The sequence below is a fragment of the Grampus griseus genome (assembly GCF_964374135.1).
Source record: "Grampus griseus genome assembly, chromosome: 1".
NCBI lineage: Eukaryota > Metazoa > Chordata > Mammalia > Artiodactyla > Delphinidae > Grampus > Grampus griseus.
Window position 1 is genome coordinate 165911631 of NC_139017.1, and position 59334 is coordinate 165970964.

General features: G+C 55.4%; 1 protein-coding gene across 1 annotated transcript; it reads right to left on the reverse strand.

Annotated features, from left to right (window-relative positions):
• Positions 1 to 17465: 17465 nt before the first annotated feature.
• EPHA8 (EPH receptor A8) lies at positions 17466 to 51553 on the reverse strand (the record flags this gene model as incomplete). Its single annotated transcript, XM_082654447.1, has 17 exons — positions 17466 to 17580; positions 17719 to 17892; positions 18180 to 18370; positions 18457 to 18606; positions 19371 to 19580; positions 20150 to 20211; positions 20476 to 20661; positions 20861 to 21025; positions 21850 to 21917; positions 22902 to 22995; positions 24309 to 24471; positions 24547 to 24671; positions 29038 to 29373; positions 31628 to 31783; positions 39433 to 40096; positions 46125 to 46189; positions 51460 to 51553. 17 exons carry the CDS (start codon positions 51551 to 51553, stop codon positions 17466 to 17468), a joined length of 3018 nt encoding a protein of 1005 aa, XP_082510573.1.
• Between the last annotated feature and the right edge of the window lie 7781 nt (positions 51554 to 59334).

Below are 59334 nucleotides of genomic sequence, written 5' to 3' on the forward strand. Positions count from 1 at the left end.
AACAACTTACATTGGTGGGCCAGGCACTGAGAAAGGATGACGAGAACACGGCCAGAGAGTGATGCAACCACCTGCTTAAACATATCTTTCCTAATCTTCACCACCAACCTTGGAGAGAGACAGCGTTATCCCTGTTTCACAGATGAAGAAACAGAGGCACAGAGAGGGGAGAGGGGAGAAGAGGATGGGGGTTGGAGAGGAAGGACCTGTGTACACTGGGGGCTTGTGTGCACCAGACACAAGCTCGGGGTTCACACATCTCCACCGCTCCAAGAAGGCAGAGCGATATGTCCCATTTTACAGACAGGGAAGCTGAGGCTCGGAGAGGCGGGGCGCCTAGTCTGAGGTCACACAGCCTGGGGTTGCTGAACTGGGTCTGGAACCTCGGTTGTCTCACTCCAACGTCTCTCTGAGCAGCAGATGTGGAGGAGGGGGAGGGAAGACAGAGAGAAGTGAAAGGGTAGTGGGGGCCTGAGGTGCGATGAGCCCGTCGGGAATACGCCCAGCAGGTGTGAGTGTGAAAGAGGTGGTGCTGAGGACACACACATGGGTGCACCCACACATATGCACACTTATGCACACTCGCCACTACTTCTGCTTCACTCTAACCTTTCTAGTGGGGCTTCCTGCTGCTTCTCTGCGGCCAGTGGGTCCAGCCCTCTCTCCTCTGTAAAGGCGGACAGGAACCGCGTGGCCTGAGGTTTGCGGTGGCCGCACACTGCCCGGCACCCCGAGGGGCCTGGGTGAGGGAGCTGGGCCCTTCCTCTTCCTCCATCTCAGCCCGGCTCCCAGCCCCATGGCCACCCTCCCCTGCTCCTTCCCCAGCGGCTCGAGGCCTCAGCTCTGCAGGTGATGCTTGGTTCTGGGAGGGGTTAGGCCCTGGACCCCAGGGCCAGTGTTCTGTTCTGCTCCCACCCCTTTCCGCTTCCTCAAGCAGGACCATCCACCCACCCTGGAGCTCAGGGTTTGACAAATATTATAAGAATTTCCTCGCTGGTGGGGCAAGGTGGTGCCCGTCCTTCTGTCGGCTGTTTCTTGGTGAGAGCACAGCAGTGAGTCCAGCCTCCCCTTCACAGCTGGTCGTCAGGGGAGGCCACCTCTGTGCTCCCACCACCGGTGCCGACTGTCATTGAGCCTTTGAAGTGATGCCTGATTTTCCAGTCTGTCTGAAGTCACCGGCTGTTTATGCAGCAGCTGGTCCAGCAAGTCCCCCCGCCACCCCCCGCCGGGCCTTTCTATGATGGTGCCAGCCGCCAGGGACTCGGGGAGACAGCCACTGGGTCTTCAGGGGGGCAGCGAGAGGAAGCCGAGATGCCATTTCTGTCCTCAGGGTCTTCTAGACTGAATTTGCTTATGTTTTGTTTAAAAGGACAAAAAAAAAAAAAAGTTTCCAAGAACCCTAATGTGCTGTTCTCTTCAAAGAGAAAGAATAAGGATTAAAAATAATAATAATAATGGGGCTTCCCTGGTGGTGCAGTGGTTGAGAGTCCGCCTGCCAATGCAGGGGACACGGGTTCGTGTCCCGGTCTGGGAAGATCCCACATGCCGCGGAGCGGCTGGGCCGGTGAGCCATGGCCGCTGAGCCTGTGCTCCGCAATGGGAGAGGTCACAACAGTGAGAGGCCCGCGTACCACAAAAAAAGAAAAAGAAAAAAAAAAAAAAAAAGGGCCAAAGGTAAAGCCTTAAATTTCTTTGAACATTTTAACTGCTGTGGCAGCTGCACAGGGGAAGGTGCTGGACTGGGAATCCTTTCATGATGCTAGTGTGCCGTGGGACCTTGGGCAAGTCACTGCTCTCTGCTCATCAGATCCCTGATGAGGGCTGGACCGATTCTGCCCCACTCCACATTTTGGGAGCCTTCTTACAGGCTGTGCTGTTTGTTTTTCTCCGAGACTGACTGCCACAGGCCACCTCCTCCTTCTTAATATGAAAGTCTTCTTCAGCCCAAGAAATCAGAGAGTGAGAGGGTGGAGGGGATTTTAGGGATCAGACAGGCAGGATGGTCCCTCTCAGACGTGGGTGCATAAAAGTCTCCATTTGAGGATGTCACAGCTGGGGATCAGAGGGGTTAAGTAACTTGCCCAAGGTCACACAGAGAGGGAATCTGTAGTAGCAGGATTGAATCTGTGTCTTCTAGCTCCCCAGCCAGGGGCTTTTTCTCCTACCTCATTAAATAGTAGGAGGAAGTTCCCAGAGAACAGGGGCCACATTTATGTGACTTACTTTTTTCAGCTGAGGCCTCTGAGAGGGGAGTTTAAGGGTGAGGACTCTGGGGTTGAACAGAATTTGGCCCTGCATCCACCGCTCCGTTTGTGTGACCTTAGGCAATCAATTTCATGTCTCTGAGACTCAGTCTCTGTAACTGTAAAATGGGGCTATTCCGTGTGCCTCCTTTGTGCACAGCTGTAAGAATAAAGGGTAAGATGTGGTTCCTGGCACACAGGAGCCCTCCCTAAACACCGGCAGCTCCTCTTGCAAGTCCTTAGCTTGGGGCTAGAGCTACATCTGTTTCTTCGTCAAGCACTTGGAAAAGGAGGGCACCCGGGGCCAGCCTCCAGGGCCTGGTTGTCACATCTGCCTTTCACGCCACACCCCTCCCACCAGAGCCCCTTCCTGGGAGAGACAGGCAGCCCACGGCAGACTGTGCAGGAAATGTCAACCTCATCTCGCTAAGAGGTCTTTGCTGACACTGATGAGACCCCTCCGGCAGGCAGAGTGGGCAGGTAGCGGCCCAGGGCCTGGCCTTGCTCCCCCTGGACCTAGACTTTCTTGGTCTCCCTGTCACAGCACTGGCTCCAGCCCCTGGGAGGTGGCCCTGAATGCTGCCTGGGGCCGGGGGGCCGTCAGTCCGGGGGCTGGCCTTAAATGTAGCTGGTGGGTGGGCAGCTGGGTGGGCTCAGCCTCAAGCAAGGGGTGCACAGGGCAGGTGCCCAGTGGGTGTGGGCTCAGGGCTGGGAGACAGAATAAACTGAGTTGGAATCCTGACCCTGACTCAGCCACCCACTAGCTAGGCGACCTTGGGCAGGTCTCTAAACTCAGGTTCTTCAACTGAAAGTGGGGACAGGGTTAATGCGCGCCCCACAGGGCTGTTGGAAAGACTGCAACCATCTTCTAGTGCCAGCACCCGACACATGCACTAGGAACACAATAGGCGGAAGATGCTATGAATACTGTCATGCTCTTGCCCTCACCGCTGGGCATGGGATTCATCCATCCATCCATTCATTTACTATTCAATAAGGACTTATTGTGCACTTAATATAGTTTGCCAGCCCAGTTCCAGGTACTGGGGAGACATCAGTGAACATAGAAAATGTCCCTGACCTCATGGAGTTGACATTCTAGTGGGAGTGGTCCAGAGGGGACAAAGGATGGAGCTGCGCAGCAGCAAGAAGTAGAAGAAAGGGCACAGAAGACCTGTGTTCAAATCCTGGCTCAGCCACGAACTTGCTGTGTGACTTTGGACAAAGAGCTTCCCCTCTCTGGGTTTCAGTTTCCACATCTGCAAAAAGGAAGTAATTGCCCAGCCTTGCATCACCAAGAGACGAGTCTCCGGTGAGGCACTAGGAGAATCCTCTTCCTGATCAGCTTCCCTACCCTGAAAAAGAGGGCTGAGAAACTAGCAGAGGACCGGTTGGTGCTGCCTGCCGCACTTCTACGCAACCTGGACGCCCCGCCCAGCATACCCCAAAGCTACAGACCTGGAAGTGGCTGCCCCTCCTGTTAGAGTCTGGCCCTAAGGTGGGGGCAGGAGCTCTGTATGTCTCCTCTGGCCCTAGAGCCTCCAGACTAGGACCTTGAGATCTTGTTTCTTCTAGTCACCCTCAGGGTGGGATGCTGGGGATCTAGGCAGCCTTGTTGCCGGAGAAGACCAGTGATATTCACTCATTCATTTATTTGTTTGTTAGCAGTCACCCAACACACACTCATCCAGCATTTACCATGTGGCAACCCCATGTTAGGTACAGGAGATCAAGGGTGTGTCCATTTCTTTAAGCCTCTGTGCCTGGCACTGAGACAAAGTGATTAGTTGATTTATTCGATGTTTAGAGACACCTACCACGTTCCCTGTGCAGAGTGTCAAACAAATACTGAGGTCCTACTCTGTGCCAAGCACTATGACTGGTGCAGGAAACATAGACCCACAGGCTCTCTGAGCACCAGCTCTGAGTCAGGCACCACACGCGTGGGAGAACGGCAGCCTGCATTTTGTATGCGGACATGAAACTCAGAGTCTCCCTGTGGCTAATGAATCGTTGGGCTTCACGAGAGAAGTGCGAGCAGACCCCCTTGTCCATGAATTTGCTAATTGAGCTCCTCCAACTCAGACATTAACCTGCATTACCATAAATACTGCAGAGAACAGCCATCCACAATTGATGCTCAGTGCTAATGGAGAAAATCAGTCGAGGAATAAAACTGAAATGGAATCATAAAACCTTATTTTCACCATTAATTTGAACCTAGTCTCCCTTAAATACCTTTTGCTAAATCTTTCTATAACACTCCAGGGCTGGAGAGAGGGGGTGGATGCCGACAGAAGGGAGAGGCTCTGCAGTGGAGGTGGGGTGGGGGGGAACTGGAGCTGGAGGACTGGAGGGGCTCCTGGGCGGGCCGGCCAGTGTGCTCTGCTTCGCCGGGGGCAGCCAGCCCTGGTCCATGGCAGACAGAGGTGGGTTTTGGTGATGAGTGAACCCAGCTCCACACACGGAGAAAAATGAGGCGTGGGAAGAGCAAGGTGGATGGACGGGCAGACAGAAAGGCAGGACTGATGGACCCCCAGGTAGACAGAGGAAAGCACACAGACACTGAGAGACAGATGGGCAGCTGGCCTGACCGATAAGGGAGTTAATGCACAGACAGACTGACAGACGATTGTGATGACAGACTACAGGTGGACTGAGAGGTGGGAGGTCAGTCTGACCATTGGGAGGACAGGTAGATAGACCTAGTGGGAAAACAGAGGGGAAGACCAGTGGATAGACAGACTGACAGACAGATGGACAGCCAGACTGACCTACAAGAAGGCTGACAACCAACAGGCAGACTGACAGAATCACAGGCCGACAGACGGGCACAGTGACAGTCCAAGAAGCAGATCAGGGAGAGGCAGGTGGCCAGTCTGCCCATTGAGAGGACAGATGGACAGAAGGACTGATGGGCCACAGGGAGTGGAGGCTGGAGTTGGGGCAGAGGCTGGGGTGGCTAACCCTCCCTAGATGTGCTTGGGGGCAGGGGAGGGGAGGAGGAGGCCTGGTGGATGCCTTCCTCTCGCGTGTCAAGGACTTGCGTGAGGGAGACAGGCGTGCTGGGTGCTCCTGGGGGCCCCAGGCTTCCCGGCCTCTTCCCCTCCTTCTCTTCACAGCCACATGCAGTGTCTGTCACGCAAGGCAGGAGGCTCGGAGCTACCGCTGAGACCTGCTCCATGGTTGGGGGCTGCGGACAGTGACTGGACCCCTCCCTGGGTCACCTGGGCCCAGGTGTCTGTAGGGGGCTCAGATCCAGTGAAAGGTCCTAGCCCTGGCGACATGGGGCGTTTTAAAGCCCCGGAGGGAGCCTTCTGGTCCGCTGCCCCTCTGCCTCATTTATACCCTCTAACCCTGGCCACACCTCTGTGTGGAAGGTTCTGTTGTTACCCCCATTTAACAGAGCAGCAAACTGGGGCTCAGATAGGGGAAGCACCCAGGCCAAGGGCTCAGCCTGAGTTGTGGGAGCCAGGCTGCGCGCAGGAAGCCCACGTACACGCTGCTTCTTGGCGGTTGAGGCTGCTTCTGGGTCCAGGGCCCTTGTGGCTGGGCAGTGTGTCTGTCAGCCCCTGGGGTCACCATAGGAAACCTCCCAGCCCTCAGACAGAGGCCACTTCCTCCAGTATCAGCTTTTCCAGTGATCAAGATGCTTTGGGGCTCCATCTGAGGGCCTCCCATCTGCCTCTCAGTTGGTTGCAGAGTTAGGTGGGGCAAACCCCCAGTAATCAGGGCCCTGGTCAGTCGGACTCTGTTGCTTGTTCCCTGCTCTGTAAACATGGCTGCTGGGGAGAAATTTGGGGCTTCCCTGAGGAGCTCCCTGCTCCTCCATGAATGGAGCCTCAACTCCCACTTCCTTGATTTTCATCCATTTCTCGTTTTGGTCATCAAGCACTCAGGACAAGAAATGCTTCCATTCATCAATATAATGATGGTAGTAGCAGCAGCAGTAGTAGCAATAACAGCCTTCGAAGGAGGGTTCACTAAGAGAAGATAAACTATGTTCCAAGCTCTAGATAGGTTAACTCACACCTCACAGTGAGTCTGTGAGGCAGGCGTCCTCCCCATTTTACTGGAGAGAAAGCCAAACTTACGTGGCTTCTCTAAAGTCTCGTAGTAAGAGGCAGAGTCAGGATCTAGCTTCTGGTCTAATCCAAAGCCTGGGCTCATTCTGCTGCTCCAGGCAGGATTGGAGATGCAGCCAGAGCTTGGTGGGGCTTCCGAGAGCCATGGCTGGATCACGGGGAGCACGGGAGGAGGGGAAGGAGGTGGCAGATGGTAGGGCAGGGCGGGTCCGAGAACCTGCAGAGCTGGGAGGCAGGCGGACTTGGTGACTTACAGACACCCTGGGCTGCTGTAGGTGAGAATCACTGTCCCATCCCTCATGAAAGAAACATCAGTGTTAATCGGATCAGGCCCCACACCCTGTGCCCGGCGCCTCATCCATTTTTAATTTATTTCTTCCTTAAAACTTAACCCATGAGGAGGAGGTGGGGAGGGAGCTGAGAGAAGGCTGTGGAGGGATGTCGAGGAGAAGGTAGTAATTCCACACCTTCTGGATTGGTTCAGGGAGACTTTGTAGCACAGAGGTTAATAGCACAGTTTGGAATCACATGCGTCGTCATGATTTCAGCTCAATTACCTACTAGTCATGTGACCTTGAACAAGTCACTTCCCCTCTCTGAGCCTCAGTTTCCTCTTCTGTAACATGAGGCTAACGAATACATGCCCATAGGTCGTGGCAGGCACATAATAGGTGTTCAATAAATTGCAGCTATTGTGCCTAAGGGCTGCTCTGCTCTCATGAGGACCCTAGAAAAATGGGATGTTTTGTCTTTCTCACTGTCTGGAAGCTCATTTCTTCCTGAGGCAAAATTATCCTTCACTGGGGGGACTCTGACCGTAAGAAGGGTTTCTTAAGTAGAGTTGAAATCTGCCTTTCTGAAGCCTCAAGCTTCCGATTGTGGGAGGAAATACCCCAAATCCCTTTCCCAGGACAGCCCCTCCAGGATCTGAAGACAATGATAGGCGATGCTCCCCTGTCCTTACTAGGGTCTTGACACAATCTCCTGTTTCCATGGCTCCCAGATCCCCCTTTCAGCATGGTCTCCTCCCCTTGACACACCCAAGGCTCTGTTTACCTCCTTCAGCACAGTCTAGCAAATATTACTGAACCAGGACCTAGGCTGCATCAGCCTCACCCAGTCCCTGAGAAACTCCAAAAGAAGTATTTAGGCAAGAAGAGAGGCAAGGCTCTAGACGTGCCAAGCCAGCATGGAGCATGGTAGGAAAATCACTTCCCCTGACTATGACCCAATACTTCCAATAATCCAGCCTCAGCTCCTCTCAAAGTCCAGAGGTGGCCCCAGCCCAGGCCCTGGAGTCAGGCGCCTGCAGATGCAGAATCAGCACCAAGGACAGCTCCATAGTGTTTGGCTGCAAGAGTGTCCTGCTGGGTTTGAGGCTCAGTGCAGTCCAGGGAAGGTGACCGCTCCAGTCCTTAGACCACTGGCTAAAGACTGGCAGGCCAGGTTATCTGGTCACAGGGTGGAAGTGCTGAATAAATGTTGAATAAATAATTTACTAAGTGTTGGTTTCAGGCAGGACAAGAATTAGGAGAAATTATGGAGCATAAGTTCAGAAATTGGGGACCTTGGGGGAAAGCAATTTGGCCTGACGTTGGAGGCAAGAGTCTTAACTTGTATGAGCCTCAGTTTCCCCAGCTGTGAAAGGATGGGAAGAATGATGGAGATATATATAAAGGGCCTGGTACATAATCCCTCCGAGACTTGGCCTTTCTTGAGGATAGTGCCAGGAGTGTCTGCCTGGCCTGTGAGTGATGCTGGGAGGATCTCAGAGGAGGGGCCAAATGCATGTGTTAAACTGGATTCTGGGGCTCTGCTGTGCATCTGAAATTGGACACTACGTGTCCACGATGTTCCTGTGAGGATCCGCACACTGAGGCAGAGTGATTCCTATTCTGAGCATCTTGACAAACATGCAGTTCTGTCACTGGAGGAGAGATTAGAGGAGGGAGGGAATCAGAGGTGACCATCCGAGCTTGGCATCCCTGCATGCACAGACACACACAGACACACACACACACACACACACGCATGCTCCTACTACCCTCTACATAGTGACACACCACTCATACACTCAGTCATGCACTGATTCATGTCACAGTCATGGAAATGCATATATCACACACACACAGATACAACTGCATATACAATAGTACACCAACACCAATCACACACACTTGTGTGTTTTATGTATTTTACTCGCTGGGTTCTACATACAAAGACACATCCATTAACCACAGCCGCCTTTACCTTCATGGCATATACTTACTCATCAGAGTCATACTCGCAGAGACACATGCACATACACTCCTACACCAGCAATCATACATACCCTTGGAGATAATGTCATACGCACCCTTTTGCACAGTTACTTGCTACCGCATGCACAAAAATATTTGCACGATCTCTCAGAGTCGTCAAAACACAAATGCATAACAGTGTCTCCCCCCACCCCCGCCCCGCCGCCACTCTGTCCCATCACTCATCCTCTTGGTCCAGTGAGACTGGGAGGGTTTCCCAGGTGTGATCTGCTGACTGACTGGGTGATTCCTGAGCTTAGGACAGGGCCCACATCCCTAACCCCTCCCTCCAGCACACCTCACCACTGCTCTTCCCCAAGGAGTTATGTTGACCTGGTTTGAATCCTGGTTCACCACTCACCAGCTCTGAGCAAGTTACATAATTTCCCGGTGCCTTGGTTTCCTTACTGGTAAAAATGGAATAGTAATAGTAACACTCTCATAAGGCTGCTGTGAGGATTGGAAAGCATGCATGGAAAGCACTTGTCACTGTGTCTGGCACATGATAAAATTGTGGTAAATAGTGATCCATTAGTATTAATAAGAACAATAAGCCACCCATATAGGTTCCCAATAGATACCATACAGACAGCCTTCTTTTCATGGCCTCTTTCACACAAGTGCGTGGCCGGGGAGGAATAATTACTTTTTAGCATCCAAAGATGATGTCAGCATTGGGAGGGAGGGGACTGCAGCTGGGCTCCCCTCCCCTCACCGCCTTGGCCCCAGCCCTTGTGTCACCGTGGCCATGCCTTCACTTGAACCTTCCCTCGATGGTTTCTGGCTTCCTTCACCTGAGTCTGCATCACCTCTACCCCTGCCCTCTGCCCAGCCAAGACCCTGGGCCCCCTTCTTCTTCCCTTGGGCTCCTGCCACCTCAAAGCAGGAAGGTGGCTTTCTGGTTTATTTTGGTTTATTTTATTTGATGCTGGACCCCTCATCTTTGGTATTCAGAGAGGAGCTCTTGTGATAATCTCTCCACTCTAAATGCTCATCACATTTCTCTTAAAGCCACAGGCGCTCCCCCCATTCCCATCTTTTATTCATCATCTTCCACCAGCCCCAACACAGGAGACATGGAAATGCAAGCCCTCCAAGGACTGCGAATTTCACGCCAGTAGCTAACCCTTCCCCAGCCACCGAGGGTGGGAGAGATGGAGGTGTCCTAATGAGGTGCCCGGGGAATTGGGAATGGAGTTTGAGAGGTGGTGGTCCACGGGCCTAGGCCATCATCCCCTAGGTGAAATGAGAGATAGAGGAAAAATGGTGAGGGGCCTTCCGTGGGGCTAGGATGTTAGCCTACCCCTTCCTGCTTCCAAAACCTCACCCATGCTCATGGACTGCCTCACCCTTGCACCATCCCAGAGATACCCAGCCACCTTCCTTCAGCTATAGTGACCAACACCAGACACGACCCCTTGTATCTTACCCTCATCATCTTCTAATCCTCATGACAAGCCTGTGTGGTGTGTATAGTATTTGATCCCACGTAATGGACTCAGGGTCACATGGAAGGGAAGGATGAAGAAACTGACCCCAAGATAGGGCACTTACCCAGGGCCCCAGTAAGGGGTATTTTTCTGTGTCTCTCTCATTCACTGAATTCTGACCACGATCTAGCCCTGGTCTGAGCACTGGGGTCCTCTGGCTAAATAGGAACAGCTCTGGCCTTAATCAGTCCACAGGGAGTGGGGGGATCTATCACAGTGTAATATAAGTGTTTTAATGGGAGGTCTGGGGGCCTGTGGGAGCTCAGAGAAGGGAGGCATCCATCCCTAAGTTAGGGAGAGGGGTACCAGAGGTTGGGATCTTCAGTAGGGGAGGAATTAACCAGAGGGGGAAGGAGAGGAAGAACATTTCTCTAGTGGAAAACATACATGTTCCACAGCCATGGGAGAGGGCCGAGCATGTTTATGGACCTGCAGGTGTTTTCTTGCGGCTGTAGGGTCCTCTGTGGGTTTTCTGGGGGGTGGGCACAAGGGATGAGACAAGATACAGGGGTAGAGCCAGGTTAGAAACCTTTGCTTGGTGCCTTGGATCACCTCTTCCTACACCTCCTCTAACCCCCAGTCGTGCCATCTGTTTTCCTCTCCCCATAAGCTCCCTCAGAGGGCTGGGGGGGGGGGGTTGGCCAGCTTTGCCCACACTCAGGGCCCAGAGGGTTATTCTTCCAGGGGGCTTCTGTTTCCTCAGGGGAGTTCAAGTAGAGCAAGGCTTGCTCCAAAGAGATGAGATACTAATGGTGAAAATTCAGGCATTGTATCTGATTAAAGTGTAAGATGTTCATATGTCTGAGGATTTCCTTTTGATCATCAAACTGCTCCTCTGGGGAATTTTTTTCCCTTCTGCAGGTGGTCCTAGAATGGCGATACCAAGATCCAGGAGGTAGAAGACAGTCCAAAGCTGCTTTGGGAAGCCTTCCTTTAATGCACGTTATGAAAAGTTAGGTGGCCTGGGTTCAGACCCAGACTGTGCCTCTGATGCTGTGGGAACTTGGGTGAATCCTTTTCTCTCTCTGGGAAGGGCTGGGTTTCTTTATTTAAGAAACCTAGAGGGTGTGGAGAATGAACAATCTGGTTCCTCAAAGCCCTCTAATTCTATAATAAAACAAAGGAACTTATTCCAACATTCTATGATCCTATGATTTGGCTTCTATGTTTTCTCTAGCCTGTGAGCATCTTGAGGGCAAAAATTATCTTATATACTCCAGAATTCACAGATTCAAGGCAGGACCTATCACAGAAGAAGTGCTCAGTAAATATACATTCATTCATTCACTCATTCATTCATTCAACAAACACCTGTTACACACAAATGAGGGCCACAAATGTGCTGTGTGCTAGGGTTAAAGCATTGAGTAAGTTAGATCCCATACTTGCTTTTTAGAATGTTTTGAATGATGGGGGCAGAAAATAAGTAAATAGACCATGTATAACCTCAACAGGTTTTAAGGGCTATAAAAAAATAACATTGGGTAACATGGTAGAAAGTGACCCAGGAAGATGCAGTCACTGTCGGGCTGAACATTTTGAAGACATGGAAGAGCGTCCCATGAAGGAGGAAGAGCTAATGCCAAGGCCTGGCACGTTCAAGAAGTAAAAAGAAGGGCGTGAGTGAGGGGAGGATGAGTGGAGGGAGGTTGGAGAGGCCAGCTGGAGCAGGTTGTGTTGGGTGTTTTAGGCCAGGTGAGGGTTTTAGATGTCATTATCAACTTGATAGAAAGCTTTTGGAGGGTTTTATAACTAGGGAGGTGGCATGATCTCTTTAAAATTTTTAAGATCCCTCTGGCCATCCATGGAGAATGGATTATGGGGGCGAGAGAGGAAGCAGGTGGACCCATGAGGAGGCTCCTGCAGACCGCCAGGGGAGGGGAGTAGTGGTGGCTCAGACTTGGGGGCAAGTGGAGTTACACGGTTAGATTTAGAGTGCAGTTCGGAGAGAGCTGACAGGACCTGCTGATCTGTTGCTGCACAGCCAGCCCCCAGCCATTGGAGTCCAGCACCCTGGACAGCGCACTCCACTTCTCCGAAGGGCTGGTTCCGGTTTCTCCCGAGACGCTGAGATCCCTGAAAGCAGCCCTCATTACTTTCTAATTATAAAACATGTCAACATTCAGAAAAAATCAGAAAATAATGTGACAGACGGGTATGTGTCCACCAAGATTAAATGGGTTTTTAACATTTTACCATATTTGTTTCAGAGCCCTCTCTTTTTAAAAAAGAAAATAACTGAAACCTATCAATACAGTTCAATACCCCCGCCTCCTTGCCGTTATTCCCCAGATGTAACTGAGCTGAAGCTTGTGTTTATCTGTTCCAGACGTGTACTGTCTTCAACTAGTTATGCATGCAAAACCTGTAATTCTACTGTTACATAAATTTTAAAAGTTTATATAAATGGTATAGTACCGTACACATTCCTTCATCATTTATTTTTTCACTCCATGTTTATGTTCTTGAGATTTACCTATACTGGGACATGTTGATCTAATTTGTTCATTTTAACTGTGATAGATGATTTCACTATATTTATAAAGCAGCTTATTTTCCTGTTCTCCTGCTGAGAGGCAGTTAGGCTGCTCCTCATTTTTCTATCACATACTAAGGTGCAATGAATATCCTTGTCCATGTATCCTTTTTCATATGAGTTTCTCTAGGATGCATAGAAAACACTCTGGGTTCTCCACCCAGGTTCTTTGAACTGCAGGTGCACTCATCCTCCAGCTGCTGTGAGTGTTGGCTGCTAAGGGCTCACAGCTGCTCACAGCTTCTTGGGAATATCCTCATCCAGGAAGTTATAAATTGCTCCCCTGCATTGGGCAGCCCATAGCCAATGACTGATGGATATGGGGGGTGCAAAAGTCTGGCCCCCTTGCCTTAAGGCAGATTCGCTCTGCAATGTTATTAATCCTCCAGACCTCCCCACAGGACCAGATTGAAGCTAATCTCCAACTGAGAACCCACCATTACTTAACATTTCCTCCTACCTTATCTGCCTGCCTCTCTCTCTTCACATGAGAGCCCTCCTTCAATAAATCACCTGCACAAGAATCTCAGGCACTGCTTAGGGGACCTAACCTAGGACAGGCACACACTAAGGCAGAGCTGCTGGGTCTCATCTTAAAATTTACTCTTTCCAAATTTCTCTCCAAAGTAGTTGTACCAATTTACATTCCCACCAGCAGTTTATAAATATTGCTATTCCCCCCCACCACATTCATCAATACTAGTGTTATAGATTAATTTTGCCAATCAGATTGGTGTAATATGCTATCTAATTTTTGTTTTAATTTTCATTTCCATGCTTACTAGTGATGTTGAGAATCTTTTTAATATCTTTATTGGCCATTCAAATTTCTTCCTCTGTTATTTGTCTGTTCATAGCTTTTGTCCATTTTCCTATTGCTTTGGAATGTTTTGGTAAATTGATTCTTTGAAGTTGGAAAAAAATTTTTTTTTTTAAATTTTGGAAACTTATTCTCTCTTGGTTGGTTGGACAGTTTACCAATATCTTCTCCCAGCCATGGCTTTAACAAATTTATTTTTTGTCATGTAGAAGTTTTTGATTTTAATGAAAGAAGATTTATCATCATTTCCCTTTATCATTTGTGCTTGTTGTGTCTTATTTTCTACTCTAAGATCGTAAAGTTATTTTCCTGTTTTCTTGTAAAAGCTTTATAGTTTGCTTTTTCACATTTAGGACTTTGATCAACCTGGAACTTACTTTGTGAGTGGTGTGAGCAGGAATCTACTTTTATCTTTTTCCATGGGGGTATTTAATTGTCCTAACATCACTCACTGACTACCCCTTGCCATGTTTCAAACACTCATATACATTTGGATCTGTTCCTAGACATTATTCTGTTCTTTTTATCTGTTTCTCTATTCCTGGGACTAAGTCAAATGATTTTAATTATTAAAGCTTTAGAGTAATTATTGAGATCTGGCAGGGCGCAGTTCCCTTCCTCTTCCTCTTATTTCTTCTTCAAATCTGTCTTAGCTATTCTCGGTTCTTTATTATTCCATCTACATTTTGGGATGACCTTGTCGAGTTGCAGAGAAAACCTCATTGCAAGTGTTACTGGGAATAAAATGTATAGATTAAATTGGAAGCTACTAGTCAACTTTATAGCAGGGAGGCTTCCCATCCACCAGCATGATTTGTTTCTCCTGTGGCTGTTATTCTTTATCTCCTCTGCATTCCATCCTTGCACAGGGCGCTGCCTAGGAAATGAATCTCCAAACCCTTCTCATCCTCCAGTGCCCAGCTGAATTCTCTCTCCTCCAGGAAGTCCTTGCCCTCCAGGCTCAATGTCCCCCACACGCCTCCTCTAACCTCCTTTAACCCCTCTGCATGCACCATTTTCTGGACACTTAGCCCCCTGGATCCAATTGAGGGAACCATTTTTGTGCGCTCTGTACCTCCGCCTAGAGTTCCGCTTTGTATCCCCAGTTGCACACACTACATAGTAGGTGCTCTGTAGGTCCTACCGAGATGGTTGGTCCTTAGGGAAGAGAAGTTATGTAATAACAGGTTCTTCCTCATAGGAGACAGCTGGTTCCGAGGAGTGGCGCCTAGATCGGAGTTTAGAGTTCCAGGGGGAAACACATCTGGCTTGAGCTCAGGCAGATCTAGCTTACATGATGGTTCTGCCACGTGGGACATTGGCCTGAGCATGATTATTAGTGAGACTGTAGGAAACACATTAAATGTGTTTTTTCCATGGTCCCCCTTTCCCAAATTGAGGGAGAGGCAGGAACGAAGACACTTCCCTCAGCTGGAGGGGCTACTGGAGATCATTTACTTGTTCATCAGCAAGACCCCAGGGGTATCTTCCCCAAATGTCTGAGCCATTGACCCAAATGGACACAGTTGGGCTCTGCTGCCACCACCCTCTCTCCTGCTGCTGTCCCCTTTCTCTGGGAGCAGAGTTGGGTCCTCTGCCTCTTGATGTAACTACGGAAGCTGCTTGCATCCTGTCTTCCCTTCCTTGCCCCATAGGACCCAGGTCTCTCAATGGGCCCCTTGTTCCCAGGGAAGCTGTCCCATGAGACGCTCTTTTCTCATGCATTCCTCCTCCAGGGCTGTCCTTCTTCCCCAAGAGACCGCGAGGCAAGGGCGATGCCCAGCTACAAGGGATTGAGCTCCAGTGTTAAGCACCATCTGTACCTCACAGAAGAAAGAACTGGGGTCCCATGGGGGTGCTTCCTAGCAGAGCATGAGCTTTGGAGTTGGACAAAACCTGGGTTCCAATTCAGACCCCCCCAAACTGACTTTAGGCAAGTTACAAGACTCAGCCTCCTCTTACACAAAATGGGCACATGAATCCTACCTCCTAGGATAGATGAGAAGACCAGAGAGGGGAAAAAGTATGTGTGGGATGCATACAGTAGGTGCACAGCATAAGGTTGGTCCTTCCTTACCAGGAGAGGTCACGGTTGTAGGAATGGGAAAAAATGGGGGACACAGGCAAAGATGAGGCAGAATTTATTCTCAATGTGGGTAAGTACAAGATTCAGGATGGAGACCACAGAGAGGCGGATCCCTGGGACTGTGAGGGGCACCTCACACTGGGGGCAGGGACCACACTTTCCCAAGTGCCAGGCCCACTCTGTTCCCCCTGGCTGTGAGGATACAGAGCCCAGGAACTGGGTGAGAGTGGGGTGGGGGTGGGAGGAAGACAGGGTCCTCCCCGGATCGTGTCCTGACCATGTTTCCGACTTCCATAGGAAGGAAGAACAGCTCGGCTATATAGTAATATAATATATAGAGGTGTAGAGAGCTGACCGCGGCACCTGGGCGGGGCTGAGACTCCCCGAATTATTGCAGGAGGGAGAGGGGGCTCAGTGCTGGTGTCTCCGTGGAACAGCTGTGCTGGCTACTGGGAGGGCTGGGCAGGGGGCGGGGCTGAGCTTGCCCCTCCTTCGGGGCCGGCAGGGGTAACCCGGCATCCTGCCCAGTGGGGTCCCTTGGGCCCCTGCCAGCTTCCCCTGGGATGGGGCTTTCTCACCCTGGGTGCTTCTTATGTGCTTTGAAGACCATTTTTGCATTGTCAGGAGTGAGGAAAAAATATTCTGACATGGTAGAAAAAGATATTTACATACCCTGGTGGGCCGTTAGAGGGAGGGTCAACTCTGAGTGGGGGGCGACTTCCTCCTCTGTGCGGAAGGATGTGGGGAAAAAGCCCCGGGAGGAGGCTCAGCTCTGAAACTTCGCTGCCATGTGACCTTGGACAAGGCACACTCCCTTGGTCTGTCCGGAAGGTGCAGGAGGGGTGGACTTGGGGCTGAAAAACCAGGATGTTATGGTCCTTGTTCCTAGGTGTGGGTCTGGGGGGCAGGCCAGGGCTGAGCAGTGAGGTTGGCAGAGGGACTTGCAAGTGAGGAGCCCTAGGCTGTGCAGGGGCATCAGAGACTAGAAGGAAGTTGGTGGGCCCTGGCCCCTGGTCAGGTAGCCAAGTTCAGCTGAGGGCATCTCACGTACCCTGTGTTGATGCCTACACAGAAGGTGGCCAGAGGGGCTGGCCGGGAACCCTGTTTTCCTGTTGAAGCAGTGGTGGGAGCCAGGTGGAGGATGCAGGTGGCCCCCCACCAGCTAGAGGGAGGGCTCAGACCTGAGATAGAGCGGGGGGTGGGCTCACCTGGGCGGAGACAAGGGTGGGCCTGGTGCTGGTGTGGTTTGGAAGTAGCCCCTGGCTCCAGCCTCCAGGCTTGGGGGAGGGGGGTGAGCTTCTCCCCAGTCCCTGTGGGTGCTGGGACCTGGGCCCACAGCTGATGGGCAGTGTCACACCGAGTTCCCTGCTCACGCATCCTCACGCTGTGACACGCATCCTCATTCATGACATGCCATCCACAGTCACACACACGTGCCCCCAGCATTAACGAATAAGCACACTCACCATAACTGGCACACATCCACGGGGGACCTCATGGGTGGACACACACACACATGATCACACGTGTTCACAAGGGCTCCTGTGACCTCGTGAGAACACACCCCTACAGCATGTGAGTGCGTGCACACAGGCACCCTCACGCACACGCGCACACACACAGAGGCAGGTGAGCGACATCGCCGTTGGGCTCAGTGGCATTGAGGCCCCAGCCTCTGGGAAAGAGAAGGCCCTCTGCCCTGGGGGCAGCTGTCCCCTCCCTCCTGGGCACCAAAGGTCCCTTCCCAGGTGGCCTGACCCCAGATAACTCCAGGTCTTGTGGTGGAGTCCTCGGCCTCCCTGGCACCTGAGGGGAAGGCAGCCAAGGAGGAGGGACAGAGGCCTGGGGCGGCCAACCCTGCGAGTCCTCTGACGGCTGGCATGACCCGGGCCTGGCTCGGTTTGGTCAGAGGTGCTGGTGGGGCCCCTGCGTGCTGGTCAGCTGGGCCCTCATGGTCTCGATGCTGCCCAGGATCTTCTTCTGGTGGCCCATGAGGGTGATGCCCAGGGCATGCACATCCCTGTAAAGGAAGGCGGTGCTGACCTGGGAGTCTGGGAGCTGTGGAGACGGGGACACACCCATCCCTGGAGCTGCCATCCTCAGCGGCTCCACCTCTGGCCTCTCCCCCTGCTCCCGTCCCCAGGGGCCCACCACTTACTGAGCATTCATACGTAGCACCATGCCCAGAGAGGAGTAACCCCCAGCAGCGAAGTGGTCCCGGTAGCGGCCCATGCGGATGGAGTCCAGCCAGTCCCCCACGGTGAGGCCCCCGCCGCCACCCCCGCCCCCGCGGAGGTCAAAGCAGCTCCGGGCAAAGGCGGGGGGCGGGCACCTGAGGCACAGGGGCCCTTGGTAAGTGGTCTGCCAGGAGACACTGGCGCCAGCCACTCAGCCTCCATCTAGGCTTGGCAGTGGCAAGGAGGGTCTGAAGGGTTAGACCGCAGGCTTGGAAGTAGAGCTCTGAACAGGGCTCAGAGGCCCAGGCTGGGTCTGGTCCAGGGGTCAGGGCAGAGCCATCCCAAGGCCTGGACTAAGTCTGGGCCTTGTCTAGGGCAAGCGGGGAGGGCAGCTGGGGCGGGCGGAGCTGGGGTGGGCAGAGCTGGGGTGGGCGCCAGGCACCTGTTGACAGTGGCCGTGGCCCTGAGACTCTCAGGGCTGCGGATCAGCGTGTCCAGGACGCTGACGATCTGGGAGAAGCGAGGCCGCTGGGCCCGGTCCTTGTGCCAGCAGTCAAGCATGAGCTGGTGCAGGGCGCGGGGGCAGCCCATGGGCGCGGGCAGGCGGTACCCCTCCTCCACGGAGCTGATGACCTGTGGGGGGAACACGGCAATGGGCTGGAGCAGCCCTTCCCTCCGAGGCCCCGGCCGCCTCTGCCCAGCCAGGCTCCGGCACTCACATCCCGGTTGGTCATGTTCCAGTAGGGCCGCTCCCCGTAGGCAAGCACCTCCCACATGACCACCCCAAAACTCCACACATCGCTGGCCGAGGAGAAGGTCCGGAAGGCGATGGCCTCGGGGGCTGTCCAGCGGATCGGGATCTTCCCTCCCTGCGACGGACACACGAGTGTTGAGAGCTTCTCCCCAGCTCGTCAGGGAGCTGAAGGCAGGGATCTGGGCTGGGAAACTCGAAGGCTGGCTGGAGAGACACGGCCTCCACCTTCCAAGAGCACCTGTTCTGATGGGGGAGACCTGCACATGGAGCTGGTGTGGAGACTGAACAAAAGACAGTGGGTGGAGGGCCTGGCACCCAGTAGATGCTCAGTAAGTATCAGTCAACAGGTTGATGCCTGAACAAGTGACGAAGCTCGGAGAACGTGGTCTAGTAATTTTCTAGCTCCCCTGGAGGGGTTTTTTTTGGTCACAAAATCCTTTCTCTAAGTGAAACCTTATTTGGGGTCTCAGTGGGCGAGATCCTAAGGGAAGGTCCTGACAGAGGCAGGGGTGGAGGCCCTCCACCCTTAAGGCAGCCCCTAAAGCACTGCTAGAGAAGCCCAAATCCCCCCAGAACACATTTTGAAAATGCTGGGTTTTAGTCAAACGTTAGAGACAGACGTGGAGTGGAGGCGATTCAGAGAGATGTCAACTCTCCCCAAAAATCCTAGTGAGTGAGTGATGGGGGGACCGGCCCTGGTATCTCCGCAAGCCAGTTAGTGACGGAACAGAGGTGGGAAAGCTTTGGTGCAAACTGAGGTGCAGAGAAGAGGTAGGACTCGCCCCAGGTTGAAGGCAACCCTGAAACGTCCAACTTCCCTAACGACACGTGGGGGGCTCCATCCCAGGGCCTGCTGGAAAGGGGGTGCGGGCTACGCACCGTGGTGGTGTAGGCGGCGTCGGGGTCATCCTCCAGCACCCGCGAGAGCCCGAAGTCAGACACCTTGCAGACCAGGTTGCCATCGACCAGGACGTTGCGGGCAGCCAGGTCGCGGTGGACATAGCCCAGGTCCGAGAGGTAGCGCATGCCGGCGCCCACTCCTCTGAGCATGCCCACCAGCTGCATGATGGTGAACTGCCCATCGTGAGTCTGCAGGGGGACGTGGCTTGGGCTTCAGGAAGGCTCTTTGCAGTTTACAAAGTGCCTCACTGCTTAGGAAGCATATTGCTGTTTAAGGTTTGTTCTCACGTCTCATTTACACTCACAGCAACCCTGAGAGGTAGGTAGGGTGGCAGTGACTGGTCATCCACTTTGCAGAAGGAGAAATGGAGGCCCAGAGAGGTTTTGCCCTGTGCCTAAGAGCACCCAGCAGATGAACGGCACGGCGAGGGCTGGGCATCTAGGGATTTCCACCACTATCCGCCATGCCTCCCAGCTGACTGGGGCCCTGGGTCCCCACAGAGGCACCCCTCTTAGCCTGTCTGCAGGACAGGGCAGCAGGACCCGTGCCCAGAGGGACTTCCACGTGATGGGGGGCTGAAAGGCAGTTTGATGGGCTGACCTTTAAGACCCCTCCCCACACCTGGCTCGCCTTCCCCAGGTCTGTTGGGTCCAAGCTCTGGGGAGGAGGGGGTATCTGGAGGTCTCACATTATCTCCCACCACCCAGACTGAACTTCCCTCCCCCGGCCCAGGTGAAAGGAGTGGCGGGGCACGCACCCTCAGGAAGGTGTCCAGAGAGCCGTTCTCCATGTACTCGGTCACGATCATTGCCAGCTGGCCTGGGGACGGCGCCGGGGAGGAGGTGGCTCTTGGTGGGGGGATCAGGAACATGCCCCCCCGCCCCCGCTATGAGCTGCCAGGAGCTGGGCCAGCACCCAGGGCCCCAGGGAACGTAGGGTTTCCATTGGGGTTCCAGGCTCTGGGCCCCCTTCCATGCCAAGTCATCTGGGGACCTGAGCCAGGGGGATGGGGCAGGGCAGGGTGGTCTGGGGATGCAGCAGAAGGGGCCCTGCAGGGTGAGGCTGCTGTCGCCTGGCACCTACCACGGGTGACGACACCTTCAAGGCGGATGATATTGGGGTGGTCAAACTGGCCCATGATGGATGCCTCGCTCAGAAAGTCCCGCCGCTGCCTCTCCGTGTAGCCGGCTTTGAGGGCCTTGATGGCCACGGGCATGTCCCGTTGCCCCGGCACCTGCAGATGCCCGTAGCAGACTTCCCCGGACTCTCCTGTGAACCCAGGTGGGGCAGGCAGGGGGTGGGCGGTGGGACCTTCCTCCCCTCACCCCAGACTCTGCACTCTCCCAGCCCCACACACCCGAGTGTCTGGCCATGCCGGGCATCTTGGTTCCCCCGTCCCTCTGCACTGGGTGTCCCTCCCCTGGGCACCCCCTGTGATGTCCCCACACTCACAATCCCTGAAGCTCACCGGAGCCAATGATCTTCTCAATGTGGATTCTAGAGGCCTCGATCTCGCGGGTGAAACCGCGGCCCGCCCGGCCCGGCTCCTCGTAGGTGTGGGGTTCTGCATAGAACTGGGGCTCTGGGATCTTCCCCAGAGGGTGGTGCAGGGGCAGGAAGACGGGTGGAGGCGCTGAGGGGCCAGGAGAGAAGGGCCATCGGTGGGCTCCATGAGGACATTCTCTCCCAGCATTCCCTGGGCCTGGGACGGGACTGGTGGTGGAGTGAGAAGTGTCTCCGGGAACCCCAGGATGTGGTGGCAAACAGGTGCCCAATAAGTGCTTGCCACGTGTAAGCAGGGTCTCTGTGGAGTAGCTCTGAGCTCTCTAGGGGACTTTGGGGTTTCTCGTGAGTTGTGAGCCTGTCTGTCATTTTTCTGGGGTTACTTTTAGGGTCCTTAAGACCTTTCTCAATTGTCCTAGGGTAGGAATGTGACCAAAAAAGGTCACATCACGGTGCCAACTCAGACTGATGGAAAGCGGGTCTCTAGAAGACTGTGTTAAGAAGGATTCTGAGACCGCATTCAGGCTCCATGGGAATCAGTACCATGATTGATTCTGCCGTGGGCAAAGAAGTGGGGCATTGAGGTAGGCATCCCCATATTTGCCCTGTTTTCTGAGGTTTCTGCAGGGTCCTGAAAAAGTTCTTTGTAGCAGGGGTTCTTGTCCAAGAGTATATGACCCCCCAAAGGTGTATGTGAAATTGTGCGTGAATGCCAACATCTGTGCATTTGCCTGGGGAGAGAGAGGGTCCCTAGCATCCTCTTCAAACCCAGGCAAGTTGCACAGCACTGCACCTTGGGGTCTCAGGTCTCTGTGACAGCCTGCCGTCTCTCTCTGGGGCTCTAGTCTTTTCTGTGGGCGCCTTTCCCCTTCCCACCTGCACCACCCCCAAACCAGCACTGGGTCCTACTGTGACCTCTGCTTTTGCATTCAGATCCCTGGGCCCTGCACTCACCCTGCCCGTTCTGATAGTGCATCTTCTCCTCGTCCGAGTGCTGGAAGGCCTTGCTGTAGCCGCAGTGCCTGTGGAGGGTGGACTGTCCCTGGTTTCAGCCCTGACCCCGTTCAGGAACACGTCCAAACTCCTCCCTTCTACCCCCCTTCCCCTTTCAGGTCAACTTCTGCCACCCCAGTCCCTGCCCCTGCAGGGGGGCAGTCCCAACCTCAGGCTCTCAACCCAGCTGAACTGTGACATTTATAAACACCATATAATTTACAAAATCAAGTCCACTTGGCCCTCACAGCAAAGTCTATGGCATTATTAGCTCAATTTTACACGAAAGCACCCCTGGTAGAGGGGCTGGGAGATGAGGCTTCTGAGGCCAGCTCCGCCGTGTGAGCTTGGCAAGCGCCTTCCCTTCCCTGGACCTCAGTTTCTCCATCTACGGATGCTCTTTCCAATCCTTGCTGAGTGGGACCCTAAGCCCGCACCACCTTCCTCTGGAACAGAGTGGGAGGGGGAGAGTAACTAAGGGCGTGGTCTTTAGTTTTAACAGATCTGGGTCCTGTCCCACTTCTGACACCTACTTAGTCGGTGGGCTGGTTTGGGGGTGCTGTGTGTCTGACACACATCCGAGTGGAGATGGCGCTGGGCACCTGGGCCTCAGGAGGAAGGCCTGTGCTGGGGGCACACCTGGGGAATGTCAGCGTGAAGGCAGAATTCAAAGCCGTGGGCCCTGATAAGGTTACTCATGAGAGCTGGAGCTGGGTAAGTAGGAAAGAGAAAAGGGTCCCAGACCAGCCTGGGGCCCTTCTGCTTTCAGGAAGTTGTGCAGAGAAGGGGCTGGAGGAGATGGAAGACAGGCCAGACAGGTGGATGGAAAGTGGGGGGTGAGCCGGACATGGAAGGCAAGAGAAAAGCGTCCCAAGAAGGAGGAAGGAAGAACAGGTATATCTGTCAGTGAGCCCAGGCACAGGGGATCACTGGCTCAGCAGGGCTGGGGACAGGCAGGAGACACAGTGCTCCAGGGGAGGGGGTTGGGGTGGCCGGGGGCCAGGACCACCCACCTCTTCTTGCAGATGACCAGGAGAAGCAGCACGACCAGGCCAGTGATGAGTGTCAGGCAGATCCAGACGATGGTCCGGGTGTCGTAGCGGGGACCTGTGGGGGGAAAGCAGGCTGGGGGGGCAGCCACTCAGACCTGGCCTCAGGGCCAGAGGTCTGGTGGCCTTCCCGGGGCCCGGCGGCAGCCTCCTTGGCTGTGAGCCAGCCCAGAGCTGGGGCGCAGGCCGCATCCCCCTCTGCCCCACCCTCCCCTCTACAAGTCTCCCCTTCAATATCCTGCTTTCCAACCTGGTGCCAGCACTTCCTGGGACTGTGTAACCTGGGCAGAGTCACTAGACTTCTCTGAGCCTTAGCTTTCTCACCTGTAGTGTGAGTCCAGAAACGCCTGTCCTGCCCGTTACTGTAAGAGCGACAAAGCTGAATATACGGAGAGCTGCACATTCCAGCCAGTAACCCACATCCCTTCCAGGGATAACCCAGTATTATCGTGAGTTGTCAGATGAGAAAACCGAGGCCCAGAGAACTCAAGGAACTTACTCAAGGACACACAGCAAATGGGATGGAGCCGGGCAGGATTCCTACCTAGGTGGTCTCAACATGGTATCAGACCTAAGAGCACTTGAGACACACAAGTGCCAAGGGGGTGCCAGGTTGAGGAAGGTCATCAACTCAGCCTTGAACCATCTGTCTTAGCACTGCCCCCCTGGAGGGTGCTGAGTATAGGAGAAGACCCCAACGGGCTGGAGATGGGGGCAGGGGGTTCCCAAGCTTGAATGTGCCTCAGAATCACCCTGAAGGTATGATCAAACCAAAATTTCTGGGCCCCCAGCGCCAGGGTTTCTGCTTTCGAAGGTCTGGGGTGGGGCCTGAGAATCAGCATTTCTGATAGCTCCCAGGGGCTGCAGCTGCTGCTGGTCCTGGACTACACTGTGGGAACCGCTGTTCTGGAGGCAGGGGGGTGCAGGGCAGGATGATACTGGGGAAGGGCACAGAGTTTGTCCCCAAGCTGACCAGGTTCAAGTCTTGCTCTGCTGGGTAACCTTGGGCAAATCACTTTACTGCTCTGACCCTCATTTTCCTCACCTGTAAAATGGGGATGTAGATATTGCCAACTCACTAGAGGGTCTCTGGGACGATTATAAGATAGTCCTGCTAGCAAAGGGCACCATGATGCCTGCAAGTCACGCTGATGCTCGGGGAAAGCCTGCAGCTGATGGGCTGTTACGAGCTCTGTCACCTCGGGCGTGTAACTTTCCTCCTCTGAGCCTGTCTTTTCACCTGTCAAAATGCTGATCTGGCCCACGCACCAGCTCAGCATGCACTCGTTCCCCTACTCTGACCACCACGACCCTGGCCCTGGCCCTGGCGCCTGGCCCAGCTCCCTCGCCCTCCCCCCTCCCTGCACTCACGGGGTTTCCCGGTCTCCACCTCCATGGCCTGGCTGAAGCGGCCGCAGCCAGCCGAGGTGCGGGCTCGGACCTGGAACACGTAGCGGGTGCCCGGCTTGAGGCCCGAGACGGTGGCCCTGGTGGTGACAGCCTTGAGGGTGGAGTAGCTCTGCATCTCCTTGTCCTGCCCGTGGGAGGGGTGGTCAGCCAAGGGTCCCCGGCCTGGTGGCCTCCCTCTTTCTCCCCTCCCTGTGGGTACCTTCTCGTAGTACTTGATCTCGTACTCCAGGATGATGCCATTGGGCTGCTCTGGCTCCTGCCACAGCAGCGAGACGCTGGTCTGCCCCGCCCGCTCCTGGCGGATCACCACCACCTGGGACGGGGCTGGGGCAGGGGGAGGGAAGGGAGCTCGGTCAGGTCAGATGGGTGGACGGGTGATGATGGGGAAGGGCCTCTGTCTGCTCCTTCCTCAGGCCCCGTCCAGGGATGCTGGCTTGGGCCACACTCACCTTGCTAACTGTCCTGCCGCCGCCCCAGGAGAGCCAGTACCCTCTGCTCCTCCTGGCAAATCATTGGCTGCCGTCCTGGTCAGTTATCTGGGGTTGGCACAGCCTGGCTCCCAACTGGGATGCTGGGGTTGGCTTGACCCAGAAGAGGCCTGACCCCGCAACTTCCACTGTCTCCTCCTCCTCTCTGGCCAAGCCCACCCACTGGAAGCATGCTGGACCCCCGCCAGCCCCATCAAGCAGCCGCACTTGTCGACCCTGAGGCCCCATCACCTGATGTCTCTGTCTCCGTGTCACCCACCCCCGCCCAGGGCCTGGCGTGGAGCATGCTCTCAGGAGCACTGAGGAGGGAGGAAGAAAAGGAGAAGGGAGGGGAAGAATCAAGGGAACCAACGCCCTCACTGCCTGGGTTTGGAGGGACATGAGCTGAGCCTGAGGCCCATGTGAGCTCAAGTATTCTCGAAGTCACACTAGGTCACACTTTCGCCCCCTTGCTCATTCCCTCCCCCACTCCTGTGCTCAGTGCAATTACCCCTGAGGTGAGTCTGTTGGGAAGGGTCGGATGTCGACCCGGCCACAGCCAAACCGAAGGGACTGCCCTCAGAGCTGCAACCCCGTCCTCCCCGATCCCTCCAGCCGCAGCTCTCCCCTCTGCTCACCCGAGTTCCGACTCTGCCCTACTCCTCCCGTGCCCCCCACCTGCCCCATGTGACCAGCTTTGGCCTCATAACTGGGCATCCCATCTCTCTGGCACACGTGGGAGCTCCCCGAGGCAGGGGTTGCACATAGTAGATGCCCAATAAATGCTGCTGGATGATGCTGACATGAAAAATTAAGAAGCGACTCCACAGTTAAGCTGGAGAGTGTGGTACAGGGGAGACCCCACCAGCCTGGGAATCAGGTCTGGCTTCGCAACCCGGCCCGTCTCTTGCTGGCTGGGCCCATGACTACCTCCGGGCAGTTTCTCCACCCAGAAAGTGAAGCTGCTGGGTACCAGCTGCCAGGCGGAGGTGAGGCTCAGAGAAGACCACTGTACGTGTGGGACAGACACCAGGGCTGGAACACATGGGTGCCTCTTAAAAACCAAAAAATTTGCAAGGCAAGAGGTGCTGTGTGAGTCGGGCAGACACAGAGGGAGACTGGGGCTCAGAGGTGGGATGGAAACAGGGCGGAGCACCAGAGAGGGCTCCAGGGAGGAGGGGGGTGTAGAGAAGAGGCTACGGGGAGGCACGGGGAGGGGGACGGGCAAGTGGTCTCTGAGGACAGACCTCTGGCATTTGCTCAGGGCTGCTGTCTGCCCCAGGCCCCCAGCCCAGAGCTGTGGGTGTCCACTGCATCATCTCCCTAGAATTTCCTGAATGACTCCCACATGCTGGGCAGTGGGCTAGGACCTGGGGATACTGCAGTGCCCGACAGCCCTCAAGGAGCTTATGGTCTAGTTAAGAGAGACAGAGTTAATAAGAAAACGAATCAATGCATAATTACAGGTATGCTAGGTGCATGGAAGACACGAAGAGGGTGCCGTGATGGAGAGGACCTTACGTCTGCAGGGGCCCAGGAGGGAACGGGGCCATTTCAGCTGAGGTGGTCCAGGTGGGCCTCCGAGAGGCAGGGGGACAGCTAACCGAGGACTGAAGGAGGCAGCGAGGGGAACGTCACAGGGAGGAGCACGTCATTCCGACCGAGAGGCAAGGCCAAGTCCCAGGGCAGGGAAGGGCATGGTGTGTCCTTCCCTGGACACAGGGATGAGGACCCGAGGCCAGTGTGGCTGGAAGGGAGAGAGCCCGGCGACAGTGGATGGGGTGCGGCTGGGGAGGTGGGCAGGGGAGGGTCTGATGGGTCCCCTGAATCATGGTGCAGGGTTGTCCAGGCAACATGAGATGGACTGAATTGTGCCCCCCTCCCAAAATTTGTCTACTGAAGCCCTAACGATAGTATTTGGAGATGGAGGCTTAAGGAGATAATGAGGTGTAGATGGGGGCATTGATGCCTTTCTAAGAAGAGACACCAGAGAGTTCTTTCTCTCTTTCCTTCTCTCTCTCTGCCATGTGAGGACACAGCGAGAAGGCAGCCGTCTGCAAGCCAGGAAGAGGGCTCTCACCAGGAACCAAATTGGCCGGCACCTTGACCTTGGACTTCCGGCCTCCAGATCCGTGAGCTGTAAACGTCTGTGCTTCAAGCCCCGGCCTATGGTATGTGTTATGGCAGTCTGAGCTGACTAGGACCGATGGCATGTGTGTGTACGGGGTGGAGGGGTCGGAGTGTGGAGGGGGTCACGCTGAAGGGAGACCCAGTGGGACTGGCTGGTGGGTGGACGAGGCACGATGGAGGGATAGCCAAGGATGACGGCTGGGTTTGGGGCTCAAGTAACCCCACGAACAGCGGTGCCACGTCCTGAGATGGGGGCCTGGGGAAGGGGCTGGTTTGGGGGTGCTGTGTGTCTGAAACACATCGAGTGGAGAGGGGAGTGGGCAGCTGGACCTCAGGGGAGAGGCCTGTGCTGGTGACACACTTGGGGGACATCAGCACGAAGGTGGAATTCAAAGCCGTGGGCCCACTCTGGCAAGATGGAGCTGGGTAAGTAGGAAAGAGAGGAGGGTCCGGACGTGCCTGGGGTCCTCCAGCTTTTGGGAATTTGTGCAGAGAGAAGGGGCTGGTGGAGATGGAGAAGGACAGGCCAGAGAGCTGGATGGAAAGTGGGGGGTGGGCTGGGCATGGAAGGCAAGAGAAAAGTACTCCAAGAAGGAGTAAAGAAGAGCGGGGGGTGGGAGGGTGGAGTGCCCACTGCAAACTGAATTTCTGGGGATAGGTGGGCAAAGGCACCTGACTGGAGGTGCCCGAAGAGGCCCACAGAGGAGAGGACGCAGATGTGTGAGCAAGAGAGCTCTTTAAGGAAGCTTCCATGTAAGAGAAGGAGTCTCGTGGCTGGAAGGGTGTGTGGGCTCACGGGAGGCTGTTCTTTTTTTTTTTTTGCGGTACGCGGGCCTCTCACTGTTGTGGCCTCTCCCGCTGCGGAGCACAGGCTCCAGATGCGCAGGCTCAGCGGCCATGGCTCATGGGCCCAGCCGCTCTGCGGCATGTGGTATCTTCCCGGACCGGGGCACGAACCCACGTCCCCTGCATCGGCAGGCAGACTCTCAACCACTGCGCCACCAGGGAAGCCTGAGGCTGTTCTTTTTAATGATGGAGCACACGGAGCAGTGTGAGCACCGTAGGTTCTCTGCTCCGCCCTCCACCCCTGACCAGCTGGACACCTGTCTCGGCCACCCCAGAGACATGTGGGCAGGGGCGGGGCCTGGCACCACGCACAAGGGCCTACTCCTCATTGCGTCACTAGCACTGAGCAGAGAGCTTGGCATCTCACAGGTGCTCCACAGGTGCCAGAGGAATGAGGGTCTCTTGGGAGGAAGAAGCCCTGGCGTCAGGGACGGGGTGCCCTGGGTTCAGGGTTGGGAAGCCTATTTCACTTGGGAGTGAGGCAGACCTGGGTTTGAATCCTGACCTGCTGCTTCTATGTGGTGACCCTGGCTGGCTCCGGGCCTCAGCTCCTCCTCTGTGACACGGTGGGAAGGGAGTCACTGAGCCAGGCCTGTGTGGTGTTGGGAGGAGACGGGGGTGGGGAGCCACAGGGCACGTGCTAGGGGCGCTGTTAACAGGGAAGCTGCCACAGGCGGCCCTCGGGTCAGGCTGCCACTCGACAGGCAGGACGCACCAGAATTTGGAAAGAAAGGGGCTAACTTCAGTCCAACAACTCGCTAGAAACAGAGAGATAAGTGGTTGTCGTCCAGACCAGTCTGACCAAATCCATCCCAGGGGCAGCAGTGGCAGCTGTTCTGGAAAATGATCATCAGAGTGATTTGATATTTTAATGACATTTATTGAGCACGTACCATGGGCCAGGTACTGGGCTAAGCATTTTCAGTTCCTTCATTTAAGCCTCAGTAACAGAGCAGGTATGATTACTCCTATCACAAAAGGGAGGAGACAGAGGCAGAGAGGGAAAATTCTAGAACCCAGGCCTGGGATGGTCATGCTAGCCTGCCTCTGTGCTTTTTGGTTTCCTTCCACTTATGGAACATGTTTTAATTTTCTAAGGGCGCGAAGCCTGTAGCTCAGAGTCCTGGTGAGGAAGGCGGAGCCCAGAGAGGCAGGCGCTTGCCCAAACGCCACAGCAAGTCCGCGCAGTGCTCGGATGCCAGGGGGGACGAAGGGCCCGGGAGCTGGGGACGGGCGTCTCCGCCTACCTGCCTGGTTCGTGGTGATGTTGACGACGGCAGCCCGGCGGGGCTCTGGGCTCAGGTCGGACACACCGTTGACGGCCTCGATCCAGAAGGAGTAGTTCATGTGGGCCAGCAGGTTGGCCACCAGCAGGCTGGCCTGCACCAGGCTGGTCTGCTGGGGCACGAAGCGGGTGCTGCCCCCGCACGTCTCGCAGTGGCCCAAGGCCCAGGGGCAGCGGCGGCACACGGCATTGTAGGTGATGTCACTGCGGCCACCCCGGTCCAGTGGAGGGGCCCACTCCAGGGTCACAGAAGTCCCATTCACGCTGGAGATCAGATTCACTGGTGCCGAGGGGGGGCCTGGAAAGCAGAGAATGACAGGTGGGCGTGGAGGGCATGTATTTGGGCTGGTCTAGTCTCCCCCATCAGGTCAGGGAAGGGCTGTGGTTCCCCCATGATACTTGGGGCTCCCTAAGGATAAGGGCACACCTACTCCATCCTCTGGAAGCTCCCCGAGGGCAGAGGCAGTGTCTCTGCCATCAGATTGGGAACACAGTCAGGGTCTGGGCGCAGAAGCCACCCTTCCCCCACCCCATGTAGCACCACCTGGATCCTGGGGTTTGTGCTTCACAAGATTTTCATCCAGAGCTGGGGAGAGTCTGCACACAGCAGCTACCCTGGGCGTGAGATGCCCCAGTCATCTGCATCCCCCACCCCACTCCTTAACCCCCTGGCTGGATTTAATGTCAATGACACTGAACACTGTGGTGGAGAAAAGCAGAGCCCCGTGTGCCAAGTGACCCCTCCCCACTGCCCAGGACGGGAGCCCCAGTCTGGGCAGCACAAGGACACTGGAGAGAGGGGCGGGGCTGGGGGCTGGGAGTCGGGGTAGGATCCTGGGCGTGGGGATTTGAACCAGGAGGGCCTGAGGGGCGATGGAATTCCAACTCTCAGAATCTCAAGCTGGGAATCTTAGATCTTAAGAAAATAGAATTGTAGAATCTCAGAATCATAAAGAACCTTAGAATCTGCAGGGTGTGGAATACTAAAAGCCTAGTCGTTTACAATCTTAAGATTCCTAGAACTGGAGGGCACTGGATTGTGGATTTGGAGAGAAACTGGAGTCCGGCCAGCTGAGTGCAAATGTTTGTGACCTAGAGCCGGGCTCACCTGGCCTGAGGAGCCCAGAGCAGTCACCACGCCCCTCAGCAATCCTTTCTGCCCCAGCAGGTCCCACATGGGGCAAAGGCACAGGTCTGGGCACAACAGGGGAGGGAGGGAGGGAGGGAAGAAGGGTTTACTCATGCGCGCATGTGTGTGGTGTGGTGTGTGTATCTGTGTGTAGTGTGTGTGTGTGTGTGTGTGTGTGTGCGCGTGTGTGGTATGTGTGTGTGTAGCAATGTGAATACACCTAGGCCCTTACCTGCCCTGTGCAGGGGGTCTGGGGAAGGGTGGTGATGGAAGTTGGGGGAGGGGGCGATGGAGATCAGGTTGGGGTAAATTCTGGGGCAAAACCCGTCAGCACCGAGTAAAGTACCCCTCACCCCGTCACAAGAGCCCAAGGCTGGTGAACAGCGTGGGCTGAACTGGCTGCAGCTCCTCCCCAGCGGGGGTGGGAGTGAGAGGCCCCTTTGGGCCAGGGGAGGGGAGGCCACGGAGGAGCTGCATCAGCAGAAATGCCGAGACAGTCACGCAGCCCTGCAGGCACGGCGCCGGAGTCCCTCAGAGTCCCCTCAGGTATGGGGCATGCGCGCTGCCGCCTCACCCTCTCCAGGCGCACACCTCCCTTGCAGGGCCAGGTGTGCCCATGCTGAGCTCCCAAAGCAGGCTCGTTCAAGCTCCACGGGGACTCATGAGTCCGTTCCAGGTACCCAGATGCACACACACGTGTGCACACACCCCTCTAAGAACACTTTACACACGTGGGCACAAGCACTTGAACGCTCACACTCTATGCAGGCATCTTCTGCATGAACTGCTACCGACAAGGACACACACAGTCATAATCGCTGCAGGCCTCCCAAGGCACACACAGAATCCGACACACGCAGGCACACCCACTCCATATACACAATCATGCACCCCCCCACTACAGCAGCTTCCCGAATTCTGCAGCTCCCCCCAGTCTCTCAAGGATGACAGTGAGGCGGGGCAGGGGTGGGGGCGGCTCCTCTGATGCCCGCCTTGCCGCACGGGCAGTCCCCCAGCTTGCCCACCCCAGCCCCCAGGACATTGGCATGACCCTTGGGTCAGAAGATGACCAAAGCCACCTGGTGCTGGGAAGGGCATGAGTCCAGTTCTGTCCTGCCCTTTGGAGCAGAGAGGAGAGACCGAGGGAGGAATGGAAAGATTTCCATTGGAGAGATGGCAGGTGACCTATGATTTCCACTGGAGAGATGGCAGGTGACCTATGACAAGAAGCTGGGAGCCCAGAGAGGTCAAGGCCATTGTTGAGGGGTCAGAGTCACCCCCCATCCCCAGACTGGCCCCTGGCCCATAAGAGCCACCTGTCCCTGCCTCACCCACTGAGACCTGGCTCCCTGGGAGCTTGAGGGGCCGAGCATGGGGTCCTAGCCTAGTCTCGAGGGTTCTGGGGCCACGGGGTGGTACTCACGGGTGCAGGCTGCAGACGGCGGGTCCAGGGCTGCACGGAAGTAGCTGAGGTCGCAGCGGCAGGACTGGGCGGCAGGGGCTGCAGAGTGGCTGTGGGGAGGGCAGCGGGCGCAGAGCTGGTCCCCGGGGGCCGACTTGTAGAAGCCCAGCTCACAGGCTGTGGAAGAGAAGGAGGCTTCAGGTGAGCCTGCCGGGCCACCCTGATGGGCCTCAGGGGCAGCTCTCTGGCCCTGGGGTTCCTGGGGGATCTCCTGAGGGACAGAGGTGCAGCCCTGCAGCATCACCTGTTCCTACTCTCATCTGCAGATGGAGGGACTGAAGCTCAGAGAGGGCCTCTGACTTACATAGGGTTGCACAGCGAGTCGGAGGCAGAGCTGAGGCTGGGACCCTGACACCTGAGTCCCAGCCCCATAGTCAGCACAGGGCGGAGCCTCTCTGAATCCTCCAATGGCCCCTCCCACCCAGGCTCTGTCGTTCACAGGGCACTTGTCCTTGAGCGAGACACCAGCCTCAGGGGCAGGGGTCAAGGCTAAGAATCTGAGGGGGGCCGAAACCCCAGGGGTGTGACCTGAAAGCCAGAGAGGGAATGGGGGTGGGGGAGGAACGTGACTGGAAGAGACGTGTGTGATGAGACCAGAGGTTCCCAAACACGGACAGGCGTGGAACCATCCCTATAAAAACACAGACCCCGGCCCCATCACAGCCACTGAGTTAGAAGAGCCAGGGGTGGGGCCTGGGAATCTGTGTTTTACAAGCGCCCCGAACAATGCTGATCATCCAGGAATTGCAGGCTCCTGACCCTCCCAGTCTCACCGTGGCTGACCCGATATGTTTCTCGTATCTGACCTTCTCTCCGGCCTCTGAGAGGCACACACATCTCTGAGAGGCACACACATCAAACCTGGCCCCCAGCACCCCCTCCCCAGCCCCACTGCCCGCGAGATGACTATTCCTTTAGCCAGTATCTATAAGCACCTATTCTGTGCCAGAGACACAGCCACAAACAAGGTCCACATGGCGTCTGCCCTCAAGAAGCTGGCATTTTTCAAGGCGGCAGGAGGAGACACAGTAAATGAGGCTGTGATCATTTCCAGAAGGAAATAAAGCAGAGGATGTGGCAAAGCGTAAATGGTGGGAGGAGCGACCTCCCCTGAGAAGGTCTTTGAGTTGTGGCCTAAAGGCTGAGAACGAGTCAGCCGTGCAGGAAGTGCGATGTTGTGGGTTGAGGGACTCTCTAAAATGACACTGCTGCTGGGCCAAACCGTCACAGGCTCCGCATGGCCTAAACAATAAAGCCTGGTGTTCAAAGCCTCCCTGCAGCCTCCTTCAGGGCCACTCCCTCTCCCTCAGGCCGAACTAAAGGACTGGCCATTCCCCACACTCAGGAGTTGTTTCCTGTCTCGGGGCCTTTGCACATGCTGTGCCTTTTCTTTTTGTCACCCTGTCGAATTCTTTCAAGATTCATTTTAACTGTGCCTTTGATGAAATCTTTCTGGACCGCTCCACATCTCCACATGTACACACACACACACACACACACACACAGAAGCAACCACTCCTCTCCCCATCTTTGCATCCCTGTTCGGTCTCACCACCTGCAACATTATGGCGGTACTTTTTCATCTGTGTGTCTGACTCTCTCTCTGCTTGTGGATAGATCCTTGTGAACAGGGCAGGGCCGCCTTATTCATCGCAAAGTTCCTAGGGTCTGGCTCAGGGTAGAAGTTGTCAACACTGGTGGGAGTTTTCAAAGTGAGCTAATCCGGCCATTATCTGCTCTGGGCAGAAAGACAACCCAGGGGTTCAGGAGGACCAAATGCTGCCCAGCCAGGCAGCTCCCAGCTCCATCTGTGGAACTGAACTCCTCTGCAACGGGGACCACCAGGAAACTCACTGGGATCTCTCTCCGATAAGTCTCTTTCTAGAAAACTCAGTGCTTGAGAGAAGCTTCATTTGCAAAGCTATGTCACTTATTTGATTGTACCTCTTTATCGTAATAGCTAAAATTAGGTTAATTTGTAAAATTCGACAAACTTGAGAGAAAACCTGAAATCAGGAGAAATGATGATGCCCTTAAGTTGCTTCCCAGACTCAGAGGCCATGGAGCCAGAAGGGGCTTATAGGCTGGGAAGTCAGCGAGAATGTGCCTCAGTTTTGAGACCTCTTTCCTGCCCCCTGGGGAGACCCCAAGAGGGCTCAGGCCTGACTGGGGGCTGGGTGCTTGGAGTTGTGGAGAGGGTCCTAGTTGACACCCTGTGATCTCCCCTCCTCTTCCCAGAAGCCCGGGCACAGCCTAAGAGCTTCCTTCTGAGCCCAGGAAGCAGACAGAGGAAACGGGCTTTGCGCTTCACCAGCAAACATTTATCGAACCTGTGGCTGAAATGAATGACACTCTTCCTCACTGTACTGATCGGGTCCACCTTGATCAAAATCTCGGGAACCGTTTGCTTGTTCTGTCCTTTATTCATTCCTTCACCCAAATTTACTGAGCCACGGACCGGACGTAAATAAGACCTAGTGCTGCTTTCAAGGAGCTGTCAGAGCAGTGAGGGGCAGACCAGGACACGTGCGGTGACATCTTGGTGTGATGCATGGCACAACATGACAGCCTTTGTTTTTTTTGTTTTTTTTTTTTGCGGTACGTGGACCTCTCACTGCTGTGGCCTCTCCCGTTGTGGAGCACAGGCTCCGGATGCGCAGGCTCAGCGGCCATGGCTCATGGGCCCAGCCGCTCCGCGGCATGTGGGATCTTCCTGGACCGGGGCACAAACCCGCGTCCCCTGCATCGGCAGGCGGACTCTCAACCACTGCGCCACCAGGGAAGCCCCAGCCTTTGTTTTCTGAGTCCCTGACCATTCAGAGCTGTGCTAGTCCTCGGGTGTTAAAGAGCAGAAACTTGGGAGCAGGCTGCCTGGGTTCCTTTTCTTTTCCAGCCCCTTCCCCTAGGCTAAGTGACATTAGGCAAGTTGCTGGGCCTCTGTGTCTTCATCTGGAAAATGGGGACAATAATAGTTCCCACCTCCGAGGGCTGTTGTGAGGATGACAAGAGTGAATACACGTGAATTCACACGAGCACAGCGCCTGGCACTCATTACCACTGTACGCAGTCAGCATGTATACGTCTGTTTGGCAGAGAGGAAACAGAGGCTGGGGAGCTTGAGTGCCTCGCCCCAGGGTCCCCGCTGAGCCAGGTTGCAAACCCCAGTCTTTCCCCCACCAGCCTCTCAACACCCGGCCTCTGCTTAGAGACGGCCCCGCCATCCTGCCACTTCACCGGTGGGCGGTTCTCACACGCTCGGCTAATACCCATATGGCTATAAAGTGTCAAGGCTAGATTAATCCGCTCAATGAAAATAAAATAATCTTGAATAAGAATACTAATCACCAGGCCTCGGGGAGCCCGGAGACCTGGAGGCAGAGCCGGGAATTAATGGCCGAGACAGATGGAGCGGCTCTGGGCTGGGGCCCGGCTGCCCGTAGACCCAGGGCGCTTCCGGAGTCTGCAGTGCCCGGTGTCGGCCGTGCGCCAGGAGGGGCTCCTGCCCCTGCCGAGGGCACCTTGCCCAGGCCGCCTGTCAGGCCGGCAAGCTGATGGAGACCCCGGCCACCTCTCTCCTCTCCCCCACGAAGAGCTTGAGATTTGACAAATAAGGTGTCTGCTGGTGGCCGACCAAAGGAAATTAATTCTAAATCAGATTTGAACACAGTCAGGAAGGCAGAAGAGCTCGTTGTTCATGCGGCCCCTCTGAAATGAGATGCTCTGATATTTATAGAAAGATGATTAGGGCCACAGAGGGTGGTTCATATTCTGTGTCCAGGTGACAGAAAGGACGGTAGCCAGGAGACTCTGGGGGCTGCTCTGTTGGGTGATGTTCTGAGAGGTCCTTCTTCTCTCTGGAGGGGGTGGGGGGGATGCAGCCACGTGTGGGGGGAGGTCACTGGGTCAGGAACTGGGTAGTGTGGGGAGCTTTCTGGTCAGGGGGTTGGGAGATTTGGGATTCAATCAACCACTCCTAGCTGTGTGCCCTTGGGTCAGTCACTTCGCCTCTCTGGGCCTCCATTTCCCCACTGGTAAACTGGACTAGCTCCGCGTGGCTCTGACGTTCTTCCGTGGGTCCCTGAGGCCCGAGTGCAGTCTCCATAAGGATGCTAAAAAGCCATGTGATTGGGCTGGTCCCCCCTCCTGGGCTTTATTGTCTTCTCCGTAAAAGCAACTGCTACCCAGCCACTTCTGAGGGGAGCCTTGAGGGTGAGACTAGCGAGATGGGAACCTGGCAGCTGGGAGGGTGGCTCTCTCCATGGGCCTGGCCGCTGTTGCAGCCCTCAAGTGCTGGGTCCCTTCTCCTATCACCAGAAGGAAGGCGGGGGGGCACTCGGGTGGGGGAAGCCGGGACCCCCTCTCCCAGCCCTGTTTGCTCAGACAGAACTGCCCGATGGAGAAGGCCAGGGCCCCTCGGGTCTCAGGAGGCCCCGCTCAGGCTGGGCAGGGGGCTCCAGCTTTGACAGGCCATCTCAAGCAGCCCAGCAAAGGCACCCCCAGTCTGTATCCAGCTCCTGCTCGTGCCCCACCCTCTCCCACTCTCAGGCTACCCATTAGGGAGGGGTGGGGATGGGCGACACTGCACGGCCGCTGGCCCAGGCCTCCCGTTGGGGTAGGGCCTCAGTTTTGCACCTGTGCTGTTTCTTTGAAGGAGGTTAACAGACAAGCACAGAAGCCCACCTACAGGGTTAAGAAAAGTCTCTCCTCGTGCGATTTAAAACCGGCATCCCCCTGGGCTTCCCTGGTGGCGCAGTGGTTGAGAGTCCGCCTGCCGATGCAGGCAACACGGGTTTGTGCCCCGGTCCGGGAAGATCCCACATGCCGCGGAGCGGCTGGGCCCGTGAGCCATGGCCGCTGAGCCTGTGCATCCGGAGCCTGTGCTCCGCAGCGGGAGAGGCCACAACAGTGAAAGGCCCGCGTACCGCCGGCATCCCGCCCCCAAACGTCACTGCCTGCAGTGCACTATGAATTAATATTTTTTATAAAACCTGTAATTATCTTGCAACTGGCATAATTATACTGCATTGTGATTTAAATGTAAAATTCATAATATGCTGCAATTCCCTAACCCTGCTTTGGCATTTCTTCATTATTTTTTTATTAACGTGCCAGCAGCGTCAGGAAATGGGAGTGGCCTTGGCTTCTCCCAGCTCTTAGGAGGTCCCCCTGCTCAGGCCGTGGAGTTTCCACCAAGAGTCCTGCCCTTGACATGCTGTGGGTCCTTGGGCAAGACGCATTCCCTCTTTGGGCTCCACTTCCCATCTCTATCAAAAAAGGAGGCTGGAGCAGTACCTCTGAGTGAGGCCCCAACCCCGAAGTCAGGAGGACCAGTCTCCCTCCTAAGGGCAAGGATGTACTCTGTACAAACAAGTGGCCTGCTGTGCTCACTGGCTCAATCCAGGGTTGGGGGCAGCTGACCTTGAGCAGGTATCTACTGGCTAGCCTGCCCGACTGTTACAGCTTATACTGTTCTGGTTACTAACCTTTTTAACGTTACCCCAGGGGGCTTCGCAGAGAGCTTTGTGGGCAGAGGAAGCAGTTCAGGGCTCTGGAGTGAGACAACACGGGGTCAGATCCCTACTCTGCCACTTAAGTTGAAGGGACTCAGTTTTTCATGTCTGTAAGATGGGGATATAATACCTCGCTTAGAGGAATATTGTAAGGATGAGAAACTGTGAACTCCCCGAAGGCAGGGATGCCCTGTGTCTCTATTCCTGATGCCCGGGACACAGTAGATGCTCAACAGAATGAGTAACTGACATAATGTGTACTATGTGCTCATTAAAGTGCCTGGCACACGGCAAACACTCAAAAAATTGTCACAAAGGGACTTTATATCCCCATCCGAATAAGGGGATGTTGGGAGCTGGCTCTAGTGGGGAATGCAGTCAGGATAGGCCAGGGATAGGTGAAAAGCCTACACACATGGCTCAGAGTAAGACAGACCTGACTCAGAGCCCAGCTCCACCTCTCACCAGCTCTGAACCTAAGCAGGACACTACCTCTTGAGCCTCAGTTTTCCCATCTGTAAAATGGAATTGTAATACCTGCCTTGCTACAACGAGCCAATGAATGGATGTGCTAGGAATCCCCTTGCAAGCTGTATAGGCAACAGGGATGTTTGTTGTTATTGTTACTACCCAGAGGGAAGTTGAGAAGTACAGGGATGTCTGTGAAGGAACCAGGAGAGGCTGGAGGCCTGGAGAGCATTGAAAACTAGGCCACAGAGGGTAGAACAAATCCAGAAACAGGCAAATGTCACAGAAGGTGCTTTGGGGTTTAGGGTCCAGGAGAGTGAAGACTCGTGGCAGCTGGAAGTATGAAAAAAGCTTTCTTAAGGAAATCAGAGAGCCCCAGAGAGGGGCCAGAAAGGGCCTGATGGCTGGACAGAAGAATCTAGTCCTGGAGATCTCGGGGCAAGATAACTCCTAAGCTGGACCAGGCTGGACTCTGAAGCTACTTTGCACATCACCTGAAACTGTCAGCCTGTGTCCTGCTCAGTCCTGCGAGCACCAAGGGGCCTTCCTGCCGGCTAGGGCAGAGGGGTGATGCTGAGAGGCCTGAAGGTCCCTCTAACTGTGGTCTCAGGGCCTGTGTAGTACCATCAAAGGGCTCAGAGGATATTTCTAGTGTCCTTCAGGGCCCCGTCCCAGTTTTCACTGAGGCTGTCTGGGGACAGGCCCTAGTCTCTCTGATCCCTGCCCAGGAACATCTCCTCCCTCAGGAGAACCGTTGGTCCCAGAAGCAGGCTTCACTGAGCTCTGAGTGTCATGTGTCTAGTCCCTGGGGAGATCAAGGAAGGGCAACCAGGTGGAGACCACTAATAGCTGGGGCACCAGCTGTCTGTGCACACCAGCCCTCCCAGGGTTCCTGGGCTGTCAGGATGCCTGGCTGCACTGCCCCCACATAGGCGTCTGCTGGCCACACACACATGCACACAGCCTGGGCTCTGGATCCGGCTCCTGGTCTGTGACACAGGAACCCCAGCAGTACACTGTGGGAACAGGAGTTATTTCATGACCCAAGTGCTCCTGGCCGTCCCTTCCCCCACATCCCTAGATAAGTTCCCCCTGAACACAGGCAGGCTGTGACATGCCCACCCCAGACAGTCCTCCCGGGGTGCCCCTGCCCGCATAAGCTCACAATGGCCTTGTACGCCACACATTCGCCCTGAGCCCTGATTCTAACCCACACCTCCTCCCGCCCAACAGGTTAGAAGTTTAGTGGTTCTGAGCCCAGACTCTGGAGCCAGACTTCTGGGTTCAAATCATAGCTCTGCCACTTCCTAGCTGTGTCACCTTGGGCAAGTTGCTTTGCCTCTCTGTGCTTCAGTGCCCTCATGTTTAAAGCCAGGATAACAGTAGTTCCTGTTTCACTGGATGGTTGTGGGGATTAAATGAGTTAATACGTGAAAAGTGCTTAGAATAATGCTGGACATGTTAGGTCACATCACTGTTCCCTAGCACAGGCACGTACCCAGTAGTATTCCCAATCACACTGGTGCCCAGAGATGTACCTCTCTGGGTACATCATGATGCCCACGGAGGGTCCACCTGGTTGTGGTGTGTCTCCCACCCCACAGCACACACACAACACACACGTGGGTGGCCTGGTGACACAGGAACGCTGGAGGTTCACGCATCTTCCCAGGTGCTGTGTGCACCACCCAGGAGCTTGCTGACTGTGCCAAGCCTGCTCCCCGGCCCCCAGCATCCCTGCCCAGACCGAGCCCAGCTGCCGGCCCACCCGCACAGAGGCACGCTCACCCACACAGGCATCCCGCCGCTCCTCGTAGCCCGCGCTGCACACGCACTTGCCGATGGGCACCAGCCACTCGCCCTCGGCGCTGCAGTACATTTTGGGTGTGTCCCGCTCCTCGGAGTGCCGCACGCACTGGCCCCGCACCTCCACCAGCGAGGATGAGTCGGCCCCCGTCACCGCCTCCGAGAAGGCGGCCAGGTTGCGCACCATGGTGGGGCACTTCTTGTAGTAGATGCGGAGAGACAGGATGGCAAGGCAGGCACCGATGTCCTGGAAGGCCAGGTAGAAGCCACGCTTGCTGAGGGGGCCCACACCTCGCACCTCCGTGTTGAGCTTGAGGCGCCGCACACCCAGGTCGGCCCCAGTGAAGCTCTCGTCGGCCGCGATGGTATCGATTTTGAGGAACTGGCTCTCCTGTGTGCTGGCGCCCAGGTCACGGTCTGACTCCAGGTAGTAGAGGTTGAAGGTCTCCTTGCAGGTGCCTAGCACGCCGGACATGCTGTTGCAGTCCCGCAGGGTGAACTTGATCTCGGCGTAGACGCGCCGGGCGCCGTCGCGGGGCACCCAGCTGGTGCGCAGCCAGTTGTTCTGGTTGGGGCTCATGACGTTGCACACCTGGTATGTGTGGATGGGCCGGAAGGACTCGTCCACCTCGTTGATGGAGTCCCACTGCGGGCAGAGAGAGCACAGCCAGCTGAAACGAGAGGCAGCACCTGGCCCTCTCTCACCACAAGCCACATGCACTGTGCTGGTGGCTTCCTGGGGAAGAAGACGGAATGTTCTTCAGCCTCGAGGAGCTGACCTTCCAGCGGACTGCCAGCCAGATGCCATGCACCCTACAGAAGTGATCTCATAGAGTGTCACATCCTTCTGGGGAAGTGTTATTTGCTGCCTTTTCACAGGTGAGGAACAGAGGGGCTCAGACATAGAGCCATGCGTCTGGGGTCACATAGCTAGTGAGTGATGGAGCTGGGACTGGAACTGATGCCAAAGCTACAAAGCTCTGACCTCATTTCTACACGGCTACTCCATCACTCCCAGAGTGGGGTGACCTTTCTAATGCATGAACCTGACTGTGTTGCACCCTCCGCCTCAAATCCTTCAGATACAACCCCTGCATTGGTGCTTGTTGAGTGACGGTCTGATGGATGGACTCCCTCTGCCTTGCTGTGTGTGATGTTCCCTCTGCCCCCAACCTAAGGCTGGGGGCTCACGGGCTGGCCTGGATCCCACGCAAGGGGGATACCAGGATGTGAGTTGAGTACGATTGCTCCTGTGCCAGGTGCTGGCCAGGAATCACTGATTCAGAAATAAACCAGTGACCATCACTGACACTATCAACAGAGTGCAAAAGCAACCCACAGGATGGAAGAAAATGTCTGCAAATCACATATCTCAGATGGGATTAACATCCAGAATATGTAAGGAACTCCTACAATTGAACAACAAAGAACCAAACAGACCTGTTAAAAAATGGGCAAAGGACTTGAATAGACATTTATCTACAGAAGATACACAGATGGCTAAACAGCACATGGAAAGATGCTTGACATCACTAAGCGTCAGGGAAATTCAAATCAAAACCACGATGAGATACCACTTCACACCCATTAGCTATTATCAAAACAACAGAAAATAACAAGTGTTGGTGAGGAACCCTGTGCATCGCTGGTGGGAATGTAAACTGGTGCAGTCACTGTGGAAAACACTATGGCAGTTCCTCAAAAAATTAAACATAGAATTACCGTAAATTCCTCTTCTGCGTGTACACCCCAAAAGAAACAAAAGCAGGGGGCACTTCCTTGGTAGCCCAGTGGTAAAAGAATCTGCCTTCCAATGCAGTGGACGTGGGTTCGATCCCTGGTCAGGAAACTAAGATCCCACATGCCGCGGGGCAACTAAGCCTGTGGGCCACAACTACTGAGCTTGCATGCCTCAACAACAGCCTGTGCACCGCAACTACAGAGCCCACGCATTCTGGAACCCATGCGCCACAACTAGAGAGAGAAAACCTGCATGCCACAACTAGAGAAGCCTGCGCACTGCAACGAAGAGCCCTCGTGCTGCAATTAAGACCCAAAAAATAAATAAAAATTTAAAAATATTTATTTATTTATAGGGACACAGACATTTGCACATCCACGTTCATAGCAGCCCGAAGGTGGAAACACGGATGTCTATCAGTGGATGAACTGATAAACAAAATGTGTCTATCCATACAATGGGATATTATTCAGTCTTAAAAATGAATGAAATTCTGACACTTGCAACGACACGGAGGAACGCTGAGGACATTATGCAAAGTGAAATAAACCAGACGCAAAAGGACAAATCCTGTATGCTTCCACTTATCCGAGGTACTTAAGTCAGATTCCTAGAGACAAAGTACAGTGGTACTTGCCAGGGGCCAGGGGAAAGGGGGCAGGGGAGTTACAGTTTAATGAATACAGAGCTTCAGTCTGGGAAGATGAAAGACTTCTAGAGATGGAGGGTGGTGATGGCCATATAACAACGTGAATGTACTTAATACCACTGAACGGTAGGCTTAAAAATGGTTAAGATGGTAAATTTTATGTTAAGTGTATTTTATCACAATTTTCTTTTTAAAAAAGAAAGAAATACACCAGAAATACTCCCTGCCCCCAAGCACCTCACGTCCTCACAGAAAAGGTGTGGAGGGTGACACATCGAAGGGGGTGGGCACATAGGGTATGGCGAACCTTCCTGTAGGCTGAAGCAGGACCCTCCTTCGGGGATGGGAGGGACGAGCCCCAGCAGAAGCTGGGAGGTGTAAGTAATGTTCTGCAAGCCCAGTGTGGACACAGAAGCGTCGTACTGAAGACACAGTGTTGTGAAATGATCCGAAAGTCCAGAGGCCTGGGTTCTGGGCCTGGGTCAGTCTCTAAATGGCTGTGTGACGTTGGGCAAATTGCTGCTCCTCTCTGGGCCCCAGCTTCCTCAGCTGCAGAATGCTGATCAGCCAGGGGCAGTCACTGTTGGGCTGAGCTCAGTGGACTCTGGAGGAGGAGGGGGAGGGGCTGGTGGCCAAGGGCAGAGGGAGGGGCCAGGCTCTGGGTCCCCATCCTGGCTCCACCAGAGGTGTAGCCCCTTGATCTCTCTTGGGCCTCTATGTGTATTGTCCTTGAACTAGAGATCCTACTGCTTAAGCAGGGGGTCGGGGAGGGGAGGAAGGAGGTGAAGACCACGCCTCACGGGGCTCCGAGAATCTGCGGGGTCCTGAGCTGTCCCACAAGCTCTGGAGTGGGGACTGTGGGCATCTCAAGTCTTTCCTTTCTGACGAAAGCCCCTCGGTCTGACTTCATCTTGGCCAGTTATATATGCCAGTCCTCAGTGCCCTTATCTGTAAGAGGGGCTCAGAAAGGCCCCACTTCAGTGAGGCTTGAGAGGATGAAAGGAGATGCCTACAAAGTGCTTAGCTTGGGCCTGGCACAGAAGGCACCCGAGGAACAGGGCTGGTATGATGCTGAATGGGCAGCCTCTTCCCAGCCCACCTGTGCCTGCCTCTAGGGACCACTGGGGAAGCAGTCCAGGGCGTGCCCGCCTCACCTGAAAGGCTGCGTGGCTCCTGCACGCCCCACTCCAAGAAGGGCCCCCACGCTGCACCCCGCTCTGCAGCTGGGGCTCTGGGCAGCACTGAGTCACATCTGGGGTTAAAGTCATTGTCACAATTAATGGAGCACCAAAGAGCCAGCCAGCTGCTCACTGTCTGTTTCCTGCCAGGGACCTGGATAAATTAATCAGCTCAATCTGAGTCTGCTCCAGCCGCTCCACCAGCGCCAATGGCCTGGCTCAGCCCAGGGGCTGCTGCAGACACCCAGAGGGGCATAAATTCCTGGAGGGTGGGAAAGGGCGGAATCAGCCCTGTTCTCCACCTGGGGCACTCCCACCCCAGCCACCTCTCTGCCCCCTGGCACACTCCTCCTCCAGCCCCCACCACCACTCTGGAACTCTGTCCCCCTCCCGGAACAGAATGCAGCAAACCAGCTGTACATCCCTGGGTATATCACATTCCCTCTCTGAGCTTTGGGCTTCTCATGGGTCAAAGGGCGTAGCTAATGCCTGCCCCTTTCATCTACTTCATCAAGCGAGACAATAAAAAGGAAAGTTCATGGGCTTCCCTGGTGGCGCAGTGGTTGAAAGTTCGCCTGCCGATGCAGGGGACACGGGTTCGTGCCCCGGTCCGGGAAGATCCCACATGCCACGGAGCGGCTGGGCCCATCGGACACGGGTTCGTGCCCTGGTCCGGGAGGATCCCACATGCCGCGGGGCGGCTGGGCCCGCGAGCCATGGCCGCTGAGCCTGCGCGTCAGGAGCCTGTGCTCCGCAACGGGAGAGGCCACAACAGTGAGAGGCCCGTGTACCGCAAAAAAAAAAAAAGGAAAGTTCACGAATGGCTGTTAATTCACCAGGTAAGGTGGAGCACCACCCAGTATGTGGAAGGAGGGGTCCAAAGAGAGGGGCGCAGCCTGGTTAAAAGCATGAGCTCTGGGGCCAGACTCTCCTGACCTTAGCAGAGATGCTTAACCTCTCAGAGCATCTGGTTTCTTGCCAGTACGATTGTCCTTTTCCCGCATCATCTCACGGATGAAAACTGCGTGGAACAGGTTCTGTGATCATCCCTGTGTTATAAACGAGGAGGTGGAGGCGAGGTAAAGCGACTGGCCTGAGTCACACTGATGAGAGGCGGCACAGCACCAGCTCGTTCAGACCCAGCACCGCTGGCTTTAGGCCTGTGGCCTGGCGGACAATCTGCTAACTCTGTGATGCTGGAGACAGTCCTGGATAACCCTGCTACCCAGGGTGCTTAACAAACTCCAGAATCAGAAGCGTGGATGGAACCTCAAGGACCATCACTCTCCACCCAGGTGACACTTATTAAACAAAGGATTCCCAGGCCCCTCCCCAGACCCACTGGATGTGGGCATCTGTGTGTTTCACCTGCCAGCCTGGCACAGGTTCAGGATCTAGAGTTTGGAAACCTTCTTTCCTCTCTGGGCAAGCCCAATCTCCAGGCCCCATAATGATGGGAGGTGGTCCCTGGCTCAGTAGATAATGCAGCATTGGTTCCCACCCCTTCACAAGGTGGCACAAGGGACTCAACACAGGCTCCAGGCCCAGAGAGATCTGAGTTTGCGTCCATCACTTGGAACCTGTCTGATGGTGGCTTTTTCTCATTGCTCTGAGCCTCAGCTTCCTCATCTGTGCAATGGGATGGCTGCACCCACTTGCAGGATTGGTAGTAGGGATGAAATGAGATAACGTCCATGAATTGTTAAGAGCTATGTGAATATAAGTTATTTGTTCTAACTCCTAAACGAAATGAGGTAACTCTGAGCCACTCTTGTTTTTTTTGGTTGTGCCACACAGCTTGCGGGTTCTTAGTTCCCCGACCAGGTATTGAACCTGTGCCCTCAGCAATGAAAGTGCAGAGTCCTAACCACTGGACCACCAGGGAATTCCCTGAGCCCCTCTTTACAGCACCCAGTAAACAAAAGAACCTTAGATCACCAACGTGATCGACCAAAACCCAAGTCTGGCCATATTCCTCACCCCCCGCTTAAAACCCTTCCAACTTCTTGTTACCCTAAAAAACCAAGTCCTAAGCTCTGAGTGGGACAGAGGGACAGAGATACCTAGAGCCAAGCCGGGGAGCCAGGCCCATTCCTTCCTAGCTGCTGGGCCTCAGGGGAGATGCTGACCCAACCGACATCCAGGCAGTCACCTGCTCACGGGTCAGCCCCTGCCACTGGCAGAGCCGGTTCACCGTGCCAAAGCCCTTCCACACCCACGCTCACCCTGGGAGACAGCCACGTGGGACACACAAAAGAGTGCTTCACAGGGAGAGACTGAAGTCCTGGGGGGTAAAGGGACATCCCAGGACCCAGCCTTTGTCCTCAGGCAGAGAAGGGGGTCCTCTGGGCTCTCGGGGGTCCCTGGCCTGCCCCTCCAGCTCCCTGAAGCCTGGTGCATCGGGGCTGATGACAGCAGACTCAGCTTACTGATACCTGGGGACGAGACCCCCAGAGAGAGAGGAGTTGGGCTCATCCTGACCCCAGTCACAGGCCACAGAGAGCCCAGATGACAATCTTACCCCAAAGTAAAGAAATATTCAAATACCAGCTCAGTATCATCATCATCATCGTCATCAATATATTATTATCCCTCTGTCTCCAGAGGCATGGGGGCTGCCCAAGTGTTCGTGAAAGAAGTCCTGGGTGTATGATGCGTTTGTGTCTATGGTGGGGATGTGCGTGCTTGTGTGTGTGCGTTTCTGAGCACGTTTGCAGGAGGAAATTTACTGAGATGTAACCATACTACACACTAATAACAATGATAACGATTATACATTTAATGAGGGCGCACTGTGTGCCAGGCACAGTGCCAAGACCATGGAGGCCAGATGGGCCTGGGACACAGACATAAGCATCCCACATCCACGCCTCAGACTTGGAGAATCGGGAGGCGGCACTAGGGTCGGTTCTGGAATCCCAAAGATCTGCATGCACTAAATTTAAGAAATCAGCAGCTCTGTCTCTGACTGCTGTGTGTCCTTGGGTAAGTCCCTTCACCTCTCTGGGCCTCTGCTTCCTTTTGATCTATCTGATGATAAGACTGTGAGTCACAGCCTCTCCCTGCTCACAGAGGGACAACACTGGCCCCACTGCCCATCACTTACCCCGTGAGCGGGATATGTGAGCCAGCCCCAGTCCCCATGGATGGTCGACGTGTCCAGCAAATTCACTGTAGAACAGGAAACAAGAGCACATCAGACCCCTGGGCCCCCGTTCCCCAGTCCCATAGGACCAGCCCAGCCTGGCCACACTGGTCTGCTCTCAGCCCAAACATGCCAGCTCCAGTCTCTGGGTCCTTTCTCACTTCCCCATCCTTCAAGGCTCAGTTCAAGTTCTTTCTCTTCCTTGAAACCTTCTTCCACCATCACAGCCAAAACATAATCGTCTCACCTCCCAGAACACAAGGGGCCCCGAGTGCCAGGCTACCCTGGTTGGTGGTGCAGTGGGGTGGCTAGGAGCTGGGCTCAGCAGTCCAGGGGTCTTGGGTCAGAATCCCAGCTCTGTCAGTTAGACGCTGTGTGTCCCTGAGCAAGTTTCCTCCCTTCCCCAAGCCCCCATTTCCTCCCCTAAAATGGGGTGACAGTGATGCCTGCCTTACAGGGGCTTGTGAAGATGACCTGACCCTGGGCCACTCATGGGACATGATGGCGTTCAAAAGCACCCACCGACGTTCGCGCTGTTAGGTCAAACCTCCCCCCAGAGGACTGGCCCCAGCTTTCCCATCACCAGTGTCCCCCAGTGGGTGCCTCGCACCAACAGGTCCTCTGTGCACACGGGACGTGGAGGGTCTTGGAGGAAGAAGAGCTGCCTCGTACGGAGCACCTGCTATGTGCTGGGCTCTGCTAGGGGAGCCTGAGATGCCTCATCTGCGGCCCCCACAACACGGCTGAAAGGTGTTCATTCTTATCTCCATTTTCCAGATGAAAACACTGAGCCTCGGTGAAGATCAGGAACGTGCCTGGAGCCCCACAGGTGTAGCTGCAGGGCTGGCATCCAGGGCACCACAGACAAGGCCACCAGCCCTGGTAGCTTGAGCCCAAGGAGCAGAACCTCTGGGCTGTCACTGTGGTGGGAAGGAGCGCTGGCCTCAAAGGCAAGTTTACTCTAAGCCAGACCCTCAAAGGGGACCCTGCAAAGTACCAACAACAGGGTGGAGAAAAGAGACTGCCTTCGGAATCAGATATCACTGGGCTCATATCTCAATACAGCTACTTGGTAGCAGGTGACCTGCACTTCACCGAACCTCAATTTCCTCATCTGTAAAATGGGGATAATAATATGTAAGGGTGGGCGAGGGTAAACTGTAAAGCCTGGAGTCAATGCCTTACTAAAGCTCGTTCCTATTCCCTAAGTCCTGGCCCTCCTGCCTCTCTCTTGGGACCTAGGAGCCATCCACTCACTTTAAGGTGATAAAGATGCACTAAACTGTGAAGAGCAGGGCTTGAATCTCAGCACTGTCTCTAACTGCTGTGTGTCCTTGGGTAAGTCCCTTCCCCTCTCTGGGCCCCTGCTTCCTTTGATCTAGCCGATGAAAGGGCTTTGGGCTCCAAGGTCCACAGCTTTCATTTCACTTTCTCTTCTATGTACTCCCTCTCCCAGCCAGCAACCAGGGGCTTCCAAACAACCCAATCTGCAGACTCCGGCAGGTCACAGAGGGTTCAAACGGGGCCCTCCTGGAACTTTCCCGAAGAAAGGCTGGGTGTCCTTCTGCCTGAGATTTGCATAGCTCTGCGCCTGCCCCTCAAAGATGGAGACAAGTGTCCTCAGGAAATGTAGGAGTGAGGATGTTCTTATTCGCTGATTTTCTTCCTCTTTCTCCTCTCACCCTCCCCACCTATTGTCAGGGGCCCCAGAGGCTGGCTGGAGAGATGACTTGCCGAACCAGGAAGGGGCTTCTGAGGTCCTCCCCTGGGTCCCCAGGGGCCAGGTGGGATCAGGGGATGGAGCCGGTGTCCGCAGAGGGATCTCCCTTCCCCGAGCCCAGCCGGCCTCATGCCAGGGGCACAGGCAGAGAAGCCTTCCCGCCTCCCTCCTCCCTCCCTCCCTCCCTCTCAGGCAATGGAGAGAAAACTGGGTCAGGCAGCTCTCTCCTCCTGCTGGCTGGGGGGAGGGGGAGGGGGCCGCACTGCAGTTTCCCCCAGACCAGCAGGGCCCAGTTTGGGGAGAGGGTGGGGAAAGGGGACGTGTGGGCTCCCCCGCCCCACCCACATCCCAGATGGGGTCTCAGCCCTTCGCCAGCATCACCCGGATACAGCTCAGACCTGCCCCTACCCAGGGGCAATGAATGTCCCCCACTGGGACTTCTCCCCATGAACACCCTGACTCTAGAGGCAACTGCCTGCAGACTCCACTTTCTAGACCCTTCCCTCCCCTCTGGAAATCCCCAACCACACCTGCAGCTGCTTCCTGATCAGTCAGCCAGGGGGCTCAGATAATCCAAAAATAAGTCAGAAGTCGATTCTATTGGATTCAGGAGGAGTTATAGAATTCCAGGGCTGCTTGCTCCAATTCCCTCCAGACCCTTCTCTGTCCATCCCCTCCCCTCCTCCCCCTCTGTCCCCTTCTTCCCTACCTCATGTCCCCTTCTGTGGGGGGAACACAGAGTGTCTCTCATGGGAAGCTCCAGGCCCACAGGAGGGCTCATCAGGGCTGGAGAGAATTCCAGCGTTACGCCCATCCAGCTTGGGCCTGAACCCCCTTGGAGATTCCAACCTTTCTGCTCACCTGGGCTGGGCTCTCTCCTGCCTCTTGCACTGCTGGACTGCAGGTCTGTGTGACATCTGTGAAGTCAATGACCCTCTCTGGGCCTGTCTCCCCACTTGTAAGTGGAAGGATTGGACCCATGGTCTCTTAGGGCCTTCAGTGAAGCAACCACTTAACCCCTCTGTGCCTCGGTTTCCTCATCAGCAAGATGTCTGTAGGCATCCTTCCTGGGCCTACTTGCCAGGCTATTCTGGGGGATCAAACGGGTCCCTCTCCTGCTCTGAGAAGCACAGATAATTCCTAAGCCTCTCCTATTCGACTGTGGAAGGCATTATGCGATTTCTTTTTTTCTCCAGCACTGTCACCTTCCCCCATTCCATTTCACTGAGACTAATACCTAAATTGATTTACATTCCCTGAGGACGCAGCGCATGATGGTGAGGCTGGAGAGTTCAGGGTGGCCAGGGGATGTCAGCCAAGATGTGAATGCCTTGGAGATCACCCCAAAGTGCTGTATAATCCACACCACAGAGTGATAAGGGTTCGAGCCTGGTGGGGCTCAGGGGCATCTCTGCAGGTGTCGGACCGTCCCCAGCAGTGTGAGGGACCTGGCATATGGGCACTTGGGCAGCCTGGGGCACTGTCACCTTTGCAGGACCCCAGCTGGGAAAAGAGCCCCCTCCCTGAGTTCCAACAGTCTACCTGGCCGATCCTGGCTCTGCACCAGCCCAGGGACTCCTGGCTGTTCTATGTGGAACCCATGCCCCAGGTCTCCACCCAGGACTGTCAGACCTGCGTGGATAACCCATGTCCAGCCATGGGTACCCTGCTGTGTTGATCAGATAGGTACGGCCTGGCCCTTGGACAACGTCTCCCTCCTTCTCACCCTTGACAGACATCCCCCCTTCCTCTCTTTGAGACCTTGCCTCTTCCCCAACTGTCGCCCCTCCCTGGACACATCCTCTCTCGCAGGCTAATGGTCCGTCCTCTGCTTGGGAGCCTGGTCAAAGTCCCCTCCCCAGGGGCTCTGGGGTTTGCCAGCCTGGGATTCTGGAGGGTGCTGGCTCCTCGCTGGAGAAGAGAGTTGAAGCAAGGAGCGGGGGATGCACCACCCAACGCCCAGAGCCTTGGTGTGGGCCCTTCAGAATCCTGCTGGGTGAAGAATCTGTCCCCTTCTCCCCACCCGACCCTGGGAAAATCGTGTCCTCAGGCCACAGCCCCAAGAGCTCCCAGGCCCCTTGTGCACTCTTCCCCTCAGCTCCCTTGCTATGGTCCCTGCTCCCTGCATGGCCCCTGTTTCATTGGAGATTATGAGTTTATCCATGTCTCTGTGCGTTTATTCTGTGCACATGCATTTCTGTGGACATGAATGCAAGTTTGAGGGTCTTTTTATATGTGTGGTGTCTGCCCATGGATGTGCACATTTTCATGCGCGTGAATCTTTACATGTATGTGTGCACATGTGTACTGGCCGCATTTCCGTGCATCTGACTATGGCGTGGGGAGGGGGCTGTCCATGCACATGAGTCTCTACAGGCCTGGGTCTAGGCGCGTGAATCCTAACATGTGTTTGTTTGTGCATGTCCGGTTGTGGGTACGACTGCATCTCTGTGAGCCGTTCGTGTGTGAGGGGGTGGATCTGTGGTATATCTGAGCGTGGATGAGGAACACTGGCTCTGGAGCTTCCTGGAATCTGGAAGTTCATCCTGCCAGAGTGAGAACACAGCTCTGGACCCAGGATGTCAGTCCCAGGATCCTGCACAGAGCACCAGGTCTAGCCTCCCTCTGGCAGAGCTGCAAAAGCAGAGGAGGTCCAGGGCAGGGGCTGGCGTGAGGAGCAGAACCCAGGGTGGCATCCTGAGCCGGACCTGGAGTGTCCAGCGGGGCTAAGATGTACGTGTGTGTGCGCGCGTGAACGCTTGCACATAAGTGTGTGGAGACCCAGACCCTTTTGGTTCCGACTGCTCAGCCCTCACGCCCATCCTGTGTCCCCTGAGTGACCAGACTGCCCCAGCCTTGACTCCGGACAAGACCCAGCTCTCCAGGGCCTTTCCATCTGCAGCCCTCTCAGCCCCCTCCTCACTGGTTCCTTCTCCCCAGTGCCCACCAAAGCTGCCTCCCCTCCGGCTCTCACCCCCTGGCTGCTGTCCCTCGTTCTCCCCCAGTCCTCCAACCCTCCAGCCCGGCCCACTTCCAAGACCCTCACTTGCTGCCGCTCATTCCCATCTTCCCCCAAACCCAGTCCTGTTCTCTGATCCTCCTTGCCCTGAACCTCATCCTGCGTCCTTGTGTCCCTCTGCTCTCTGTCCTCTGTCCCCACCCCTGTCCCCTGCCCTGTCTCCTCTCTGCCCTATACCTCTTCTCCTGTCTTCTGTCCCCCCGTCCTGTCTCCTCATCCCCAGTGTCCGAGCCTCAGTTCCCTGTCCCCCGCTCCGAATCCCTCAGTCCTTGTCCTCCTGTCCCTGCCCCGGTGTCTCTGTCCCTCATCCTCAAGCCCTCCGGTCCCTCTCCCTCAGTCCTGTCCCCATCGCCATCGCTCTATCCCTTGACCCCAGGTCTCACCCGCGGTGCCACGCCTGCCCCCCAGACCCAGAGATCCCAGCTCCTTTGGCATTCGGGGTCGAGGGAAAGGAAGTTGAGCCTCGCTCTGGTTGCGCGCGCCGCGCCCCCAGGCCCCTCGGCGCCCCCCCCCCCGCCCCGCCCCGCCCCGCCGCCGCCGCCGCCGCCGCCGCTCACCTTCGCCGCGCGCCGCGGACACGCAGGTGGCAGCCGCCGCCGCGGCCGTGACGACCCAGAGCGCCGGGGGCAGGCGGCCCCGAGCGGGGGCCATGGCCGGGCCGGGCTGGCGGGGACGCCGCGCACCCTGGGCTCGGCCGCAGCGGCCCGCGCGTCGGCGCGCTCCCTGCTCACCCGCACACCCGGCTGCCGGGCGCACACACCGGCGCACACACCGGCGCACAAGCCGACTCGCAGCGCACACGCGGGCACCCGCGCCCGCCGCCGCCCCGGGCGGGGGCCGGCCCGTCACGGCGCCGAGCCAATCAGCACCGTGGCGGGTGGGGGGGGACACGGAGCCCGCACCGCGGACACCGACCCGTGGACACCGACCCGCGGACACCACAGACCGCCGCCCGTGCGCACGCTCGCCCTCGCCCGCCCGTACCTTCGGGGGCGGCGCGCGCCCCACGTCTGCACGTGGACTCAGCCACCGCGCACCCAGCCACGGTTCGGACGCCACGCGACACCGGGACCCACGGACCCACCCGGGGAGGCCCCGCGTGGACACACGCGGCCACACTCTCTCTTACACACGTGACCCTCAGGCACACGCGCCCCCAGAAAGTGCCTCGTGGGGTGATGCATACACACTAGTTCACGGACAGAGGCTCAGAGGCAAACTCGGAAGCACTTTTACTTAAACGTTCTCTCCCCTCCCCCACCCCAATGACTGGGCACCCCGGGAGGCCTTAGAGTGCAGTGATCATGAGCTCAGGCTCAGGGACCAGACAGATGTTTCAATGCTGGCCTTGGGCAAGTTTCTTAACCTCCCTGAGTCTCAACTTCCATGTCTGTAAAACAGGGACAAGGGTGTCTATGTCCTAGGGTGGTTTTGAGAACTATATTCAAGGACCCAGGTAAAGTGCCCGGCATACTGCCAGACACACAGCCAGTGGCCAGCTTGGATGACGGTGGTTACTATCCCCTGCTTCCCTCTCCCCTGACTTCATTCACTCCAATTCTGTTCCCAGGATTAGAGATCTCATCCTGGGGAGGCTGCAGGCTGTAGGGGGAGGACGGTGTCGTGGGGCTCCCTCCTGAAGCCTGACCTACCAGCCTCCAGCCTGGTGAGCACCTGGTGGGCCAAGCTGTCCAGGAAGCAGATAAGAGATCTGCAGCTCCTGGGGACTGGCTGGCAAGTGTGTGCCCACTGGGGCAAGTCTCACCGCTGCTCTGCCTTTCAGCTGGTGCAGACCACTGCTCAGCCCCTCTGAATACACTTCCACTCCTGTGCTCACTGGGGAAGAGTTAGACCAACGGCTGGAGGTTACATGGGATGATAAAGGCCATTTGGGGAGTGTGTGCTGTGTACCAGACCCTGTTTTAGGCGCTTTATAAACTTGCGTTACTTTAAGCCTCACACAGCCCCGCAGGGGAGGTGCAGCTAAGGAGACTGAAGTGCAGAAAGGCCATCATTCGCGTTAGATCACACAGCTGGTTAAATGTTAGAGAGGTGCTCAGATCCAGATCCGCTGGACTCCAAAACCCACTTCTTTCCTGTGCGTCTTTCTTTGTTACAGAAAGGGGAAGACGGCTCGTATTCGGAGCCCTTTTCTAACAGCTCAGACCAACTGCCTCAAAGATGTAGTAAGCCCCCTGTTAGCCGAAGCGTTCAAACCGCCACTAGCTCGAGACTGTTCAGGGACGCTGTGAGGGGGGCTGGGGTTCAGGGGAGCAGATTGGATTAGATCCGGAGAGGCAAACTCCAATGCCCATGTGAGACAGGCAGGCAGGCTAATGAAACCTGCCAAGGGAAGTGTTCCCAGCTCCAGTCAACGTTGCCCTGGGGGTATGAGCCCAATTTTCTGCGTTTTCAAGAGAAGCTGTGTATCTGGAATTTTTATGTGGTGTCTCTTAATATTTAAAGTTGGCAGCTAACGGAAACATTTTAATAACAAGTGTGTGCAAACCTGGAGAGAGGTGGCCACAGGCCTCTAGACCTTCCTTCTGAGCTTCTTTTAGACAGAAAAGTCCCTGGCTGGCACCTCGCTCCTGGGCCACTGGGGCAGTGGGCAAGGTAGGGCAGAAAGATGCAGACCGTGCAGTGTGCAGTCACGGCACTCATGGGCATCCTGTACCCCGGCCAGGGCTCCCAGAAATATTTGCTGGTGGAGGAAGCTTTGTTGGGGGCTGGGGTTCTGCATCCCCAGGTTGAGGTGGAGCCAACCACACCTGGGTTTTGTCCATTTTGCAGGTGAGGAATCTGGGGAATCCTTGAAGGACTTGGTGAGCATGAGGGTCTCTGTCAGGGGCCTGCTCCATGTTCTGAATCCTCTTTGACAAAATAAGAAATTCATTTCACCAAACGTTCTGCGAGCTAAGAGTGGTTTGCTTTCAGTTGTATCTCTGCCCCTCTGATACTCCCAGGACACCCCAGCCCAGGTGCACCCTCTCCTGGGGTCTCTCCTCCCACCCCTTCCCCTTTGCTTGTCCGGGGTTTCCAAGTAGCAAGTTGCCAGCCTGCCAACGGGGAGGAAGAAGCCATTAGCACCCCCTGCCAGCTTCACTTCTCTTCACTTCACTCACTGTGCACCTCCCAGGCTGGACTATGCATCCCTCTCTCATGGAATCCCTGCAACTTGGGGCTTTCACCCCATTTTTTTTTTTTTTTTTTTTTTTTTTTTTTTGCGTAACGTGGGCCTCTCACTGTCGTGGCCTCTCCCGTTGCGGAGCACAGGCTCTGGACGTGCAGGCTCAGCGGCCATGGCTCACGGGCCCAGCCGCTCCGCGGCATGTGGGATCTTTCCGGACCGGGGCACGAACCCGTGTCCCCTGCATCAGCAGGCGGGCTCTCAACCACTGCGCCACCAGGGAAGCCCTCACCCCATTTTAAAGACAAGGAGAGTGAGGTTTGTGAGGGCTGACTGACGGAGTGGGAAACTCTGTGAGGCGCACGAGCGGGATCCGTGATGGTTGTGGAATGTGTCTCCTCTCCGGACTGGGTTCTGAAAGCCCACGGCAGGGTCCCGGCTGGGTCCTGTTGCATCCTTCTGGTGCACAGTAGGTGCTCTGGGGACGTTTGCTGAATGACCCAGCAAATCATGAGCAGACGGGCAGAAGCCCGCACCCCGTTGACCCGGTACTTGAGGCCGTCGCTGCTGGAAGGCGTTTCTGGGTTACAGAACACCTTGCTTTCTGGAGTGCTGCACAGCTGTGCTAGCCGGATCTGCTACATGAGCTTGACCTCAACTCTCCAGGGGGTGAATCTGAACAGCGCTCACGCCCTCCCATTGGCACGCTGGCGCCTTGGGACCTTACTCTATGGAGCAAGGTGGAGGTGGGGCGGAAAGGGCTGGACTTGACCAAGCAGGGAGGCCACTGAGCCAGTCCTTTCCCACCTGAGGGCCCCTCCCTGACCCCTATCTTTTCCTTCTGGGAGTTGGAAGGGGGGTTGCAGGAACGTCTGACAAGCCCATTACACTCTCCGTTTCCTGGGATAAATACTCTCCCAAGAGTATTTCTTCTCACTGTACCTTTCGGAGCCTCAGTTTCTCCAACTATGTGAGAATAACGAGAATAATGCATAATGACGATATGCCACCAATTCAGAGGCTTGCTGTGAGGCTCATATGAGTTCACAGGTGCAAATGTGCTTGGATACCTAGAAAGACAGCTAGGATTGGAAGGCATTCTGTACTTTAAAGGAGGGGGCTGGAGCCTGGCTGTCCTGCACTCTGAGGGATGAGCTATGCAGGGCGTCACTTTGGGCACAGGTAGAAGAGGTGTCTGGCGGGAGGTGGGTGTGCGTGAGTGTGTGGGGTTGGGTTCAGTGGACAGTGGTTAAACCCCGCTCATCCTTGAGCCACCCTAGCCCCTGCCCTGGATGTCTTATTGCCTCAAACTGTCCACTCAGGGCCTAGACTCCTGCAGAGAAACACCACTCCGCTGCCCCGCCTCACCCTCCACCTGGCTCACTCTGTGACGGGACCGGAGGGGGCGGGCATTCCTCATATTTGCATAGAAACTTCTTCTTCTCCCCCAGGCATGGACGAGCCATTGGAGATCTTAGCCGGCTTCCTAACATGAAACCCATGTTGCTTCCCCACTTAGGGCCTCAGTTTTCCCATCTGTGACGTGCCTGCTGTACCCATTTTCCCGAGTTGCAACGGGCATGAAGGGCGTGTGGAGCTGGCCCTCCACTGGGCTGGTGCTGGGGTTCCCAGGTCATAAGATAGTACCCTGCCTGTGATGTGCTCCCAGGCTGGAGGGGAGGCAGCACCCCAGGAACTAGTGAGGAAGTAGCTTACATTACATAGGAGAGATTCACCCGGACCACGGGGAAAGTGTTTAAACTTTGTACTTCTAGAGCCAGGGCAGGAGTGCCTAAGACAGCCCTGTCAGATAGAAATATAGCGTGCGCCACATGTGTAACTTAATTTTTTTCTAGTAGCTATATTAAAAAGTAAAAATAGGTGGAATTAAGTGTAATAATATATTTGTTGAGTGCAATTGCTCAGTATGTAATATTAATTTTGTTAATCAATTCAGTAATTCAACAGCTATGTATTGAGCCCCTCCTGCAGGGCTGTACCAGATGCTGGGGATAAGATGGGGGTGCCCCCCCGCACAGATTGTCCGTCTAACGGGAGAGCAGATCATTAAATAGGCAATTACAAAACCCCCCTCCACATAAGGGACTATTTCAGGAACTTTAGGCACCAAAACTTAAAATAAAATTTACAATTTAAAATATTTCAAAAAAAAAGTCCTCTTGAAGCAGAAAATACCGAATGTAATTCAGCCCTTTCTCAGGGGCTCAGAGTCATTGCTGTGAACACAGAACCATTGAATCTCCATGTGGAAAAGGACCTAGAGATGAGTTAGTCAAGCCACTGCTTGCAGGACAGTAGGAGACAGAGGTGCCTTCAGGGCCACAGAGGTGGGTGGACCTATTTTCCCTTGTCCAATAAATGAGCCTGGGCTTCTCTGCTTAATAGCATTTCTGTCTCCTCCCTCACTCTCAGGATGTCAGCTGCCTCTGCTCTCTGCCGTAGCGCTCCCACCTCTGACAGTTGCCAACTGCCCCCTAAATTGCTGCTTCGAATCTATTGTGGACTTTAAAAAAATGAATATTTATTAGCATTGCATGTAAAGTAAGAGTCAACGGGTTCTAAGTGAGGGACTTTCGCGTGAGTAAAGAATATATGAGATTGGTGTCAATGGTTGGGGCTGTTCAGAGGTCTCTTCCGCTTATTCCTGGCTGGTCTCTGGATGTTTGTTCTCGGGTTGGAGGGTAAATGAGGTGTTGTTATAAATACATAAGAGGCTTATTAATGACCAGGCATGCACGGACTAATTGCTTCCTCCTGTTTGCATATAATCAATCACTTCCACAGTTTGGAACCACTGGCCAGCAGCAGAATGGAGCGGGAAGATGACAAGATTGGGACGCGCCTCAAAGGTCTGGGCTGCTCAATCCTTCATGCTCAAGTCTTTCCTGTCCTGAAAAAACACGACCAACCCTTCCTTTATCCCTCATCCCCCTTGCCCATCCCTCTCTCCTCCCCTTCCCAGAAAACTTCTTGAAGGAATCATCTGTCCTCACGGACCTATTTTTTTCCTCTCTGTTTCTCTTTGTCCATTATCACCTCCACGGTCCCCCAATCACCCCCTGCCCAGATCCACACTCCGTGATTCTCTGTCCCACGCCTGGTCCTTGTCCGACACCACCATCCACCCAGTTGTACGTGTCAGGAACCTGAGCTTCATCCGCCTTCCTCCTTCTCCATCAGCTGTGTACCCAGGACATCCCCAAGTCCTCTGATTTTACCACTCAAATGTATCTCGACTCCATCTGCCCCTCACTATGGCCAACAGCCAGGCCTGAACCCCATCAGCTCCAACCGCGACAACTGTGGGGGCCACATCGCTGGCCCCCGTGCACACTCTCTAAGCCCCTTCAGTCGTGCACCACACTGCAGCCAGAAAGACTGGTCCGTGCAAAATATCATGGCCGGGCCCTGCCCCGTGCCCTCCCCTCCCCGGATTAGAACCTTTCCAGAGCCTTCCACTACTCTGCTAGATAAAGACCCCAATCCTTACCATGCCTGCAAGGCCCTGTCCAGGTGGTCTGGACTCTGTCACCTCTCCAGGCACCACCGCCTCCCTGTCTGCACTTCCTTGAATGTGCGGTGGTGGCGCGCCCTCCCATGCACAGCCTTTGCCTCTGCAACTCGGTCTTTATGACGCCCCCCGCCCCACCTCCAGTACCCCCTGCTCGTCCTCAGGGAAGCCATTCCTGAGCCCTGGCCCAAGTCAGCTCTCTTGAGGAACCTCCACACCCTGGCTCAGTTAGGAAACTCACCTGCACCTTCCTGTGAGAGCAGGGACCACCTCTGCTCTTGCTGGACTCCAAATCCTCAATGTCCAGTATGTGACCACCTCCGTAAGGATTTTTGCCTTGGTCCTGGCACCTTTTGGGGGCCTGGCCCAGACCTGGAAGGGGGGCTGGATTCTCTTTGCCACTACCTGCCTGTGTGACTCCAGGCAAATGACATTACCTCTCTGGGGCACTGCTCAGCGTGGGGGAGGCTTCCAGGGCCTCTCAACATCTAGGATGATGTGGCAGAGTATTCACTATTCTTATTAATCTTAATAACAGCCCTTGAAATAAGTTCTATTATTATCTACACTTTATAAATGAGGAGAATCAGGTGGGGGTGGCGGGGACATGATTTGTCCACGATGCCCCAGCTACAAAGCGGCAGACCCAGGATTCAAACCCAGATCTGTGGTTGCAGAGCCCGCGGGCTTCGTCTCGAGGCAGCTGGGAGAGGGGAGAGAGGGGGTACTCAGATGAGTGGGAGGTCCAGACTCGGGGTTGGTTGGCAGCGAGGGAGAGCAGATGCCATACTGGGCAACAATTTGTGGGTTATCCCTGGGGGCGTGCTGGCCCTTCCCTGAGCTGTGTGTCTTTGGGAGGTCACTTCACCCCTCTGAGCCTCAGGTCCCGGTCTGGAAAATGGGACACCACCGCCTGCTCTTTAAGGGGGATGGTGACTAAAAGGGTGCCTGGCACACAGGAGGCCCTCAGGCATCACAGCCCTTACACACTGTTCTCCGCCCGGCCCAGGACCTTCCTCAGGGAGGAGGAGGGATCCGGCTGTGGCTCATCATCAGAAAGAGGAGCATTAATATCCCCGATATTAAAAAATAACCTTATCATCATTCTGCCTGTCGGGAGGAGATGAGCCCACATCAGCGCTCTGACAGATGGGAGCAGCTCTCTGTGTTTGCGGGTGTTTGCGGGAGACAGTCAGACAGAGAAGGAGGGAGGGAGAGAGACGCAGAGAGACACAGAGAGACACACACACAGAGAGACCCTGTGTGTGTGTGTGTGTGTGTGTGTGTGTGTGTGTAGGAGAATGAGAGTGTCTGGGTGACATGACTTGCCGGGGGTGGGTGTGAGTGTGGGGCTGGGGTGGGTGGGTAGTGATGGCCCCTCTCCAGAGCAGGGAATAGCTTTAGGAGGGTGACTTGGTAATACCCAATATTGAATGTATTGAAATGCTAAGCAGCTCTAAAGATCTGTGTCTGATTTTCATTAAGGCTGCTGAGGCAGAGGGTGTGACGGGAGGGGCAGGGGCTCCCTCACTGCCTGGGAAGGTCTGATTACAGGAGGCCGAGCCAGGGTCGTGACCAGCCCCGAGGCCACTCTCACCCGCACCACGGCTGCCACGACCACTGCCTTCACCGCCGTCACCGCAGCACAGGGGCAGCCCTGGGCCTAGGTTGCTTGGCCACTGAGCAGCCTGATCGCTGCTCCTCCAAACTGAAGGGCGCCCCGCAGTGCTGCACCAGGCCTCCTTCCCGGGCCCACGTGCTCCTCTGTCA